This window comes from Rhamphochromis sp. 'chilingali' (genome assembly GCF_963969265.1).
Source record: "Rhamphochromis sp. 'chilingali' genome assembly, chromosome: 2".
In the NCBI taxonomy this organism is placed as follows: domain Eukaryota; kingdom Metazoa; phylum Chordata; class Actinopteri; order Cichliformes; family Cichlidae; genus Rhamphochromis; species Rhamphochromis sp. 'chilingali'.
Window position 1 is genome coordinate 16,113,314 of NC_137930.1, and position 59,407 is coordinate 16,172,720.

The window sequence follows — 59,407 nt, forward strand, 5'->3', positions numbered from 1 at the left end:
CGCAACTTGATGCTTAAAATGTGCGACTCAAATACTTGTTAACATTCCCAAATAAGATGACTGGCTCAGTGGGTTTCCACATCTTCAGACACCTGGCACTTCCATTGTGTTGGTGAAGACAGGATGTAAGTCATGCTGTGCTCACCAACAGCGTGTCTACAGGCTTTTATTTGTAAGTGGGTATATCTCTCCTGGGACATCTCAAGTTATGCCTCATTCTCTGCTCACAGACATGCGGAAATCCACCATTTTTCTCGAGAAAGGCTTCAGTCCCACTAATGACTCTCTAGGAAACTGCAGTCAGCAGCAGAGGGATTTGGGCTGAAACACAGCAAACCTTTTCCACTGCCAGTCTGACGAGCCTTCACAGATGTGAGCCTGAATTCTCACCCTTTTGGGCTGTTGGCAACCGTTGCAGGCTTGCGTAATTCAGTGACTTTGGTTTAGTTCGACATCTAAAAGCTTGATGTGAAAACAATCTACAATCTTCTGAACTGCACACACGCAAAAGTGAAAAATAAAGAAACATTGTTAAGCAGACTGTCACTTATTTCATCCCATATATAGGAACAGTTTGAACTTTTGCAAATTCACTCTCCTGCCAAGAGTCAGATGAGGAAACATGAAGCTTTAGCTCAAAGATGGTGAGCTGCTTTCATTAAACATAACAATTAGTGTGTTTAAACATTCTATATTGACCAGTTTTTTACCTCCAGACATAGTTATATTAACATAAGCTAACCCGCAGCTAGTTCTCGCTTCATAGTGAGTGCATATGTAATGAGCATTTCCCAAAATGTCAAACAATTTGAGCTATTGTGACACTGTGAAGAATAAACATGGGTGTGTTGTGCACCACACTGCTTTTGGCAAATGGATAAAGGGTTTGTGCTAAAATCGTTTCGTGGCAGACACACACTTTCCCTTCTTTTACTACCCTTCCTTGCCTCCATTTATTTCCTAATGCCATCATCAGCTCCTTGGTGCCATCAGTGCTATTGCATTTGAGACATTTTTGGGACGGTGCAATACCACACACACTTTTGTGGGCACATTAGTGCTCTGCTGCTAATGTCTTTGACAAAGTTATGACAGTACTTTGTCTCATAAAGGCTGTGTACAGTAGCTGTAAGCCCCATCAAAGAGAGGCCAATTTGTCTCATTTGGAGAGGTCGCTCTATTTGATAATCTTTCTTTTTCAGTGAATTTTGATTGCCACTGTTAGAGGGAAACCAAAGACTATGTTTCCAGTTGGTGGCGATATAATTTAAACAGGTATGTTTAAAACAATGCTGAGCGAACTGTCAGTTTAAATTTGCCTTGGTTTGCCCTCCATAGATGCTGTGAATGGTCACATTTATCCTAAATCAATGTCAGGGACAGTGCAGCTTTAGATCTTGTGTAAAAACAGAGGCAGGCAAGAGCTCAAATAGATGTAATGTTGAGACTGTTGTGCAGAGTTTCCGAGGTTCAGCTGCGGTTTGACATAAATCTCCCCTGTTTGATATGCCATAACTGCTTGTCAGCCATCTGTGCTTAGTTAGAGAGCAAGATACCTTTTTAATGAACCTATCATTAAGACTTTAGGAGAAAGCAACAGCATTCAGCTGGTATTCCCTCTGTGGTTTGCTGATGGCTCTGTAAATACAATATTTCAGACAGCACTGTATGTCATTACAGAACTGCACTGCAAGACTGCACTCTCCCTCATAAGCTGTGGTGGTCCACTTTAATGCTCAGTTCACATCAATCAGAATCAAGTTGTAACCTGACAGAAAGAGCACGGCGGGGGTCTCCGAGGTGGATTCTCATAAAACTCTCATCAGTGCAAGAAGTCATTCTGCTTCACTGACAACAGTTGAGTTTTAACTCACACTGATACTGTGTTTTGTCTGCACCAGCTAAAAAAAAGCAAACCAACCCCCCCTCCAACCCCCTCCCAAAAAAAAAACAAAAAAAAAAAACGTCTGTGGCCTGCTGAAAGGAAAGTGCCTAAAAGGAGTGTGTCGCTTTCTTTTTAAGTGCACCATGATTTTTTGGACTTTTGTTTGCAAAAGTTACAAAAGAAGTGCAGTTGGTAAAACATTTACCACTGAGATTTTGCTAATCTGTAGTAAACACTGGGAAGCGCTGATGGGAACGTATCGACAGAATCATCGGTTTACTTAACCTTAATTCAAATATGCATGACATATTATTATATACATGACATTAGCATGTTGCTAACTTGTTGAAAGTAAGCAAGAGATTGTGTAGCACATCTTAGGAAGAAACCGCCAACATGTTGGTGGTCTTGCCTTTAATGAACCGTGGACTTTGTCTCAGCGCAGGAACAGATGGCTGCCTGGCTGAGCAGAATCCCCCCCTCTGCTCCAGCCTGATGTCACTCAGCCTTTTTGGTGCAATATCCCTCCACTCAGCAGTGCAGACAAAATCCTTGTGGCTGTCATCAAAGCGGCTCCAGACTGGCATCAAAATCTATAGAATTGACTGACTTGGCTTCTTTGGTTACTGCAAGAAGGGAATCGATTATGTTGAGCCTCTAACTTTCAGAGCAGACTTTCAGAACTTTTATATGTTGGTTTACGCAGAGCTCACCGTTGATGGCAAAAGTTCAATTAAATTTTGCCCCAATTTTTACAGCGGAACAATAAACAGGTAGCCAACTAGTAGAATTGTTCTTGACCCAAGTGGAGCTTTCATACCCTTTTATTTAGTGCATCTATAATCTGGCCTGAACACTTGCGCTAAGCTACAACCCTGACCATGTTAGTGTAAAATTTAAAAACTGAATACAATTATTATGAAGACAGTTTTAAGTCTATAATATTGAAAATTGTAAACTTGAAATGTATCAAATATCCAAACTCAAAACTGTAATTTTAAAAAAGGCTCATTTGTATATAACACCAACAGTTATTTCAAAAACATTTAGATGTGGATCTAAATTGTTACCACTGTGTTCTATACTTAACAACTCTTTGTAAGTCTTTGGAGAATTTAAAATAATGTGGTGTAGAGTTTTACTTAAACAGCATGGTCATTCTTAAAAAAGGCAACTTGGATTTATGGATGTAGCAACAAACCCTGTTCACTGACAGCAGTTTTCAGACATGTCCCTGTCCTCCTTTAGTGCCTGTTGTAATGCACTTTGGTGCCTGACGATCACAGCCATTAATTATTGGGTTTCAGCCTTGATTTGAGGGTCTTTTCTGACACTTTGAATTTATTGGACCATTGATAATGTTGAAAAATGCTATTTACTGTTGAACCATGTCTCCACACATCTTTTTTTAGGCCTATTAGTTGCTATATATCTTTACACACCTTTTCTAGTCTTGTTGCCTCTGCCCCTTTTTGGTGCTGGCCTAAAATTTCTCAATTACAACATTTCTGTTTGTCCTAACAAGAAGACAAAGATAGCTAAGGTAGTAAGCATTATCTGATGATGAAACTATAAGCACGTCAAAATCCTGCCAAAATATCTAGTTTGCTCTTTTCTCAGTAAAATATTTGTACACAAGCAGCATGAATTAGGTAGAATGCCATTCAAGACTTTAAAGTCATGTAGAGGAATCCTAAAGACTTAAGCAATCTCATCTTGTCCTCTAGCCAGGAAAATGTACTCTTTAGAAATCTTTATGAGCAGCACTCTTTGGAAAGAAATTACTATTTTAATGTAATATTCTGTAAAGATCATGCCTATTCATCCAAAGAGAAAATAAAAAGCGCTCCTAACGCTCCTATTTCTGCAAAAGTTTGAAAAAACAAAACAGAAGGTAAATCTAAGAATAGCGGAAAAAAACCCATCAGTAAAACACCAAATACATCATTAGAGCTGGCAATGGTATCGTGGATCTCATATCCAGGACATATTAGCATTTCTCTTCATAAAACATCACTCCTCGCTGTGACACCTCACCTAGGCAATAAATATCTGTGTGTGAACTAACATTAAATCATGCTGGATGAATGGAGAAAATATTTTAGGATTTGTGCGGCTAAGCAATGACAGCACCCACACTTAACACACAACAAGAACAAATGTTGGATCGACTTTAAGCCACAACTAACATGGCCACTGTTCAGAATATCCTCAGAGCAGGAGAATGTGATTACTACGGTAAATAAACCAATCAGACTCACGTGTGTTTCTGGGGAATGTGCTTAAAGTCCACACTGTTGACAGACTGACACAGAGAGCTGGCAGGAGGAGCAAAAAATTACTCTATGAAAAAGAGGCCATAAAAGGGGGTATATCAATCAGGCCAGAAAAGAAACATGAAAGCAACCCTTACAGAATAACAGTATTATTTGACACCTTTTCTGCAAAACAGGGCAAGATGAAGAGATCTTCTTGTGGCTGATCTAACAAATAGTGGTCTTTTTGTTGAAAACACACCAATTCAATTCAGTTCAGCTTTATTTATATAGCACCACATCACAACAACAATTGCCATACATTGTAATGTCAAGACCGTATAATAATTGAGAGAATTATTAGATAACCCCCTGTGAGCAAGCACTTAGCAACAGTGGCAATTAAAAAGTCTCTTTTAACAGGGAGAGGCAAGTAACTGCAACAACAAGTTGGGGGTGATGGAAAAAGAAGAGATCAGAGGATAAACAAATGAATAAAATAAATGAACAAATGTAGACAATACTCTACAGGCCTATGCCCTGTTTCAGAAATTAAATAAAGCGGTTCCCAGATCTCATTTCTAAAGCACGACAGTGAAACCTTTTTCTTTAGAGTTTTTTTTAAAGTGACAACCTAATTAACTTATTTCAGTAGAATAGTGTACCAAATGTGTTTTTCAGTGGACAAATACCAGAATATGCCATATTTTAGGAAGTGATTTTTAAGGAACCATATGGAAGTTTGCAAATTTTTCATGAATTTTTTTTGGGAGATCTCACAGAGTAAATAGAGTCGTTAAGAAGGACTAACACTCGATCAATATTTTCCTGAAACTTGTTAGAACTAAATAAGACAAATTTTTCACGAGATATTTTATAGTTTTGTTGGGTCTGTAAGAGTTCACAATCAGTCTCAAACTATAGTGTGATATAGTCTGGCTCCGGAACAGAGGAAGCACTGAGACCACCAACATGAAGTCATTAACACGATGGTTTTGGAGGATTGCATGCTTTGGCTTTGGGGGTGACAGGGGAGTGATGGTACTAGTGGCAGGACTTGGACAACAGGATGTCCTGCTTGGCTGCTCAGCATGGAAATCAGAGCAGAGACACTGGCTGCACCTCTAGTCTTGTTCAGCAGAATGAATCAGCAGGGCTTTGGCAAAATCAAATACTTCGCAACTCCTCTGTAAATTCCAAGGTTATATTAACACAGAGATTGGAAATAGAGAAACTATGTGAAACTACTGCATCTACATACTGTCATACTGACTATTTAACAGTAAAACCTAAAACACAATCAGTCACTACTTTGGCGTCCCTTTTCTAAAATGTTAGATCTCACCCTAAAAGTGGCTTTTATGTTGATTATGTTGCTCCACTGGCACACGACACTGATTAAGGATGACGCAAGCTTTAAAAAAAAACTTGAAGTAAAACTTGAATTTAACACTTGGTAGGAAAAGGAATCGTCTCCACACTTACGTTTCTCTAAAAGGTCTGCATGCTTTTGCGAATGGCCTAACAGACTAGCAGGCTTGCTGGGAGCAACAACTCGCTGCTCTTTTAATAATTTAGATTTTCCTTGACTCCCTTTTTAAGAAGTATCTGATGTGCACGTATTAGCCGTGTATTCTTGTAAAAGTTTGCCCATTACTCCCCATTCTCTGCATTCATACTAACGCAGCTTTCTCCTCAGCACTGATTTGGAATCTGTGTTTTCAAAATGCAAGTAATAAATTATTGAGTTAAATGAGTTATTGTCGGGGAACAGCTGCCCTCTTGTTCATGCCCCATCCAGGGTCACTGCTACTGCCCTTTAGTAAAATCTGTCAGGCCTTCTTTGACGCAGATCCGTTTCCTGTCAAAGTGAGATTTTTATTGTTCCAAGGGAGCAGGCTCCAGAATCTCACTCCCCCAGCCTTTTCCTGTTTCCTTTTGAAGAGGAAGTGCTGCTTTGCTTCTTTTTTTCATCCCCCCCCCCCTCCCCCCACATCTTCTCTGGGACAAATCTGGAACAGTAGCTACATGATTTTGCTTTTGTCAGCCAAGTCTTGATTTCAAAGAATGAAAGTTCCTTAAAAAAAAGAAAGGAAAAAAGAGGCACCCTCCCACTTTGTTACACAAGCCTTAATATACAAACACACACAGGCTAATGCGCTGACAAACAAGCCCACGCTGATTTTTGCATCTTATTCTAATGCGCCCCCTCTGAGCAATCAGAGCTGAAGGTGCATGCTCACCTGCGACCCCAAAGTCAAAGGTTCCCATGGTGCCTCAGCACGTAGGCTCTTTGTTATCGGAGAAAATAGTTCTTTGTATGCTGGGAGGGTCTGATTTAGTCAATATAAGCTCTTGAACAAACACTTAAAAAAGGGCCAAACATCCCCCACAGCAGCATCATTGCATAACAAAGAGAAACAAGCCAGAACACAAATACATATTTTTTAAAAATCAAGGCATTTATCATTAGTGCAGAAGGAAAGTTCCGGTTTCTGCCACTTAAAGCTCACCCTAAATGCACACACTGAAGTTGTCTGAGTGTGCACGCACACATAAATGCATGTGCAGCAGAGCAGCTCTACACACTAAATCCTTCTCATCGGATTTGTCAAAGTTAAACTCAGTTTAAATGAGAAGGTTGAGGAGCCTGTTGCTGATACAATGTCAGCTGCAGCCACCGAAATGCACTTTGGTTCAAATGAGATTCCTATGAACACAGGCAGGAACACATCCAACACACTCCAGGAGCTTTACAAGACTGAGCGCGGCGATTTAACCCAACAAACGAATGAGTTCTCACACGTCAGGCAAACAAACAAGGATTCAAAAAGTGAATCACAAGGAAGGAATTCTAAAGATGGGAATTCTAAAGTGAATTCATGCATCTGGAAAATGTCAGGAGAAGTTTGGGGTTTGCAGTTTATCAAACTGTTGGTCATTACTGTGGAGGTGGGAGTGAGACATATAAGGGAGGTGATCAGGAAAGTCTCTCTTTTTTTTTTAAAATATAATAATAGCGGTCTGACAATGAGTTACAGGCTACCATTTGTCCCACTGCACTGCACTGATCTACAATGGATGCATGCAAGCAGGGAAAAGAATCTACTTACTTATCATGTAACAAGCTGCAATTTCACAGATTTGATCTGGCAGTGACCTTAAACAGTTGTAAACTCGACTCTACCCTCTAATGGAATAGTAGTAAGTGCTGTTGCACTGGGCCTAGTGCGAGCTTCACTGTTCTCTATATTTGCATAGACAGCAGGAGGCCGTGAGGTGAGAAGACTGGAGGCACTTGCCTTAAAAAAAAAAAACTAAAAATGTCACAATGGACGTGGTGGTGGGGGAGAAAAAAATGCTTCAAAATCAGATTCGCCAAGCGGTTTGAGCAGGATGGAGAGTGTTTGTGCATGAGAGGGGGTTTTATCAGCGGCAAACACTCACAGGAATTCCGGTTTGGGATTGTCCATCCAATTCCTGCGTTCCACAGGAAGCTTTGCATAAAAAGCAAGTGAAATACGCCCAAAGACATTTCATTTGCCGCCAGTCGACTCAGAGGGAGCACCTCGAATGAAGAGCGAGGGTTTTTTAATTCGATGCACCAACGCTAGAAGCTCTTAAAAGAAACTGGCACCATGGAAATGTCTCGTTACCCGCCGGTCCAGCGGCGCGTGCTCATGGCCGCCGCTCAGCCTGCGCGCGCACACGCACCTGACGACCTCATACTGCAAGGGTAAGATTTGTGCCTATTTCAAAGGTCACATTCCTGCAGGTAGGACACTGCATTAACCCGTGTTTCAAAGTTAATGATAGTTTTCACATACTACAAACAGTGGGCTCGTTACTTTTCAGCTCACTCACAGGTGCGCTTCAAAGAAGGGAAATTCGTAAGGCTAGCTAGATAAAACAACCTAATTCAAATTCAGCATTGGCTAGCTGTACTGAGAAGAGTTGCTTAGCAAAATTATCCATGTTGTTGATAAAAATCTATACAGGGTTAAAAGTGCCGCAAATCACAAGAGAGTAGTGTATTTTGCGGATCTGTAGGATCACATAATTATATGTGTTATTGCACCGTGTGTGCTTAACTATCGTATAGAGTAAAACTTCAAATTGGTGGGGTTTTTTCGTTTAAAATCACCAGAGTACATGCAAATACCGAATCACGGGCCTGTACAACTTACATACATTAAAAGAGTAATCTGGTAGATAGACCAGGTCCAACACTTTCTGACCTGGATGAAAAAATACGCTGTTTTTCATCAGTGTGGTGACTTTCTGAGCTCATTTCCATTGGTTGGGTAGGGGGGGTGGTAGCCATTTGTTTTCACATAACAGGGTTGTAATGTTTAAAGTCTCAATAATAGGTTACATGATTTATAAGTATTGTTGATATAGATTTCCTTGGACTATTTTATTTTTTCAGCTTTAGCAGTTAATTAAAGGATTGGATTATTTTGTCCCTGCAATGAGCTGTTTGCGGAATAGGAAACAGCGTGATTCTTGCTTTGTGCAAAACAAAGAAAAAACATTTATTCCAACAAATGTATCGTTTCACAAAAGCAGTGGACGTATGTGTGTGTGAGACAGAGCAGGAGGAGTGATCCCAGCACCCAAAATCTGCCTCCTTGTGATGGGTAAATTGCTTGAAGGGAGGGGCAGCGTGCCTCTCTCGGGTCTCTTTACCAACCAGTCGGCAGTCGATAGTTTATGAATGAAAAAGCTGAGTAGTCTACCTACTGATGTCACACACGAGTGAACCCCCCCCCCCCCCCCCCCCCCCCCAGTGAAGGCAAGAGTGAGCTGCGGGACACCCAGCTGGAGGAGTGGGAGGAGGTCCTACCATCGCCCCCCATGCTCTCTGACAGTCCGAGCTCTAGGACAAACCTGAGTACTGGCGGAGTTTTATCACTGGACTCTCCCCTCACTTGGCGGAATATAAGGAAACTAACTTTTATCAGACCTCCGGCTGTTTCTCTACTACCAGCAGTGTACAAGTGTGTGTGCTTTTTAATTTTTTAAATTGTTTTGCGGGAGTCATCTTAGAGGAGCTGATAGTTTATTGCACGGTTTGTCATTATTCTTATGTATCCATGCGGGCGCCCCGGAGTTTAATGGTGTGTCCGGCATGCCCGCTTGTTCTTTGATGTAGGACTCTTTGGTTTTTCTTTGTATTTATTTCCGATTCTCTCGTGAAACCATGCGTTTAACGTGACTCTGTGTGCGTGAGAATAGCGCGGAGGAGAGAGGGTCTCTTAGACTTTATATACAGTGCCTGTAAAACAGCGCCCTCTCGCGGTGAATCTAAAAATGGTCCGATTGCTTTTTAATGTGTCAGTAGGCCAGGATTGATTATGCTTTGAAACATTTGCATGTGCATATACAAACACGGATTAAGTCTCTGGTGTTCCTGATGTACTTCCTGACACCCAAAAGACTTTAAAATAAAGCTGATAAAACTCCAATGTCCTAACCGACATTAACTTTTTGGACAAGTGTTTCCCCCTGTGGCGATCTTCCCCTGCCAGTGTAATGATGCTGAATCGTTAACACATATCATCTTGAAAGTGGCTACCTGCTGCACAGCGTCCTGCTCTCTGAAGTGATTTGTGAATGAATGCAGGGCTTTAGAAGTGCATGTCACGTCTTCAGGCACAAAGCCAGCCAGAGATCAGAGAGACATGCAAACTGTCATCCGTGGCTTAGTGTCACCTCCAGGATAACTGAGGACTCTCCAGCAGGCTTCGGTCCTGAAAACTGGTGATACTGCCTGGATGGATTTAATGTGCTCTGAGAGATTTCCCAGGGGTTTAGTATCGGCTGTGTTAAAACATGCCTGTAGGCTTACATTAGGGCAGGAGCGGGTCCAAGCTGACTGTCATGCACTCTGACAGTCCTACTTGGGAATGGGTGGCTCAGTCTTTCTTTTAATCCTCTACAGTATGTTATAATCTAATATGGTGTGAGGGTGGATGAACATATCTGTGAAATGAGAGTGCTCTGGCTTTTTTGTCTTTTACCCTGTGACCTCAGAGGCAGGGCAGGTGCAGGTCATCGATGCCCCTCTATGTTCTTATTGGATGCATTCAAACATCTGCCTAGCAGCGAGATCTCCAATATCTTTCCAGAAGGCTTTTCTGTGTCGTTGGGAATGTCAACTGGACATTTAGGGTTAGCGCAGAAATCCAAATGTACAGTGGGAGCAAATGAACTCTTTAGATACATGTTAGGTCTTTATTGCTGTTTTCTCATTGCACCCTGTTGAATAACTTTTAGAAACATTCACTGAGAAAAAACCCAACAGCAACAACTTTATTTGTGATATAAAATACAAATCAGGGATGTTAAAAGTTGAAAGTAAAAACTGAAAAGAGCTATAAACGATCCATTTTTTAATTGAGATGTTTCCAGATGTAAAGTCTCCCATTTTTATTTGACACAATCGCGTGTCTCTTTTGCCCAGACCCATACTGCTCAGCTCAAGCTGCTCCCTGCCGTACAAATGTGACCACTTTCCAGTTTCAGCTAGTTTTTTTTATTTGCTACTTAATGACTTCCGGGTTCAGTAATCTGCTGTTTCTCAGGCTTCCCCTTTACCTGTTCTCAGCGACCCCACTAATCATAAGTGACAGAGCTTCTCCAGACCCATTAACATTTTCTACACAGATTTAATGGGTGCTAATCCTTTTTTGAAAAGGAGTGCAGAGGCTCTGGTGTGGTCGCCTGTAGAAATCTGCTAATGCAGACATGACACAGCTGACACTGACACCAGAGTCCTTCTCTCTAGTGGTCCATGGCTTCAAAGGAAGTAGGATTTGCTCTGTGGCTGCAAAAGAATGAACTGTATTCCATTTAAGTTTCTTTATTTATCCCCTTGTTCGCATAATTTTTTGTTCCGTTTTATTGCTTTAACACATCCTCTCCCCATGCCCTCTCCTTATAGGTAGCTGGAGTGGTCCTCCTTGAAGGAAACACATAGATATTCAGCGTGAGGAGACTTTGGATTCAATCCACACCCTTCCCCCCGTCACCCCTTCTTCATCCTCCTCTCCTCTTCCCTCCGACTGGCACGGAGAAGAGTCCAAGAGACCCAGCGAGGGAACGTGGGAAAGAGGAAGACGATGTACCAAATACTGCTCCTTTCCTCCTCCCTCTTCATCCTTCATGTGATGGCCACTCCCCAGTTCTTCGCTCACCACGGGTAATAGCTCACTTAATACTCTTCATGTGTTTGTAATGGCCTGTCATTTAGTCAGTAGCTCTGTCCTGATTTCAGCTGCAGATCTCCCCTTTAGCTGTCATTCATACTGTGACATTCTCAGCCAATGTGAATGTATACAGGTTGGTCAAATGACCTCAGTCTCTGTTCCAACTCTTAGATGCACATCAGTATGGGCAGGCTCATTTTGTCCTTTTCAGTTGATTTGTACATAGGCCAAAATTAACTGAAAGGTGAATGAAAGGTCAAGTGGCAACTTGGAGGTCGAAGATCAGCTCTTAACTCGGATACATTCAGGAGTGATTACATAGGTCATTCAGGAGCAATTAGACTCCAATCTGGAGTTTTTCATGTGAATTGGGGACCACTTAGGGCTTAAATATCTCAAACTGTTTGAACTTGGGTCTGGAATGACTTAAAAGCTGTAAAAATGTCTCCATTTAAAAACCAGCTCAGCTTCCGGTGCAGCTGGAGCGCCTACAAATGTGCACTTCTGGTCAGTTTTTAACATCAAATCTCACGTCTGCCTTTCACAGGAGAAGGGTGTGCGGCAGAGACCTCCGTCACAGTGTTGTCACTACGACAGAGTCGTTCGTCCAGCCAGTGCACAAGCCCTACCTCACCCTGTGTCAGGGGCATCGCCTCTGCAGCACATACAAGTGAGACAAACTCTCTCAGCCCTCCATACACTGAATCAGCACAAAGACACAACAACTAAATCAGACATCTACAGCTTTTTGGGGGAGAAAAACCAGCCGAACTGCACGGTCAGTTTACATCGAGAGTCAGCCTTTATCTGAAGATGTTTAGTTTATTAAGGAGTAAACAGTGCTTGACATGTTTAGGAAGGGAAAGGGTTAGGAATACAATCATAAATAGATCTTGACTTCACACAAACACACATATACACATACATGTGCATTTTTCACAGAACTGGGTCATGGTGGCACATATTTGGGTAGAATCTAAATATCGAATACTTTGTGTAACGACGGGAAATGAACTGCTTGCCCACAGAGACTGGTCGTGTTTATTTTGGACTCTATCTCCCTCCATACTTCTCTCTCTCCCTTTTTCTAGCTCTGACCCCCCCCCAACCCACCCCTACATTCTCCCCATTTTTTTCTCTTTAACTCCTCTTGCCACCAAAATGGAGCTTCACTTTAAAGTATTTGTAACTTGTGTGCTCATTATGTAGACGATTACAGCCCTAGAAAATAGTTCCTTGTTTTGTTTTAAGAAAGCACATCCCAAACGGGTTCCTTTAGCTTTCGGTTCATCACCCCCTGCAAGCTAAACATACCAAGCTCTCAGCAGGCTGCAGCAAAAGCTCTGATTTTCGATACGATCTCCAGCCCCTCTCTCATCTCTGACACACTCTTGGAAGTCAGTGGTCTGTGGTTCAGTATTCCACCAAATTACCATCCTCTCATCAGCATTCCTGCTGTGTGACAGATCCTGGAAAAGGCCTCACAGGCTGAACCCCACACGCACAGACACACACACACTTACAGATGAGAGTGATGACAGCATGAATAATTAGAAATGCCTAAACGCTGTGGGTGTCTGTACTTCGTCTCCGCAGGACTACGTACTTGGTGGCATACCGACAGGTGAACAGAGCAGCTTCTCCTTTGCATTTCTACCCAGATTGCTGCCCGGGCTGGAGGAGATTTTACTCTCACAACTGCAACCAAGGTATTTCAGTGGGATGTGATGAGTTTCAGGGTTGTTTACCTCATTTTCTTTCCCTGTGTAGCATCAACTCTTAATAGAGAGTTTAGAAAAATGCCAATTTGTTTTCTTGCTGAGAGTTAGATAAAGAGCTCGATCCCACCTTTATATGTTTAAATGTAATATGAAGCTGTAGGCTACAGCTAGCTTAATGTAGCATAATAATTAGAATAATGAGGAAAGAGCTATATTAGCCCAGTTTAAAAAAAAAAAACTGGATCAGCAGAAATTCCAGGAAGTCAAAGGCCCTGTCCAAGCTCCAGTCTTGGAGGCAGTTAATATAAAAAAATACAAGTGACAAAACTGCAGTTCCTCAAATGTCCACTTTAGGCTTGCTTTTAAAACTCCACATAGATACCCAAATTTAAATGTTCACATTTAGAGCAGAAATAAGCGTATTTACATCCCACTACACTATTTGTAACTGATTTCTTACTCTATTAGAAGTGTAAGGTTGGTAAGGCTTAAAGTTTGCATTATTTGGGGTGTGGCAACTTTTAGTGACAACTGTCATGGCTGCCTGCTAGGCTTCATCTCTGCATTTAAGCTCTGTGTTTATGCTCTGTGTTTATGCTGTTTTTGCCTTTTAGAGCATTTTATTGAATTTAAATAATAGCAAATCATATGGGAAGTCATTCTGTATGTTAAAAAGTTGCAGTTACCAACACAAATGCAGAGTTGAGCAGATAGCTTGCTAGCAAGCTCTCTGCAGATGGAATGCAGCTACATTTTTTTTGTACAATATTAACTCATTCACTGCCAGCCATTTTCAAATCAGGTAACTCCCCACTGCCAGGGTTTTTGAGAATTTTACTCATTTTTGAAGAGCCACAGAAAACTGTGTGTTATGATCATATAAACGCTGAACCTACCAAAATGAAGAACAGACTCTCTTCTTTCATCCAAAAAAAAAAAAGCTTGTTTCTACCATTTTCCATTCTTTAGTAATCAGCTGTAGAAGAGAGGTGGGTTCCACCAAAAATGCCTGTTTTGACCAAAAAAAAGGGAGAAAACGAGCTTTTTGTGAAAAATACATTTCAAGCAGAAAAGTGCCTTTGACACTAATATTTCTTGCTTTGTGACACCTCTAACATATAAAATAGTTTTTCACTTCTATAAAACAGAAATAACACTGAGAAAGGTTATGTTTTATCAAAACAATTTATTTACAAATATATGAAAAAATAAAATTCACTGACAAGCTGCCCGAGGTTGTATTCTGGCCCCTCCCATTGAAAAACGTAATTGACGTCTATAGACATCAATGGCAGTGAATGAGTTAACTGTTTTTTTTCTGAAGTTCTGAGGTGGTGTATTTTTTATTGTTTGTATTAATTTGCTTTGATTTATTATTTTGATGTCGATCTTTTTGTCTCTGTCTCAGCAAGAACATCTGTTTCATCTCAGTGAGAAAGTGAAACTGCATATTTCCTAGAACTTAGACAGGTCACTTGTACAGATTAAAACAAACTACATTAAATTTGACAACAATTAAAATGTTAGAAAGCCAGGCTAGCATAAACCAACCCTTGCTAACTGTGATACCATGGATCCATATACAAGAGTGATCTCTTAACCAAATGATCGCTTCATAAATGTCTTTCACAGCTGTGTGCGGACAACCCTGTTTGAATGGCGGTACCTGTTTAAGACCCAACCAGTGTGCTTGTCCATTAGGCTGGACGGGACACCAGTGCCAAACAGGTACATGTGCTCATACCATTTACCTGCAAAGCCACTCTCGGGTGTCTGCGTGTATATTCACAGTGGTCTTTCTTGCCTGTCAGATGTGGATGAGTGCAGTGAGCGGCAGCGGTGCGCCCAGCAGTGCGTGAACACAGCTGGCAGCTATCGATGTGCATGCAGAGAGGGCTTCGCCCTTGCTGGAGACGGCCGTTCCTGTCAAAGCCTTCCTCCTCCATCTCCTCCTCCTGCCACTCCTACCTCCTCATCACAGAGCAGCCAGGCAACAGTGGGTGTGAGTCATCACACTGATGCAGGTAAATGACCAGGATAGGAGTGTGTCTAATTTTGTGTTACGCAGCAGCAAAGTGTCTGGACAGAAGAGAGGAACATGGCCAGCTTCGCGGTCCATTATTACTTTTGGTACGCGCTATGCCACTCTCAACTCGTACCGTGAGTAATAATGCACTGCGACTGGTGCCGACTCCAGACAGATGTCTTGCGGTCTGGCCCCGTGCGGCGAGACTGGGACCGATTGGGCTTTGATAATGACTCCTATGAGTCCTGTGAGCAAAGCAAACATCTGCCTCTAATAGAGCTCCCGTGCTAATACAGACATATTTTTATCCCACACACTCCATTAGCTCTCTTAAAAAAAGTTTAAATGTTATCTCCTACCAAGAAAAAGTCATTTTTCCCTGTGTGTGCTTACTGTATCTTAGCAACAACAGAAAAATACAAACCCCCCCTCCCTCTCCATGTCTAGAAATGTGGTCGTTGACCCGAGGATGTTCCTTTTAACTCCAGTTCTGTGTCAACATTATCTGCTCTCTCAGAAATTTATGTAACATGAAAGTTTAAAGAAGACGTACCTCATCCTGAGCTTTCAAACTTGGGGGATTTTTTTTGTGAGTCACCACATTGTTAAAATCCAAAAGGAGAGAGTGTCTCCTGTACTTGCAGAAAAAGAAATATTTCTCTGTAAAGTGTGTGAGATTGCCAAATTTCTCAGGCTCTGCTCCAGACTCCCTTCTGTTTATCGAGTTTCACACTGAGCGAGTTTTCTCTGTTCAAAGGAAAGTGCTCGTCTCCGTGACTCGGGGTGATAGATCAGTGGAAGCATTGCTGAGTCTGCGAAAAGGACAGAAAAACACTCAGAGGAAAGGGAAATAAAAAGCCAATATGACAAATTTTTGTACTTTAAGAAAGCAATGTGTTCTGTGTCAGAGGCAAAAATAATTATTGTTGGACTACATTTCTATGCTGCAGTCTTTACCCCCCCTCTCGCCTGCATTCTTTTCACCCTGTTCTTGGCCAACACTTGTGTTCTCATTCCAGCCACATCAACCCCGTCTGCTGGGGGCCATCGCCAGCTCCCCCTCCCCTTTCTTCTCCTGAACCTCCACCTCTTCATCACCCTGTTTCTCAACTTATTCTTGTCTCAGTAATGGGCCACATCTGGCACAGATCGAAGGCCTGCAGCAGACACATTCCCCTTCGAGTGGAGACAACCAGGCTTTTCCTCACAGTCAAATCACAGGAGGAATGAATGTTTGCCTGTATGTTTCTCATGATCTGTCTTTGAGCTTATCTACTGGCTTTTTGGGCCATTCCCCCCTCTGTGCCCTGCATTCCCCCTCTCTCTCAGCAGCCCTGCCGTCTTCTTCCTGGTTTATACTTTGGAGACATTGCAGTGGTCATGAATCATTCGAGGAGGGACTGAAGGGGGCTTCCTAGATGCTCCAAGGAATCCAATGCAATATATACTCTGCATCATTCTCACGCATCATCACATCCATGCCCTTACCCCTCTCTCTGTTCTGCTCCTCATCAGTTTGTTTCTACAGATTCAGACTGAAGTCACCACACTCTGATGTGTATGTCTGCATTTGTGTGGTTTTCTATAGATGGAAAGTTTGGCTTGGTGGAGAATGTGACAGAGGAGGTACAGAGCCTGAGGAACCGAGTTGAGCTCCTGGAAAAGGTACACAGGAAAACTCAAGAACACATGTTCAACCATATAAAAGCCACCTACTCTGATACCTCCCAGTCTGGCTCACCAGGAAAACCTCTGAGCCTTGTGTGTGATCTGACGTCTTAGCTGCTCTTTAATCCCCCAACCAAAGATTTTTAGATATGCCAGGCCTGCACAGTGGCTTTTTAAAACTTGCACGAGTTTACTAAAATCCTTCTCATGTTAAACAATTATAAAGAGCAAATGGATGAATATATAAAATAACGATGTGTAATGGTCCTCATGTGGAACATTTTTCTCTTTTTCCTAACTTCCTCTCATCTCTCTGTTAAGAAGCTGCAGTTGGTGCTGACGCCCTTCAGCAGCTTCTTCCCACTGTCATTGGATGAGGGCATGTCGGAGAAAACCACCTTGCTATCCCACTCTTTCCAGCAGCTAGATCGCATCGACTCCCTCAGCGAGCAGATCGGCTTTCTGGAGGAGCGCCTTGGCACATGTGAGTGACTACACAGACTGACCCTTTTTATTGTTCATAAGTTAAAAGCCAGTATTTTGTTGAACTCCATGGGAACTTGGTTTCCTGGGAAAGTAGGATCTGTAACAAAAAAAGTCAAATTAAAGACAAGAGGCCACACAAAATCTCAAATGTAATAAAATTCACAATCCAATCCATCAATATAATACAATCTTGTGCCTCTAATGTAATAAGCTTTGATTATGATGTAATACAGTAAACTGTACAAGCTAAAAATGACACATTTGCTCTTAAAGTTTAACCTAATTAGGCACAGCTGAAGCTCATGGACAGCTATGTTAGACAAACTACGTTGCAGAAATGTTATAATTAATCACAAGTTGTGTATTGGTTATACGGAACTGCAGTCTATCCAACTATCATAAAAAAATACAAACAGTGGCTCTAAAGGAGTAACCAGGGGTTAAATTCAGTTTTAGTATATATCACTGAATCACAACAACAGTCACTAAAAGGTAAAAACGTATCAATGATACAGAGAAAACCTCCCATGAGCAAGCACATGGAAAAAGTGGGAAGGAAAACCTCGCTTTTAACAGGAAGAAACCTCCAACAGAACCAGGAGCAGCAAGGAGCAGCTGTCTGCCACAGCTGGTTTGGGCTGTTGGGAGGGAGACGGGATGTAAAAGACAATAAGGGATTTTTGGAGAATGGTGTTCTGTTGAAGAGCTGCTGAAACAGCGTTAGCCGTGCGGCAGACATGCCGCTTTTTATTTAAACACTCCAGTCTCTGCTGTGCTCACTAAAAAACACTTTCTTGCTACTGTGCAGCCACACGAGCCCACATCCCATTCGGCTTAACAACCTGCACCGTCATGCTGGTATTTTAAAGTAGATGAAGAATAAATGGCATACAAGATGAAGACAACCAAGTCTTCTATCAAATTTAACTTGTTTTTAACCAGAATATATTCATCAACATTAGTGTAAATGTTTAATTATATAAACAAACTTAACCAAATTTAGATTGATTGCATTTTAATAATAGCTACTTCGGGAATCCAAACACTTAAATAAAAGCATTTGAAACCAACCTCTTTTCTATTCTTTGAAAAGGTCTCCCGAGCCAGGAATACAGTTCTATTTTTTTTTTAAAAGTATCGTTCTTTTAATGGAAATCCTGTCGGATAGCGCCCAGTGTTTTCAATCATATTTCAAAATCCACAGTTATAAACATACTTGTGGTAAGTCTTTTCATCTTCTTCCCTGCAGGTTCATGTCAGGAGAATTAGCCTCTGAACAGGGCCACCATTGTTCCAGTAAAGTTACCGTCCACGCAAACCTGCCAGACTGGACGTGCCAAGACTGCTGGCATTTGCAGCAAAGAGATTGCAGATGTCAGAAAGTGCCTCGGTCCTCGTTATGCCGTGATGTAATCGCCTCGGAAATCATTTGAGATTTTTACTATTCCTGACAGATTCATTTACTTTTCTCATTGAATCACTGTCACGTTGTTGATTTTCTAACAGTACCTGTGGTAGGGGGCAGTTTCACTATTACACCACCCCAGGAACGTCTCGATTAAACTCCCCTGTTAGAGTCAGAGGTCAAACTTGCTACTTAGTTTGTTTTTCACCAGTGCAGCTTTGTCCCAAAGTGACCTGGGGCATCTGTATTTATGTATTTAAATTATGATTACTTGTAGGTCTGTCTCAGTGCTCCAATAGACATTTATAACTAGTTTTGTAACATTTTGTAATAAAACTTCCTAATCAAAAACACGACTTACTGATTAATGTGTGCAGATATGTGAGCTTGTCTACAATGCTGATGGAAGAGTGCAATTACAAACCTGCTGACCTCATGTGTGTACAGGAAATACTGCAATCAGTGGTAAAAGTATTCAGATACTTCCAGTAAAAGCACACCAGGAAAAATGGGATTTGGAAAAAATATATATATCTACAGTCCACATTATGAGAAATGATGCTTTACATAGATACAGTTTTGTACAATGATTGTTTTCTGTAGATAAATGGGATCATTGCTTTAGAATCAGAAATCATTCTAGAAAATTCATAATTCCCTAAAAGTACATCAATGCAATGTCTTTTCCCCCCTTTTTGCTCCATGAAATTAAAAGGTTTTAGGTCTCAGAACACTTTTTGTGCTTCACAGTGCAACATGTCTGCAAACACGCAGTCAAATGTCACAGAGTTAATGTGGAATATTAATATGAAGTAGCAGAAAGTGAAAATAGAAACAAAGTACCTCCAGGTCGTTATGCCCCAACTTTAAGTCGGAGCGTAGTTTGCTGCAACTGTACGAAGCTTATGTGTGGATCTGGTCTGATGGTGTGCGGTGAACTTTGAGAACTTCTAGAAACAGCTGGAACAAACTAAGTTCTGTCGTGCCTCAGATTAAAGCCATTACTGCCGAGTCTCATACAGTAAGTACCTTTTCCACTGTTGATTTTAAAATGAGTCCCAGAGGAGGGCAAGACAGGCATTTCAGTACACGACCAATTAAGAAAAAACAAAAAGAATTTATTTACTTAATGTTATGCAAGGCATTCACATTTACCCAGAATATGTGAAATCAAGAACACTACATTAAATATTAACCAGATACTTATAATGGGCATCTATACCATGTGTGCATATGTACACACATACAATAAAGGGCCACACGCGCGCACGCACACACACACACGGCTCTGCAGGATGTCAGCTCTGTTTCTCATATCCATCTAAATTACACATTAATAGCTTTGGTGAAAACAAACTTTTTTCGCCCACGAGAACTCGGCATGAAAAGTGCTTTAAGAATACTTTGAATATTTTCCAATATCTTACATATTAGTTTGTAAACAACGGCCCTATTGGGGGGGGGGGGGGGGGGGGGGGGGAGAGACAAAAGATTTTATATATATATATAAATTTAAAAAAAAAAAAAAAGGGGGGGGGGGAAATTAAGCAGGCAGGACTGTTGCAGAGCCTGTTAGCCAAAGCTAACAAATCACAATCTGTTGTACAAAACACCCCCAACACACACACACACAATGAACAGGGAATAAATGGATAGCACACTCCACTAAATAAATGTATATGGTATAGATCGTTTTTGGAAAGAAACCGATTTGGTAGAGTGCTTTTTGAACATTCGAAACACCTGCTGCAAAGGTATAAACTGGTCTTAGACAGCCCCCCCCCCATCCAAAAAAAAAAAAAAAAAAAATAGAAAAAAGAAAAATAACAAAAAATTATAATAATCATAAAATAATAGGAATAATAATAATAATAGAGAACAGGTTGGTGAGTTATTAGTATTGATTAATAGTAAGGGTTTATGATCCAAACTGGATTAGGAACTTGTCTGAAATCAGACTCTCACATGTCACCAAAGCAGGGCTCACTAAGTGCACTCAACTACGAACAGCAACGCACGTAGCAGGGCATACTACCAAAGTATCCATAAATCCATTCACATGAGCTCCTCAGGAGGTCAGTGCGCACAACAAGGTTAGACTAAGCCTAATGCCTTGTGCTCAACCCAATAAGTCACCTACATTTGATGCCAAGTACATGCAAAGCAACGTCACAGTTTTAATAAAGAAAGCAAAAGTCATTTTTTTCAAAAATTGCAATTAGTAACAAACAACTGTCCTGAATGCTGTGGTACATTCTCAGATTGTGTTTGATGGGCAGAATTAATAATTTTTGTGGCTGCACTCTGAGCGAAGTGAAACTAAGACCTGGGTGTAAACGAAAGCGGTTCAGTCAGTGGTCCGAAGACATTTTCAGTACAAATCATACAACAAATCCATTTTAACCAAAACTCACCCAATGATGCCAACAATCAAAATTCAGGCCAAATTTTTGCACTTTTTCCTGTTTAAATAATCTAATAGTTTCCAGTGAGGTTAAATAATCAGAACATCATAACTAAATATAATAACTTATTCTCATAGGATTTTAAAAAAAAAAAAAAAAAAAAAAAAAAAAAAAAGGCTTCCCATCACACCCAATCAACATAACACATCTTCAGTCATTAGATCCTTGAGTTTGTTAGTACTTTGGGATTCCTTGATTTAATCCTAATAAATGAACAAATACTAGAGATCTAAATCATCTCATAGGTTTCCTCCCCCTGTTTATGGCAAGAACTGCCTTAAATAATTTCAGGGGTCACCAGTTAAGTAGACCGTAAGGAGATAGTAATTAAAAAACAAAAACAAAAAAACAAAAACAAACAACAACAACCCAAACAAACAAACAAAAATAAACCACCCCACGCACATTGGAAACCTCCCAAAACATCTTTGTCATGGCACAGCAGGTAGCTCGCACTTTGGAACAGTAGTAACGTTGAAACAGTTGGACATTGCACTTAAAGAATTCACTTCTTTTGACACTTTGTATATGAGTAGGAGCATAAAGGTGATCCTGAAAAAACAAAACAACAACAACAAAGCAAGAGTGTGAAATTAGAGTTTGAGTTTAGAGCACTGCTGGAGGACACTTGCTGCAGACCGGTTGCTTCAATTCATTTTTGGAGAGAGAGACAAACTGGAAGAATGTACAGGGATACACCAACATACGACACTGAGAACTGATCAGTTCACTGAAGTCCATAAATCCAGTACAGATGGGTGCTGTTGTTATACACGGTATCTTGCATTCCTTGCCTTCTGACATCATGAAGCGTGTCATGGAGCTATTGGTCATTGGGTTGATGAGCCAATGTGGATACAGAGTTCAATCTAGAGCGACAGAGCTATAGAAAGTCGTGGGTGTCCTTTCCTTCCACACGCTCCGCACTTTGTGGAGACCCGCACTCATTTTTGTCTTTGGGCAAAAGACTGGAATGCATAAAGGGGAGAAACAGAAAAGAACTAAAAGCGAAGAAATGAGATGGGGTACTTTGATTTTGTGTATGTCTGTTTAAGCATCCGAAGAGAACTAAAACCAAGGCAGCATGAGAGGAAAACATAAATATCCACTGACATTTATGATCAGGAAAAAAAAAAAAAAAAAAAAAAACACCCCGCAAAGTTTATCTGCTGAACAGAAGGCAAAACGAACAAAAGCAGGTGAAGATAAAAAACCAAAGAAAAGTAGAAAACAGCAATAAAGTAAGACAATAAGAAAGCTGAGATTTCCAAAGCAAGGATGAAAGGTGGACAGAGCCATCCAAAAGGCATGCATGAACAACACACACCCAGACTGTTCGGCTCGCCGTCCGTCACTCCGCTCACAAAGTGCAGAGCAGCTGCTGCTGCGACAGTGAGGGTCAGGACTGACTGTGCTGTGTGCTCAGGCCAGAGGTGGACCGGACCAGGCGTCAACTAGACATGAAGAGCTTTCGTCACAAAAAGACTTGTGTCACATTGTTTCCTGAAGGCGGTGGGACAACCTGGGGCGGAGAGTGGGGGGGCCTTGGGGAGGGGTGGATCTCAGACATGGGGCTGAAAAAACAGAGGGCGGGTGGAAGATCAATGTTCAGTGCCTTACGGGCCCGTTGCTCCGGGTTATGGAGTCAGAGATGTCCAGGAAGGCAGCGCGCATCAGGTCAAAGGATTTGTCAGACAGGGATGCCACATCGTCTGAAGTCATCCCCTTTGTCTCAATCTTTGGAAGGATCTTCAATCTGATGATTCCTGCAGGGGCAAAAAACCCCAAAAAACTTTAGAGTCAGGAGTCTCGGGGAACATCAAGCTGTTGTTTTAATGTTATTGTCATTTGACCCAACACAAATTAAAAAGTTGAGGACAGTTACCTGATTTGAACTGCTTTTCTTTCCGTAGGTAGAAGTTGCTGTAGGAGGAGAAAACGACAGGTATGATGGGTACCTGGAAGGAAAAAAAAAAAAAAAAAACGAAGGCAAAAATAAGAAAAGAGACAGAAAAGAAGCCCTAAAAGGAAATGCTTTCTAAACCAATCAAAAAAAGGCCGAAATGCCTGATTAAACCAGCAGCACATTTCTTCAAACACACACAAACTCAGCATGACACAAGCATTCTCCATCTCCTCCACTCCCGCTAATAGAGGCCGAGTTGCTCTGTCTCAAGGCCCCGAGTGGCCCTTCAGCGGGGCTGACTGAGCCAAACGCGGCTCCCCCTGGGGGCTGTCCTGTTTCCACTCAATCTGGCTGGCCGGGTACGAATGAAAAGGCTGGCCTAACTCAGCAGAAGCAAATGCAGAGAGAGAAACAGTCTCAAGTGTGTAAAAAAGAAGAAGAAAAAAGCCATCAGGGAAAGATGAAACAGACTGTATTCAACACATTTCAAATGGAGTTACTCCGGCACTTCAAATGCAAACAAAGTGCTTTTGTTAACATCCACTAAACACTGTTTGGAGAATGCGTTAGCAAGCGCTCTAAAGCGTAAGAACCTCTTACCAAAATATTAATGTGTTTTCTAACGAGGAGCAGCAGGGCTTTATTTTTGCAGACTCTGGTGCATATCTGAACCCGACTGATATCGATCTTCAGCTGCAAGTTACAAAATCTGGGTTCACACATGCACACACCGTTGTAGCTTCATGGCTAGGTCTCATTCGAGAGTGTTTTTCTTTTTGCGTATGTGTAATTTATCCCACCTTTCTGACCCAGAGTGTTGCTATGAAAATATGAATTAACTGGAGAACAGAGACCTCCCACCTGCATGCACGCAGAGATAAAGCTCATAAATTTGCACAGCTGAGCTGCAGCCATTCTGAACTGGAGGTCATGTCTGCTGCTGTCCCACCAATCACTTTGTGAGAGCGCACTAGCATTGTGTCAAACACAATGCCGAAAAAATATCATAGAAAATGACCTGGCTGCAAGCTGTGCTCTCTACTAAATTATGATTTCATAATTTAGTCTTGCCCCACATAAGTCTGCTAGCTCCCCCACATGTCTGGAATCTGCCCCCTCACTATTGGGAACCCTAAGCTGGCAGAAGCTTCCTGAAATACCAACAGAATCATCACAGCCTGACAGAGTAAAGAGAATAAACAGGATGTTTACATGTATGGATGAAGCAAAAAGCTAGAAGAGCTCTAACGCTCCTTCACTCTACGTACAAGGTAAGATTTAAGATCTTTAAAGCAAATAAATAAACCTACTTGTGCCTGCACTGCCAGGTGGAAAGCACCCTTTTTGAAGGGCAGCAGGTCGCCATTTTGGTTACGGGTTCCCTCTGGAAATACCCACAGACGAATCTGTGAAAGTCATAAGACAAGGTTGATTTAACCAGCTCACATTCTCTAACAAAGACTACAACAGAACCTTGAGATGAAGATGTTTCTTGTGTTAACTGGAGGCAGGTTACCTGGTCGTCCAACATGGTTTTGGCGGCATCAGCCATCACGCTTTTGGCATCGCTCGTCTTCTTGCGGTTGATGAAGACGATCCCGCCCAGCCAGCAAATGAGGCCCACTGTACCGGCATAGATCAGCTCCTTCTTAGCAATTGTGGTGCAGCGGTCTGGTAGGATCTCCATCAAGCCTGAGAGACAAAACGAGACTTAACCGTCAGGATCATGAAACTTTTAGAACCATCACAGCTACTGTATGTACATAGTGGGGTTTTTTGGTTTTGGCAAAGAAACAACAGCTCATCATTTCCATTTCCAAGATGTCTTTGTGCAGTGTATGAGAGACAACTGTAGTACAAACAGGGCTTGGCTGTACTTCCATGTAATACCACTTTGAACCGCAAGATGGTGCAGTAAGTCCAATCTGCTGTGTCCAAAATGAGATATACCAGATGTTAGCTCAATACTTGTAAAGAGTTCATGATTCTATCACACTCACCCGACTTATTTTGGCAGCTAGAAGAGCACAGAGACTGCAGTTTCTCAAAATTAAACATATTTCAAATGTCCATAAAAAAATAAAAATGTAATGCTATACTACAACCTAGTGAAACGGTGACACCTTGTGGTGACAGTTTTCACAAAAACTACTTTTAAAACTAAAATATAAAAATAATAAATTAAAATAAAAGTTAAAGACATTGCAGTTAAGCGCACAGCTTTCTACGAGCAACTGCTTTGTAGCTTCAAAGTTTGCTAATATGACAAGTTACAGAGAGTCAATAAGAACTTGTACTATAATAAATTGTCTTCCTTTCAGTCATTAAATAATACCCCAAATGCAATGCACTTATACCATAGAGACTTTAAAAATACGCCCTCTCAAAGCAGAGAGTCCACCTCCACGAAGAGCTGGATATGAACCCTGATAAGTGGTCAGAATGGGATATTTGTAGCACCGCTACATGTCTGAAGTGGCGCTTTCTTAGAAGGGGATAACACCCAAACTGAAATCACATGTTTCTGCCTTTTGACTGGAGCTCATTCAGAGAAGGATCAGTGACCAGATGAAAACATCCATGCTTTGGCCTCTTTGTCTTATCTCTTTATAAGATGTTACTCTGAAAACAGCAGGTGAGCAGATGCATTTAAACCAAGCTGAAAAAGCAGCTCAGAAAGGTGAAGAAACTAATATAACATCTGCTCTAGGATCAGCATCTCCTAATGGCTGGGGTGAAGCAGTCGGCATGGCAACTTGGACGCCAAACAAACCGCATGCTGAGTTTTGTCAGTGCTAATTAGACGCCTAGCTCTCCTCCTGCTATCACTACCCTGGCCTTGAGCCTGCCCTCATCACTCACCGGTGCTGAAAAACCCTCTCCCCCACACACTGATGGAGAGAAACCGTCCCTCAACACTCAGGTTTAGAACAGGGAAGAATGAGATACTGTTAAAAGACATCTCAACTATCAACAATACAAGCTGAAGAAAATAAATAAAAGAGGAATCGAAGCCTTTCTACAACATGCTTTTGTTTCCGACCAGTGTGTAGCTCAGACAGGGTTCTGCGAGGCCTACATTTCATTCATACAGTAAGTGATCAGTATGTAAAGAATGTTTAAAAACCCATACCAATGTAACAGGTTCTTTCTGTGCCCGTGCTTTGTTTCTTCACCAGGTTTTGTATTATTCAGCTTGCTGAGAAGCAAATAGCACGTGATCCTGTATCAACAGAGGTTGTGAAAACTGTTCTGTTCTGACAAGCACTGTGTACCAACACAAAGCTGGAATGCAGTAATCTAACAATTGGCCTAGTTTTAACATGCCTACTGCCTGTCTGACAAACCAGAAAAGGTGACCGTTGCTTAAGTAGGTGGGAGTGTAAAGTGAGATACACCTGGAAGGCCTTAACATTCGGTTCCAATAAGTTGTGAGTAGCCTGTGCAGACTTTCCCTTAATGAACTGAGCTATAAAGCTGTAGATGGTGGCACAGCTAAAGTCTTGCTCCACTGTTTGCTGGCTGAGAAGAACTAAACTGTGACAGGATGAGACCAGATCACAGTCTGGCTCCATCACGGCTGCCGCAGACAATCTTGCAGTCTGATCACAAAGTGTTTTCGCATGGCATAACCCACAATGTAGCTGTCATTATTTACATATTCCCCCCCCAGTTCCTGTTTGCATACAAAGGAACGAGCGTTAAAATTGGAGTACGGCTCAGAAATAGTAGCTACTTAGATCCAGAAAAAAAGGAATTGTTATGTATAACCATTGTGACATAGAATAATGATAGTAGTAGGGCTGGGCCATATTATACCGTTCCCGGTAATGCCGGTATAATGTTAGGCAACGATAGGAAAATGAAATATCGCGATAGAATGGGAGTAAAACGCGCATGCGCAGTGCCTTTGTTTTCATACGCACATGGCCGATTGTTGAGTGAAACAGATGAACCAGAATTGGTTTGTAAAAATGGTGCAACTTCAGTGATGTGGAACTGGTTTGGTGTTTGTCCGTCAGATACACGACAAAGCACATTTTTTTTGCAGAACATGCAAGCGGCCGTTGTTATTGTCGTATTTGTCGGACTAAGATGCTCTTAAATCTGGGAGTAATCTGGGTCCTAAACTCAGTAAGATTCAGGTGAAACGAACACTACAGCATCACTGAGAGTTAAAAACTATCTAAATTATTTCATCTTTAATAAAACGATCAGCATTGCTGCTTTACCAGGTGTAACTATGAAGTTTAACTTCCAGGCATCCATGAAAACAAAAGTTATTACATTTAACGGAGTTAGAAGTTAGCAGGAAGCTAGCGGAAGTTAGCTCGCTAGTTTCGCTAGTTACCTAAGCATGATATAGCATGTTCTGACTGAGAGATTTCTGAAAAAATTCAAACGTACAGCTCTGCTATCACTTCCAACATAAATGAAGACAGGAAACTAAACAGCAGTGACGTTTGTAGGGTTACTGAAGTTGGGCTAGCTGGTATATAATGATGTGCTATGTGATCGCTAGCGACACAGCTATGTTAGCATAACATAAACAGTGAAGCTGGAGGACGAACACTAACTAAAAGTTAACGTTAAAGTTCCTGATAGTTGGAGACAAATGCAATCGCATGGCAGGATGCTGTAAACGGACCAAACTTCAGTCAGGAGAACAACTGAGATAATCCATCCACAATACGAGGTTAGTCATTAATATACTGCAACAACATGGGAATAGAGCAGCTGTTGCCAGAGAATTCAACATTAATGAATCAATGGTACAGAAGTGGAGGAAGCAAGAAGAATGAGTTTAATAAAGTTTGATTTATCTGACTGCTTTGTTTCGCTTAATGTGCCTTATAATCCCGTGCACCTTATGGTGCGAAAAATACGTACTGCACACTGCAGTTTAATGTTGCAAAGCACCTCTTTTTAACTTCAGTGGATATTATACATGGTTATGCTCAGGATATGTCAGCACATTTCTACTGGAAATGCCTTTTGGTTAAACTTTCAGCAAGGAATTTGCATTTGCACGGTTACATTTTTATAAAGCTTTAATGTACATAAAAACCAGCTTCTTGTTTAAGTGAAAATAAATGGAAGGTTGTCTTTTTGCACTAGTAATGCTGTGGAGTTGTATTTTGTCTCGCATCAATTATATCGTCGGTTATATCGTTGTCGCAAATTTTCAAATATATATCGTGATAAATATTTTTGGCCATATCGCCCTGCCCTAGATAGTAGTATATGACTTTCAAAAGGAGAGACCAAGGATAAAGTTTGACACAAAAACAAGTTGCATCTGGTACTACATGTGCAGGAACTGAGCCAACTGCAAACATCTGTACCAGTTAGCTGGTTGCTTTTGTGCTTTCACACAGGCTTGAGTTTAGCTATCACTACATGCTGACCAGAATACAGGTGACATGAACTCTTCTGATATTCAAGATTCGTTCTTGTATTATTTAATATGCATATTTTGTGGTTTTGCCAGCGGTTTGCATGAAGAAGCCAACTTGTCTGTAGATACCGGGGAACTAACCACAGACTGGTAGTAAAACTTGAAGAAGAGCGATAAACTGGAGCTGCAAAATGCCTCCAAAGTAAAGTTGGGCCACTGAACACATTTCCAAAAGCACAACATTTTCCTATTTTCAGTTTGTGTTTACAATTCAAATTTTCTTAACTGCTTGGTGATTAGTTGGCAACTGTTTGCAGACAAGTTGGCATCATCCATCTTACAAAATGTACAGGTGACGAGAGTAATCTGCTAGTGACCAGCGCAATCACAGTAATCCTAAACCTCTTTGTGTTCAATTTCACCAAGACACAAAAGCGCCTTCCTAAAGCCAGTAGGTAAATACATTTTTAGCCCTATTGGGTCCCTGATTGGTCTCTCGGCCTGTGTGATTGGAGCAGACATTAAATTAGCCATCAGTCGACGAGGCTCAATATCAGCTTTTCCTTTCCTACTTTAGGTCATGAGGTAGAGATTTGTCACATGTACCGTATATTAAGGTGGGATTCAAAAATTCCCATGGTTGGAGCTTAACGGTAGGGCTGGGCGATATGACCCAAAATTCATATCTCGATATTTTTTAGCTGGATGGCGATATAAGATATATATCTCGATTTTTCTTTTTAAAGCCATAAGTTAAGAACAAAAAGAGAGTTCTTAGTCACACTGTGTCCCAGATGTCACACGGGCACTTTTATTTACATACAGCGTAGATATTACTCAAAAATAAATTATCAGCATATATTAAATAATCATGGTCCATAAATAAAAGAAAACAATGTTGTTTTTGTGCATAACAAAAAGCTCACAATTGTGCAGTCAAAATGTAAACTAATAGACGCTGAGCATAATAACAAAGAGACAGATTTCACAGCTGCACCACGTCTCTGAACAGGTGCCATTTGTGGTCCTTATACACACACAGTACGTATCACTCCGCGAGGCTCCTCCCCGGTAGCCGTAATCCTCTGACAATCCATCAAGCGGTGCAGCTCCATAGCTTAGCAAAGTCATATTAAAACATTTTTTGACAGATTGCTGAGCGCTGTGTACCACATAAAATCGGTTCGCGGTCAGTAAGCACAACCACAATTCATACATAAGGCACACTGTCGATTTTTGAGAAAAGGAAAGGATTTTAGGCCGTGCAGCCCCTCTGGGCTGCATGTCGTTAGCGCGGTTAGCTCGTTAGCGCGGTTAGCTCGCTAACACGTTGACGCCATCCAGCCCCACGCACGGTAACTCGCTAACGGAGATTTTCCGCTTTCATCTTGTCATTGCCTGCAGGTGAAGCTATGGGGGAGGGGGAGTTGTGTTCAGTGCAGGAGAGGCGAGGCCGAGTAACGTTGCGTAGAGACAAAAGTGGACGAAAGAGAGGCAAACCTGCGGCTCCACAAGTATAATTATAACGTAACATAGACTATATCGATATAAACGATATTGTCACATCTTATATCTCGTATGAAAATATATCGATATTTTTAAAAAACTCGATATATCGCCCAGCCCTACTTAACGGTACAATTCTTCCATCTGGGACTCATGCATCTACTGCAGAGGAATGCTGCTCCTCCAACTAAAATGTTCAGGACCGCATGCATCATATCTGGTATCAAGTTGCTCAGGATGAACTGGACTCACTGTAAAACAACTCTTCCCTGGTGAGGATTCTCTCTTTTTCCTACTCTTGGTTTGTTTTCTTGAGTCTGTAGGGCTTAAAAGCACAAAAACTACAGCTGAGACAAATCTGCCGTCCGCATGACTGCCTTGCTTCATTCTTCCTCTCAGATTAAAAGTCGGTGTATAGTGAGAAACAGATGAGACACGCTGTCACTGCTAAACTTTCAACACGTTTCAATCTGATGTTTATGACCATTTATAAGTAGAGAGTTGAATGTGTTTCAAATAACCTTTAAGTGTGTCATCAAACAGGCCTACCTGGTGACAGAGCAGTAAAGACATCCTGCATGGGTGCAAATGCCCCAAGCAGGATCCCAGCAATTCCCAGCCAGCTGGACCTTTACTGCACACCCTTCTCTTTATCCACATGCCCTTTCTATCTGCTTCACCAATTATATTTTTTGCTAAAATGCCAAAAGAAATTGATTGTATGACTGTAATTGAAAGCATTTAAATCAATATCAAAAACGTCCGTCTTCAGAGAAGCACTAAAAGACTCACCCAAAACATCCAGGGAGCTCTGGTGGTTCGAGATGACGACATAGGGACCCTCGGTCTGCAGATGCTCCCAACCGCTCACTTCAAATCGAAGACCCAGCAAATACTTGACGTGTCGAACCATGAAACGGATGATCCTAAAAGAGAGAAAAAGGTTAAATACAGTGAGTATGTACTGGTTACTTATGATGCCAGTGTATTGCATATTACTAACCAAAGCCCTGTGAAAGGTAGAAACAAAAGCGGAATGTGTCAGGCAATATAATCACAACTATCTTTAAACACATAGGCTAAATTAATCATGTTCAACACCCCTTTAAGCATTGTTTTTTTTCCTGGTTGGGGAAATAATTACTTTCACCAAGTATAACGCTCCAGTAACCATTGACAAAGCAATGTTCATCCACCTGCCTCAAGACAAACATTACATAAAAGAACCCACAGGCTGTGATTAGTCAAAGTAGATGCACATTTTTATTTATCTGAACATTTAATTTTTTTATCTCGTTGCAAGACAGTCACTATCTGTCTTACTCTGATAGGCAGGTAGTGAAGAGTTCGTTTATCAGAGCTAGTCTGCTGACAACAACAAAAGCAGCCGTCTTTTGACCTTACAATAACTCACAAAACTATAGGCTTCCATGGGAGCGCTCTCCAAGTATCACAAAAAAGTAATCTGTTTGCAGTTAGGGTTAAAAGAAAAAAAACATGTTACAAGGAAATTTTACTAGAAACTGTCAGGTAGGGCTGCACGATTAATCGTTAGAAAATCGCGATCTCGATTCATACTTCTGTGCGATCTCATTTCCAAATGACAACGATTTAAAAAAAAAAAAACAACAAAAAAAAAAAACGACGACTGTACCGCATTTTTATCCGGGACGTAATCTGCATGAAAACAAGCGCTCACTCTTCCTGTTCAACAAATGACAAGGGCGGAGCCTTATACCACGTGATACAGAAGCTGTGCTGTGTGATGCTAAAATTAGCAGGGAAAAAACAACGGAGAGCACGTCAGAGATGACGAAAAAGTGACAGGAGAAAATCCGTCCCGGTCAACCACCCAAACATCAATAACGGGAACCTTATACAGCGCTTCCCTATACCCGTCGAACTCCCACAGGCACAAAGAAATTTTGGAGGCTATTACTTATCACCTGACCAAAGATATGGCTCCCATCAACACTGTGCAAAACCAGGGATTTAGGAAAATGATCAACACCCTAGACCAACGCTACACAGTGCCGTCCCGCAACTATTTTTCTATTGTTGCACTACCTGCTCTATACTCGCAGCGTCGAGCAACGGTGGAGACGGAATTTCAAGCAGTACAACATTTTGCGGCAACAACAAAACGTGAGACATTTGTTGTTTTTATGATTATTTATTGTTTTTATGTTCAGTTTCAACTGTTGCGAAGTTAATGTGCAGTTAATAAGTGCAATAAATATTTATATTGGAAAAGAAGCGAAGCTCTCAATTTACCGGTCGATCTACGTCCCTACCCTCACCTATGGCCACGAGCGGTGGGTAGTGACCGAAAGAACGAGATCGCGGATACAAGCGGCAGAAATGAGCTTCCTCCGAAGGGTGGCTGGCCTCTCCCTTAGAGATAGGGTGAGAAGTTCGGCCATCCGGGAGGGGCTCAGAGTAGAGCAGCTGCTGCTCCACATCGAAAGGAGCCAGCTGAGGTGGTTCGGGCATCTGACAAGGATGCCCCCTGGGCGCCTCCTGGGTGAGGTGTTCCAGGCATGTCCCACCGGGAGGAGGCCCCGGGGCAGACCCAGGACACGCTGGAGAGATTATATCTCTCGGCTGGCCTGGGAACGCCTTGGTATTCCCGCGGATAAGCTGGAGGAGGTGGCTGGGGAGAGGGAGGTCTGGGCCTCTTTGCTTAGGCTGCTGCCCCCGCGACCCGGCCCCGGATAAAGCGGATGAAGATGGATGGATTGGAAAAGAAAATCGTGAGAGAATCGTGACCTCAATTCTAAGCCAAAAAAAAAAAAATCGTGATTCTCATTTTATGCAAAATCGTGCAGCCCTACTGTCAGGGCATTCGTGACCTGAGGTTCGCTGATGCAATGAGGCAATGGACAAGGAAAAAAGGGAAGAAGAAGAAAAAAAATTCAACAGAAACAAGGTTTTTTTTGGGCTGCACTGTGCATGATTACTCAAGTTCAATAATGACGTGATTACTGTAGCTGTTTGTTAGTCAGCATGTGCTTGTTTATAAATGTGATTTGATGATCTAACAAAACCATTTTTTTAAAGCTTTTCTTTCCCCCTTGCAACTATTAAAAGCCTGAAACTGTCTGATCCACCAGATGAGATCTATTGGGACTTGTAAAGCTTAACCTTTATAGACACAAACATGATAACAGCTCTGACCTCTGTTAAGACAAATCCAAGGTGCCCCTTGGCTTGGAAAACTTTCAGTGTGATTCTTAACAACCATGATGTGCTCAGGCAGAGTTCACACATCATGCAAATGCTACTTTACATTTGCAGCTGAACAATCATACTCCCATAACATTCTCCATGCTAAACTGTACCACTAATTTTGGATAGCAAACTAGCTGTGTGACACACTAAAACTGGCTTCTGTCAATAATCTGAATGAAATTTCTCCGAAAAAGAGCAGAGGCACTACCAATCCGGCCTCAGGAAGAGGCTATACATAATACTATACATAATACTTACAAAAGAGACCTTGCTCATCCCTGAATCATATTCCCTCTGTTTGCTGTCACAAAAACAACAAACTATCCTTCTTGTAACATGGGGTAGTTTTCTTGCTAAACCAGCTATTACAGGAACCAAACTCACCTTCAACTCTGCTTTCATTTAAGCTCAGTTTCATGACTGTACACAAAATGTGTCGATGGACTAAAACATCTACCTAACTACTTAAAACCATCTTTGAGCAAGTTTCAGCCATAACGTGCATCTGATGCCACACATACTCATTAAAACTACACCACTAATGCTAATAATGTGCCATGAAGGAGCAGCTTTAAGGATTTAGGCACATCCCAACTCAATACTGCCAACTCGAAAGCAGGAGTGTCAAACATAAGGCTCAGGACCTAGAATTGGTCCAGCAAAGACTCCAGTTCGGTTTGCTAGAGGGCTTTGGAAAATATGAAGGGCAAAATTTTTTATACTTTTAACTGTATTATTTTTTTTTTTATAAATTTCACACCCTTTTCTGCTGACAAAGGCCTCACATGCAGTCTTTTAAGAATTTTATAGTGATTCTACTCTACACTTTAAAAATAAAATAAAAAAAATAAAAAAAGAACTACCAGATTATTCTTTTTTCAAATATACACTGGACCTAGTTTCTTACTAAAATATAGCCAAAAAAAAAAAAAAAAAAAAAAAAAAAAAAAAAAAAAAAAAAAAAAAAAAAGTCTTGAACCACAATTCATGTCTTTAGATTTTGGTAGGAAATATAGGACATAAGTACTGTATTTACTGAAATGTGCAAGCATACATGCAACTACAACATAAAGAGTAAAAAAAAAAAAACAACTGAGTTTGCGCAATTCTAACAAGCTGCAAAGTTAATATTTGGTATGACCAGCTTTATTCTTCAACACAGCCTAAACTCTCTTAGACAATCGTTCTTCACCATTTGAACAATTTAAAATTGGTTCTTTGATAAGTTATAATGTGTGGACATAACAGGTGCCCTTTTTTATGTTTTAAGCAACCTTCAGGCAGAACCATTACTCAACCACTTCTAAATAAAAATGCAACACAGTCCGGCTCCTTATAAGCAAAATATAAAGTAGTAAGTGGTGGTACGCTATTTCTCAGCACTATCTTCTGATGACTGTAGTAGACTTTGTTTCCACTTGCGCTTGACTGGTAATCTACAGGAAAAATGTTGTTAACCTTTAAACTAGAGTAGTCTTTTGGTTATCTTACAACATAGTGGTGCAGTGATAACACATTCGGTCTGAAGTAAAAGCCACAGGTTATGCAACGATATAGTGTTGCAGCAACTCTATGTTCAAGGGTAATGAGTGACCGCTGTTGAATTATATTTTATGATCAGTCCACTAAGCATTTACTTTGGTTCACTTCATTATCTGCAACCCTGAGAGTGCAATCAAATTTGAACAAGAGGACAAATCATATGCAATGTGGCCACTCCAAAGGTCAGCCTGACCTGTTTTGCCAAAATGTAAAACTGCCAATCTTATTGAGTTTACTCACAAGTTTAAGGTCAGTAGGTTGTCCAAAGGACAGGCATCTAATCACAGTCTCAGGGTGACAGAGCTAACAATTACTTCCATCAGAAATACTATGGCAAAAAAAAAAAAAAAAAAACTGGTTGTTTTCAATACAGTAAGTTGAGTGGCAATATTACTCCTTTACGAAAAAGACAGGGCCACTAATCTCCCACTGATGTTCGACACCATTACACAGCACAGAACATGAGCTCATGCAATTGTGAGTGAGAAAACTAAACCCGTCCTTTATCTGTTGTCATGAGATCCTACCTAATAACTAACCCATACCCAGAAGTAGGGCTGGGCCATATTATACCGTTCACGGTAATACCGGTATAATGTTAGGCAACGATAGGAAAATGAAATATCGCGATAGAATGGGAGTAAAACGCGCATGCGCAGTGCCTTTGTTTTCATACGCACATGGCCGATTGTTGAGTGAAACAGATGAACCAGAATTGATTTGTAAAAATGGTGCAACTTCCGTGATGTGGAACTGGTTTGGTGTTTGTCCATCAGATACACAACAAAGCACATTTTTTTTGCAGAACATGCAAGCGGCCGTCGTTATTGTCGTATTTGTCGGACTAAGATGCTCTTAAATCTGGGAGTAATCTGGGTCCTAAACTCTGTATGCTTCAGGTCAAACAACACTGCAGCATCACTGAGCGTTAAAAACTGTCTAAATTCTTTCATCTTTAGTAAAACGATCAGCATTGCTGCTTTACCAGGTGTAACTATGAAGTTTAGCTTCCAGGCATCCATTAAAACAAAATTTATTACATTTAACGGAGTTAGAAGTTAGCAGGAAGCTAGCGGAAGTTAGCTTGCTAGTTTCGCTAGTTACCTAAGCATGATATAGCATGTTCTGACTGAGAGATTTCTGAAAAAATTCAAACGTACATCTCTGCTATCACTTCCAACATAAATGAAGACAGGAAACTAAACAGCAGTGACGTTTGTAGGGTTACTGAAGTTGGGCTAGCTGGTATATAATGATGTGCTACGTGATCGCTAGCGACACAGCTATGTTAGCATAACATAAACAGTGAAGCTGGAGGACGAACACTAACACTTTTCCACTTATAAAAGTTAACGTTAAAGTTCCTGATAGTTGGAGATAAATGCAATCGCATGGCAGGATGCTGTAAACGGACCAAACTTCAGTCAGGAGAACAACTGAGATAATCCATCCACAATACGAGGTTAGTCATTAATATACTGCAACAACATGGGAATAGAGCAGCTGCCAGAGAATTCAACATTAATGAATCAATGGTACAGAAGTGGAGGAAGCAAGAAGAATGAGTTTAATAAAGTTTGATTTATCTGACTGCTTTGTTTCGCTTAATGTGCCTTATAATCCCGTGCACCTTATGGTCCGAAAAATACGCACTGCACACTGCAGTTTAATGTTGCAAAGCACCTCTTTTTAACTTCAGTGGATATTATACATGGTTATGCTCAGGATATGTCAGCACATTTCTACTGGAAATGCCTTTTGGTTAAACTGTCAGCAAGGAATTTGCATTTGCACGGTTACATTTTTATAAAGCTTTAATGTACATAAAAACCAGCTTCTTGTTGAAGTGAAAATAAATGGAAGGTTGTCTTTTTGCGCTAGTAATGTTGTGGAGTTGTATTTTGTCTCGCATCAATTATATCGTCAGTTATATCGTTATCGCAAATTTTCAAATATATATCGTGATAAATATTTTTGGCCATATCGCCCTGCTCTACCCAGAAGTAGCCATTCACATAAGTGACGGATAAAACAGTTTCAATTAAACGTAAATTAATGGATGTGTTTCAAGAAATGAAAGCACAACAAGCTGTAACTTGATGCTTTACAGATGTTATTGAGTGAGCGAACTCAGGGATACCTGCTGTGGCCTACAGGTTTAATTCAGAGGTAAAGTGACTGGAAAGCAAGTCTTCAGGCTTTGGTGTAACAGTAAATTTAGGTGACAGAACCCTCTGAATTACAATGCTCTCTCTTCCAGTCCTGTCTGCCGTGTAAAATATCCATCCAAAAAGTCTATTCATTCATCTAAGGTCTGACCTCAGTTCGGTCACTTTGTCACAGACAACCGGTCCAGATAACCTCTGCACTGATAGAACGGTACACTGGTGCAACATGACACCACTGGCACAGCTAACATGACCGTGACATTGTTATTCCTGGAGCACTGAGACAGTAAGGTCTGCTGTTGTAACCGACATTGCTGCTGTCAGCAGTTCAGGGCCAAGTGAGGTTGCATTGAGGATGGGTCTCATAACTATTCAGTAACCCAGCTCCAATCAGGGGAAAGTGCCATCTGGCATCTGTCTCTTCAGGGTAATTACTGAAATGCAGTCATTTGTGTGCAGCAAGCCATCACCACTGACTAGATTTAACCAACCACACAACAACACCCCCTACAACGTGAACACCAACACTGAAGATGCGTTACATTCCTACAGTAAGGATCAGTTTTGGTGACTGATTTTGGTGTCAGGTGTAAAATGTTTAACATTCTGCCCCCAACACAGATGTAAACTGAGGCAGATAATCAGAATCGTGTTTATTGGCCAAATATATGTGCACACACATACAAGGAATTTGGTTCCGGTAGATGGTGGCTCTCAAGCACAGCAATGTAAATCACACACACACACACACACACACACACACACACACACACACGTGTCTATATATATACACACATTACACATACATACACAACGCTGTGTAAACCAACTATAAATAACTAATCTAAACTTATATACATAAAATACAGAAATGAAATGAGGTGGAATAAGACAGAAATATAAAGTTAAATCAGCACTACTAGTAACTATGGATTCAATAAATGAGTCACTCCTTTATACACACACACACACACACACACACACACACACACACACACACAGATTTAAAGAGACAGGACAAATTGAGCGGATACAGTGCTGGATTACACGTTCAGAGGGCACAAGTTAGTGGATACTTGTATGGGTTGGGATTCTAAGAAAGTGCCTGCAGAAAATACATTGAAAATATCCGTCATCTAAAGATATTATTGCTTTTCTGGCGTTAAGATTTACCAAACATTAACCCAGCATGAACGCAACGTCACATTAGCGCCCTGATTTTTAGCTAATGTCCACACGCCGCTACTGCCAATGTGCCAAGCGAGCTAATAGTAGCATACGAATGATAAAGAAAACTGCATTAGGGATTTCTTCATTTTCTGCTTATTTATTTATTTTAAATTTCACACAGGCAGGAAACACCTCCTGCGCCACATTGCTGTAACGCCAACTTAACTCCTCGCAACAATGAGGCCATTATTGTTTTTGCTGAGAGTAAAAACCCAAATGCTTCAATATAAACAACCACGGTTGCTAGCCAGCTAACGAGCTAGCGAGGGCTAGCTGTCAGACGGCGCCGCGAGCGACATTTCTGCAAAACTCACCTCATGTTTTCAATGTCTCTGCCTCCGCTCTTTAGTATGCACAGAGGTATACCGATGAGGGCCAAGACCATCATCCAGGCCACGTAAAAGAACTTTTTGAAATAAAAAACAAACGTGCTGCTGGTGCACATCAGGAGCGGAATAATCATGAGCAGCAGCAGCGGTATCATCCACAGCACATCCATAGCGAAACCGCCGCAGAAACTAGCAGCAGCACTGACTCACGCGGGGTGTTTCTGGATGAGGAAGCCGCTAACGGTTTCAGCCAGCTACGGTGCAAGGGACGGAGGGACGGACCGCAACCCCGACAAACATTTACACAGTGAAGTATTCCCTCAGGAAACCACGGCAGCAGCTGTGCTTCACTCTGGCCCGACAAAATGAACATGAAGCGCTGCTCATCTGTTGCTAAATGGTATCATGAGGTGGAGTCAAATCGTCATCGGTTGTGAGTTTTTCTATTTCCGGTTGCTTGACCACTAAATGCTCCGATGTCACTAGAGATAGTCAAGTATCGACAGAGATTTGGGCGTTACAAAACACACATCAATTATTATGCCAGTAGGCGTTTAAACTTGGAAATAATTTCTAGGTACAGCCACAGCTTTCCTATTTATTTATTTGGTACGAGTGCATGTTCACAATTTTTTATTCAGTCTCCAAATGGTCATCCTTACTTACAGTAGTTTCACAGCCGATTACAGCACACCATGTGTAATTGGATTAGCAGTGATAATCCAGTCCTCAGCTATAATCTGACACTGTCCGTAGCGATGATCGTGAAGTTTCAGCGACGTCCAAGAGCTCTGCTTGACATGATTTGGAAGATTAGGATCAATCGGTCATTAATCCTAATTTAATATCCTAAGCAAGGACTTTAAACTTGGCACTAGAGGCAGTAGCAAGGCTGTCTAATTTGCACTTTGTGTAAGCAGTGAATAAAATGTAATGTGTAGTCTTATGAAAACAAAACTGTGATAAAAAGATTAATGGAATATTTTGATCAGCATGTTTTTTTGTTTTTTAATTGTTTTTTTTTTTAATGTCGACTTTATATTACCCACAAATTAAATGACTTAACTGTGTTTACAAGTTGGTAATGTTTGCTTTTTCACTGGTAGGGTATGATGGTGTTTAAACTGGAGTTTAAGCAAACACACTGGTCATGGGTGAAATATTCAAACAGAAACCACAGGCTCACTCTTTCACTGTAAAAGATGCATGTATAGACATCTGCACACTTATACAGTGGGGCAAAAAAGTATTTAGTCAGCCACCGATTGTGCAAGTTCCCCCACCTAAAATGATGACAGAGGTCAGTAATTTGCACCAGAGGTACACTTCAACTGTGAGAGACAGAATGTGAAAAAAAAAATCCATGAATCCACATGGTAGGATTTGTAAAGAATTTATTCGTAAATCAGGGTGGAAAATAAGTATTTGGTCAATAACAAAAATACAACTCAATACTAACATAACCTTTGTTGGCAATAACAGAGGTCAAACGTTTACTATAGGTCTTTACCAGGTTTGCACACACAGTAGCTGGTATTTTGGCCCGTTCCTCCATGCAGATCTTCTCGAGAGCAGTGATGTTTTGGGGCTGTCGCCGAGCAACACGGACTTTCAACTCCCGCCACAGATTTTCTATGGGGTTGAGGTCTGGAGACTGGCTAGGCCACTCCAGGACTTTCAAATGCTTCTTACGGAGCCACTCCTTTGTTGCCCGGGCGGTGTGTTTTGGATCATTGTCATGTTGGAAGACCCAGCCTCGTTTCATCTTCAAAGTTCTCACTGATGGAAGGAGGTTTTGGCTCAAAATCTCACGATACATGGCCCCATTCATTCTGTCCTTAACACGGATCAGTCGTCCTGTCCCCTTGGCAGAAAAACAGCCCCATAGCATGATGTTTCCACCCCCATGCTTCACAGTAGGTATGGTGTTCTTGGGATGCAACTCAGTATTCTTCTTCCTCCAAACACGACGAGTTGAGTTTATACCAAAAAGTTCTACTTTGGTTTCATCTGACCACATGACATTCTCCCAATCCTCTGCTGTATCATCCATGTGCTCTCTGGCAAACTTCAGACGGGCCTGGACATGCACTGGCTTCAGCAGCGGAACACGTCTGGCACTGCGGGATTTGATTCCCTGCCGTTGTAGTGTGTTACTGATGGTGACCTTTGTTACTTTGGTCCCAGCTCTCTGCAGGTCATTCACCAGGTCCCCCCGTGTGGTTCTGGGATCTTTGCTCACCGTTCTCATGATCATTTTGACCCCACAGGATGAGATCTTGCGTGGAGCCCCAGATCGTGGGAGATTATCAGTGGTCTTGTATGTCTTCCATTTTCTGATGATTGCTCCCACAGTTGATTTTTTCACACCAAGCTGCTTGCCTATTGTAGATTCACTCTTCGCAGTCTGGTGCAGGTCTACAATACTTTTCCTGGTGTCCTTCGAAAGCTCTTTGGTCTTGGCCATGGCGGAGTTTGGAGTCTGACTGTTTGAGGCTGTGGACAGGTGTCTTTTATACAGATGATGAGTTCAAACAGGTGCCATTCATACAGGTAACGAGTGGGGGACAGAAAAGCTTCTTACAGAAGACGTTACAGGTCTGTGAGAGCCAGAGATTTTCCTTGTTTGAGGTGACCAAATACTTATTTTCCACCCTAATTTACGAATAAATTCTTTACAAATCCTACCATGTGAATTCATGGATTTTTTTTTCACATTCTGTCTCTCACAGTTGAAGTGTACCTCTGGTGCAAATTACTGACCTCTGTCATCATTTTAAGTGGGGGAACTTGCACAATCGGTGGCTGACTAAATACTTTTTTGCCCCACTGTATCTATATAATGGCTCACATGTTCACAGTTGAATTTTTTAACAGTACAATTTATTTGTCAGAAATACAATATATGACTTTCCAAGTTAAAGAGGGTAAACAGTGAAGAGATTAAAGGTCTTTTAGTGATATCTTTAGTACGGTACCATACTAAATGTGTACGGTATAACTCCACTTGATAATGTAGCAGTGGTTATGAGTTCATCCATTTGAACGGGTAAAGCAAGGTGGACACGGTGGAAACTGGCAGTCTGAATGTGCAGTGGAACCACTGCTTAGGAAAGGTGGCATGATTTTGCAATTTGCAATAGAGCTGGAGGTTATCCAAGCTCTCTGTTGCACTAAATACACACTGAGGTTCAAAGCACAGGGGAGATCTGGTGATTCTAAATTGGTATAGATGTGAGGTAGATAAAATGCCCCAGATAGTAAGATGACATTCAACTGATGCAGAGTTTTCATCCACATTATCATTATAGTCAAGATTGAAATCTCAGTGCTATATAAATGTTGGATCAATGTTAAAATACTGATGAAATCTGACAGTGTATGTGTATAACAGTGTGATTTAGTTGAAAAGTTGTGGCGTTCTAGTTAACCGGGAAATAAAAGCTATTATCAGTTAGACTGTTCCATTGCACCCCTCGCACAGTGGTACACCCCATCTGTACATATTGCTGAACATGCAATACATTGACATATATTGTAGATGTATGACTGTCACCATGGTCATTATTAGACACATCAAAAATGTCATTAACTGAAGTTAGATTGCTAACGTAACTGATACTTCAGGCGGATTATATTAGCTAGGATGAGTTAGTGAAACAGAGAGACATGTCTTAGGTGGAAAATTTAAAATCTGACCAAATTATGCCCTTTCCTTAACTTTTTCATGTCCTTCAGTCACTTTTTGGTTTTGGTTTCTTTTGTAGATGAGGCAACTCGGCAAATTGAAGCAGTAACAGTCTGTGAGTTCTCCTTTAACTATAAGTAGCTCACAGTTAGGATGATCCAGACCAGAGAAGTACATCATTCAGTGCAGGAGTGAATTTACCAAAATGATTGTAAACTAATCTTGATTTCATAAATTAAATAGCCTGATGTTGTCTTTTGCTGCTTATATGTTAGAGCCTAGTCTTTAATAGAACTGTTAAAATGTTTTAATCAACACCATTACATCATTAATTGTAATATTAGATAAGTAAAATACATTAATCTGAAGTATTTTAAGTAATTTGTTTTGTTTAACATCGGTTGAATTTCCACTTATGTCCTCTTGGTCTTTAGTAGTTACTTTCACATTGTTTTAATATTAACTGAGGGTGCAAAAGTGGTCAGAATTCAATGAAAATTAAGTTGACAGCGTGGCAGACCATCAGGGGACTCCACATACACCCAGCAAGAAGAAAAGTGGGAGGAGTAATGTTTCTGGGTTCTAGGAGATGTTTTGGCACCTTGTGAAACCAGTTGAGTGAAGCTCAGATTAAAGTTGGAGGAAAATGTGATAAGTTCTCGTGTCATCCTTACATAACTCCATAACAGTATAACTCTGATTTAACGTATATTAAATTTTTGTTTGCTTTCTGGGGTGACTAGTAACAACAGTGACGATTAGTTGCCCACGTTAAATTATTTGGCTGCCATGAGCAAATTTGACAATGGAAAAAAAGAACCACAGTAATGAAATTACAACTACTCACACTCATGTGAATACAATTCCCAATTGCATAAAATACAATTCACACCAAATCATATTGTCCTGGGTTACAATATCCTATTAAACATTATATAAAAAACAAATGCATATTAGTACTGTCAATAGATAATTAATTGCACAATTTTCTGTAATTAATTGTGATTAATCGCAATTACTTGATCAGTAGCCCGGTTGTAATTACATTTTTTCAACTTTATATTTAAGCATGTAACTGAAATTTATGCAATATAATGAAGTAAATGCAGAATAAACACAAAGAATGTATGCTTAAATTCAAAGAGAATTTGAATAGTTTTCTTCAGTCTTTTAGCATAGGTTATCTCCTGTGAAGTACAACTGTTTAAAAAACCTATATTAACAGGTAAGTATATACTAATATATTATATATACTAGTGCTGTCAAACAATTAAAAAAATATAATCAGATTCATCACAGGGTTACTGTGGATTAATTTTGATTAATCACGATTAGATATCATCCATTTTTATTCTATATTAATCGCATTTCATTTTGCATGAGCAAACGATCGAGAAAAAAGGGAAAATTTAGGCACTTAATATGTTTATTGAACATCTTGAACATTCATGTTAACAAAACACTCTGTAAACATTTATCCACTCTCTCTCTCTGTCACTCTTTGGGGAGGCACTTCAAGTCCTTGAAAGGAGGAACCAAAGCTATGTAAAGAGCGTGTTCTCAACCAGTGTTGGGAAGGTTACTTTTAAAATGTATTCCACAGAATACATGCCCCAAAATGTATTTTGTAACGTATTCCGTTACGTTACTCAATGAGAGTAACGTATTCTGAATACTTTGGATTATTTAATATATTATCATGATGTTTACAACTACATGAATATGATTTATTACTATTACTGAAGGTCCGTGGCTCCGAACCGTAGTAAAGGGACCTCTGGCTAATACGTCGGGTTCGTGTCGGGCTCGTAGCTGAAAACTAGCTTTACTTTGTTGTCTGGGTCAACTTTGCTAGCGAGAGACAGAGAAAGCCTGAGCGTTGAAAGCCTGCTCCAACGGAACTTACTGTTTCGGAGGAAAACACGAACACGGTGTACAGTCGAGTCTTAATTAGTGATGGGATTTCCGGCTCTTTTTAGAGAACCGCCTCTTTCGGCTCGGCTCACTAAAAAGAGCCGGCTCTTTCGGCTCCCAAATGGCTCTTCAGGTTGTTTTGTTGCTTTAATTAATTTACTATTAACAACAATATAAAATTATGCACAAAAGGAATTACTAATGTAAAAAAAAAACACCGGTGGTTTTATTTATAAATGTTTATATATAAATATATACGGTGGCCCCTAGAGACAAAGCACTTACAAACTCCAAAACACATTTCTAGCATGAACTGAACTTCCAAAATTACACAGTTGAAAGCATATTTGTATTGTTTGTGTATTTATACACAAGCACTCATATTCTCAGAGCATGTGCTGACGAACTGACCGGAGTCTTCACTAAAATCTTCAACCTTTCCTTGTCATCAAACACCCAAACGTCCCGCCCTGCCTCAAAACCTCCACCATCATCCCCATCGCCAAGAAGACAGCTGTGGCCAGCCCAAATGACTACAGGCCTGTTGCACTTACGCCTGTAGTGATGAAGTGCTTTGAGAGACTGGTCTGTCAGCACATCAGGGCCGGTCTGCCTCCCACTCTGGACCCCCACCAATTTGCCTACAGGACAAATCGATCCACCGAGGACGCCATCACCATAGCGCTCCACATTGCGCTGAGTCACCTGGAGCACCGAGGAAGCTATGTGAGAATGCTCTTTCTGGACTTCAGCTCAGCATTCAATCATATCATCCCGGAGATCCTGGTCCAGAAACTGTCTCACCTGGGACTCTCCACCCCCATCTGCCTCTGGATCAAGGACTTCCTGACAAATAGACCACAGTCTGTCAGACTCGGCCCCCACCGGTCCAGCACCATCACACTCAGCACCGGGTCTCCACAAGGATGTGTTTTGAGTCCCCTCCTGTTTACGCTCTACACATCCGACTGCTCCCCTACCCATCTCTCAAACACCATCATAAAGTTCGCGGATGACACCACAGTGGTTGGACTCATCTCAAGGGGGGATGAGTCGGACTACAGAGATGAGGTCAACAGACTGACTGAGTGGTGTTCAGTTAACAACCTCCAACTGAACACCACGAAAACTAAAGAACTTATCTTGGACTTCAGGAGGGGCAGAGCAGACCCGGCCCCACTTTACATTCACGGGAACTGTGTGGAGAGGGTACGCTCCATGAGGTTTCTGGGCGTGCAGATCTCTGATGACCTCTCCTGGACTGCAAATACCACGGCGGTGGTAAAAAAGGCCCAGCAGCATCTCCACTTTGTGAGAGTGCTCAGGAGGAACAACCTGGAGGAGAGGCTGCTGGTGACATTTTACAGAGCCACCATAGAGAGCATCCTAATGTACGGCATAACAACATGGTATGCAGGGTGCTCAGCTGCAGACAGGAAAGTACTGCAGAGGGTCATCAACACAGCCCAGAAGATCACTGGCTGCTCTCTGCCCAGCCTGGAGGTCACTGCAAACTCTCGGTACCTCAGCAGAGCTGGCAATATCATCAAGGACCACTCTCACCCCAGCAACCAACTGTTTGAACTATTACCGTCAGGCCGACGGTACAGGTCACATAAAACCAGGACAAACAGATTCAGGGATAGCTTCTTTCCCAGAGCTATCACCGTAGTAAATAAGCACAAAAACAATTGAACCTGCTTAACTATACCATACCGTCACTGCCATTATATTATGCTGCTATTCATACTGTCATTATATTAATGCTGCTATCCTGTATATATCTTACTTACTATTGTTTGAGTACTTGCGATTATTTTATTGTACTTTTTATATTTTACATTTATATTTATTGTTTATCTTGCACCAAGGGAGTGGCACTCCAATTTCGTTGTACTCTGTACAATGACAATAAAGGCTATTCTATTCTATTCTATTCTATTCTATATATATTCAAATAAATAAAAGTGTATATATGTCTGCCTCTAAAAAGGCCCAAAACATCATAAAAGACACCTCACATCCTGGCCACTCCCTGTTCGAACTGTTGCCCTCAGGCAGACGGTACAGGGCAATCAGAGCAAGGACTAATAGACTCAAACACAGTTGTTATCCAACTGCAATAACACATCTGAATACTACAAAAAAATGTCCATCACGCCACTCTTGTGTTAATCTATGCACGGTCTGAAGCATGTGTGTGGGAATGTATGTGAATGTTTTACTGTTACATCTTATTAGTATTTTAAGTATTCTATCTATTTTATTTATTGAATTTTGTTGTTTTGTTTGTATTTTGATGTTGCTAGTGATCGGGGACCATTCTTAATTTCGTTGTTCTCGTGACAATGACAATAAAGTTTCTGATTCTGATGCTGAAATAATTTTTAAAAAAATGTTCATTTACCTGTTACTACCACACATCAAATCTGGTCGTTGGTACTGCCTGGCTTGTGTAGCCACTGGGTAACAAAAGCTCAACACTGCGCCGAGCATCCTGGAACACTTCTGTTGTGTTTTGTACGTGTTTTGGAGTTTTTACATGTTTTGGAGTTTGTACGTGCTTTGTCTGTCTCTAGGGGCCACCGTAAATATATTTTTATTTATTCACTCCACATAAAAAGTCATAAATAAATCATATAATACAAAAACCAACTATTTACATTTCAACTTTTAACTATTTACATTTTCAGCATTTTCCTTTTAAACAAATTTAAAGTGAAACAACACAAAACACTGCAAACCACAACACAATTAAATATAAATAAAAATATGAAAACAAAAAGAAGATGCACATTCTCTGTCATATGGACCTGCATGAATAAACTTTCTGAATCCTTTATCATCCGCAACTAAAAATAGTTGTGGATGATTACTATACCTTTCTAATGTGACGTTGTTGTCCCTGGCTCTCTTCCTCTCTCTCTCTTCCTCCCGCTACTGCGAGTGTAACTACTAACTACCGCCCCCCCCCCCCCTCCTCCCAGCGCAAAGCACAAGGCTCGCATGCGGAGTGAAGCGCAAAAAAGTGCGAGAGAGAGAGAGAGAGGGTGAGAGAAAGCTATTAATCAGGAGCTCTATGGGAATCTCAGAGACACTGAGAACAAGAATCTGCAGCTTCAAGTAAAACTTGATGAAGCCCTGGAGAAAAACAAAGAGTTTCTTCAAGAGAAACAGCAACAGGAAAAAATGCACAAAAAGACACAACTTATTCTCCAAGACTTAGAAAGGAAAAATCTACAACTACACGCACGTTATAATGAAATGAAGGAGAAAATCATGGAACTAGAAGGAGAAAGGGAAAAACTGATAAAACAATGCTCAGGCATGCAGTACATTTTCAATGAAATGCTAAGCAAGAACTCAGAGCTTGAGGAACTTAATAACATCTTAAAATACAAAAATGATGAAATCCTGAGAAAGAACACAGAGCTCGAAGGACAGAATAAGAACTTAAACTACAAATACAGTGAAATCCTAAAAAAGAGCACAGTGCTTGAGGAACTTAATAACATCTTATAATACAAAAACAAGAAAATGCTCAGGAAAAACACAGAACTCGAGGAAATTAATAAGAACTTAAAATACAAAAACAATGAAATTCTGAGAAAGAGCACAGAGCTTGAGGAACTTCATAACAACTTAAAATATATTAACAAGAAAATGCTCAAGGAAAACACAGAACTCGAGGAAATAAGATAAGATAAGATAAGATAAGATAACCTTTATTAGTCCCACACGTGGGAAATTTGTAATAATAACAACGTAAAATACAAAAACAAGAAAATGCTCAGGGAAAACACAGAACTCGAGGAAATTAATAAGAATTTAAAGTGCAAAAACAATAAAATGCTTAGGAAAAACACTGAGCTTAAGAAACTTAATCAGAACCTAAAATACAAAAACAATGAAATGCTGAAAAAGAACACAGAGCTCGAGACACTTAATAACAACTTAAAGTGCAAAAAAAATGAAATTCTCAGGAAAAACAGAACTTAATAACAACTTGATGCGCAAAGACAATGAAATGCAGGTGCAAGAGCAAGAACTGGAGAAAACACGCAATGACCTGCACTTTACGCATGAGGAAATCCAGAGCAGAAATCGACAAAGTATAACACCGGAATACAGATATTCATGCTAATACAGGAGGCAAAATCTAAAGATCTGAAAGAAAAGAGTGAAGAAGAACAAGCAAAATTACAAGAACTAGAGGAAAAATGCAAGAAACTTGAGGAGGAAAATGCAATGACAATAGAAGAACTGAGCTCCAGGAACAGTGCCTGAAAAAGAAGGAAAAATGCTTCTGCTTTTTCAGGAGGAGGAGGGGCCCTTCTGCTTCCTCACTTGATTACACGAAGGCATAGCCTCCTCTTCATCCACCTCTTTTCTACCTCCCTTCTCTCCCTTTCTCCCCTAACTCTCCATCACTCCCTGTTTTTTCTTTCTCCCCTCCCCTCTTCATCCTTTTTCTTTTCTTTTCTTTTTTCCCCCCTACCCCCCAACTAGTCATGGCAGATGACCCTCACTGAGCCTGGTTCTGCAATAGGTTTCTTCCTTTTAAAAGGAAGTTTTTCCTAACCACAGTCGCCTAGTGCATGCTCAGAGGGGATTGTTGGGGTTTTCTCTCCTCTGTCTCTTTCCTCCTTTATATCCCTTTATTTTCATCTCTTCTCCCTTTCTCTCCTACCACCTCTCCATTTTTTTCTTTCTCTCCTGCTTTCTTCATCCTTTTTCTTTTCTTTTTTCACCCTCACTTAACTTTTCTTAACTAACAATAAAGGAAAAATTGGAGCTCGCCACGGTGGGAGGGTCCATACCAAGTGCTTCTGACCACTCCAACTGCCTGCAAAATAGCGGAGAGACCCTCCTGGATACATCAGAGCCACTGCAAAAAAGTTGAGGTCCCCGAGGATTCCACTTTCTTCACAGAAATCAGCTAGTAAAGGAAAGTCTCACCCTCACTTGGTTGCTTCAGTGGTGAGGGGGAAGTGCTGATTGGGCGCCCGTAGGGAATTGCTCGCACTTCAACCTCCAGCCGCCAGAGGTGTGGACTCGAGTCACATGACTTGGACTCGAGTCAGACTCGAGTCATTAATTTTATGACTTTAGACTTGACTTGAAAAAATGTTCTAAGACTTGTGACTTGACTTGGACTTTTACACCAATGACCTGGGACTTGAATTGGACTTGAACCGGTTTACTTGAAAAGACTTGATATTTTACCCCAAATATAAAATTTAACATGCATATTATATAGAGATTGAAAATGTGACGTCATTCACGGGTAGAATCGCAAAGGATTCTGGGAACTCGTGGCAAGAGGTACTAGCGCACGCAGGCTTTCAATTGAAATCAGTCACACAGCGATAAAAAGAAACACAAAAATGTCAAGAAGCTGTTGTATTATTAACTGCAATAGCCGGTCGCATGACAGCCACGGGAAGCCGACGGGTAAAGAGATCGGTTGTTATCGGATTACATCGTTGAAGAGAAATTGTTCGAGCCATGTTTCCGAAGTGACAAAGAGGCGACAGATGGCCTGGATTGCAGCCATTCAAAGATCAAATATAACGTCCCAGAACACTCCAGCTCACAGGTTAGTCTGCTCCAAGCATTTACACGAAGGTCAGAGTTTTGTTGTAGTTAATACGTCACTTTCATAACATAATTGGTGATATAGGTTACAAGCAAGTCTGGCGCTGAACAGAAATTGTCGCGCTATGCTCCTTTGTTTATTGTGCATAAATAGTGAATTGTCCTGACACAATATTGTGTTTCGCTTCTGTTATTATGGTACATTGACAAAAACATATACTTTTATTCACAGGATAAAACAGGTTTTTTGTATCACTAATTGCCCAGTACGATTACAGCATACAGTATTTTTGTCACTGCTACATTTCTGTGATGCTACCAGAAATTATTTCCACTACTAATTAATTACCGTTGAGCTCAAAGGTCCTATTAATAAACGGTTAACGAATGTGTATTTATGACGACGATTTGTGAGACTGGTAAACTTATGATAGGTACGATGGTCTTTCGTTCTACACGGTGCATTTCAAGGTCCTGTACCCATCCGTCGGTAAACTGTACCTGGGCTTGTTGCAGTGACCTGAAGTTACTAAACTTCATGAGTGTGTGCACTCACTCCAAGAACCGTATAATTATAAATATGCATATAAATATGCTACGATGAGATAGCTGACTTCATCTAACTAGCAAATGTTGTCCAGGCTAAGTTGGTGATGCAGTTCTTTTTAATGTGTATGATATTTTTGTCATGCGATTTTAAAGCCGGTCCTACAAGCGCATCCAAGAATAACATGCAGCTTATCTCAGAACTGTCGGTGAAAATTATTCTTGGAGCTAGGTTTAATTGAGCTGCATTTTAAAGAGGTGCAATTTCACAATTTGTGTATATTTTCTAAGTTCACTATTTTGTCATGTGTTGAGAAAAACACAGATTTAAAAATTACATGGTCTAATATTTACATTTGGCATATAACTGCAACATGCTTTTTTCGGGGGGTTTTTTAAAGACTCGAAAGGACTTGAAATTCAAAGTTTCAGACTTGTGACTTTACTTGGACTTTTACACCAGTGACTTGAGACTCGACTCTGACTTGCCTGACATTACTTGAGACTTGACTTGAGACTTGAGGATAAAGACTTGAGACTTACTTGAGACTTGCAAAACAATGACTTGGTCCCACCTCTGCCAGCCGCTGATCAACTCTAGGGCGGCCAAGTGACATGGTGTGACAGACCTGTGTGCAACCATGGGAAGGTGGACCCTCTTGGTTACCTTGACTACGACGCTCACCCTTACAGGACCCCAGCTGACACCAACAACAGCCGAATCACGAGGCAGACAGAAAAGATGGACGCACGACAACTCCCACCTGAGAGACATGACGCAAGACCACATACACCCTTGGATGAACAATGGCTGGTACCGTTATATCCACGATAGGACCAAGGCAGAATCAGCAAATACAGACTGTTATGTCTGTTCTCATATGCCCAGCACATCAACACACCCCACACTATATGGTGAATATATGAACAACACTCAAGCAAAGTGTGCAGCCAGCTTCGCTGGCATTGGATTCCAACAGAGCCGAATCATCACCAACGACACAATCCCACACGCTGTTGGACTTAGTAATGGAACATGTGATCGACTCTTCTGGATCGATTTCAACGTGACAAACTGGAATACATCCATCCACTTCCCAGTGTTTCTGGACCAACTCCCAGGGAAGAACCACTCCATGTGTTATCAACAAGAGAAAGGTAACACACCCGTTGGAAACACGACAAACTGTGTCTAAACTGCAGGCCACGGAGAGGGCGCCCCTGTGAATATGAGTGGACCTTCTAACGGCACGTACTGGGTGCAAGGAATGGCCTGGCTATGTGGACAACGGGCATATTTCATACTGCCCCCAGGCTGGACAGGAATATAGGAGCACATGTTCCTGTCCACACTTTCAGGATGACCGCAGTAAATACCACTTCTACAGCACACCGAAAAAGAAGGTCAACGTTCCCTAAACTTCAACCACATGACCCGATATGGGGAAGCAACGTACCCAAGGAATTCAAACTGTGGACTACCGGACAGAAAGTACTCCACACATTGTTCCCCTGGGTGGGAACCAGAAAAAACATGCCGAGGATCGAAACTCCGGACTACCGCTTTGGACTCTTCTTGAACGCTTCGTGCAAGATCAATGATCAGCAGAATCAGGAAATCAATGCATTACAGATCGCAGTGATGCAACATCGAGTAGCTTTGGACATGATACTAGCAGAGAAAAGGGGACTTTGCGTCCTCTTCAACAATGCCTGCTGCACTTACATACCAGACAATGTACACTCATCAAACATGACTGGCGCCCTGAACGCCTTGAGACGGATCCAGCAGGCCCAAAATCAGGACTATGTAAGTGATACAAGTGACTGGTTTTCTTGGCTTTACACTGGCTCCTGGCTACAGGTGCTAAAAAGACTACTACTGCCTTTTCACTGTACAATACTTTTTGTTAATAACCAACGGTGCAATAGACTTCAAAGCTTGAAATTAGAGCTGGGCGATAGAATGATAACGATATGTATTGCAAAATAACTTTTTCTCGATAGAAAAATTAAACTATTGCGATAGACCTCATCTCTCTCTCTCTTCCTCTCTTATAAAAAATATGAAAAGCCAATACAAATTAAGTAGCACAGAGCCGAACCAATCACAGCCGCAGCGTCACGTCACCTAACTTGTTACGTACAGCTCAAGTGCCAAGCCGCACATGTGTATTTGTTTGGGAAGCAGCCAGCCGCCGTGCGGCCGGGTAATGGAGGAAATGAGTGTGCCGACTAGAGAAAAATCAACCGAGAGCTTGGGTGACCAGGTTACCGAAGAGAACACAGATGACGGTTCCAATGCCGGAGAGATTATCAAAAGGAAAGGCCAGAGAAGTTCCGTAGTGTGAAGGTATTTTGGCTATTTGAAGTTTGACAAAAAACAGTAATGCGCACTGTAAATTGTGCCGAAAGCATGTTCCCACAAAGTCTGGAAATACAACAAACCTTTTTTATCACCTGAAGCAGTGCCACCCACTAGAGCACGCTCAATCTCTGACTGAAAGCGCTAATTCGTCATCGAAAACAACCAGGGGAATCCCTGCGAAGCAGCAACAGTCAATTGAGTCGGCTTTCTCCAGCGTCTTACCATATGACAAAAAAGCTAAGAGACATTGCAACATAACGAATGCCATAGCTTACTGTCTTGCTAAAGACATGCTACCAATAAACACGGTCGAAAATGAAGGATTCAAGCAGCTAATTAAGGTAATGGATCCTCGTTACCAACTCCCTGGACATAAACATTTCTCTCAGATGGCGCTTCCAAAGCAATATTATATAAGTTAGTCAATTTTGTCTCTTCTTCTGTAAAATAAACTTTAGATTTATTATAAAGATTTATTTTTAGAATTAATATTTTGTTTCTAAGTGGAACTGACAATTTAGTAGTCTGCTTTGTTTGTTCTATTTTGAAACTTAAATGCTTTAGCGGCTACCTTTTGTGTAGTTTGTAATATTTGGCTTTATTTTTGCCTAAACTGAAGCCTCATTTTAAGTACATCTGCCCTGTTGAACTTATTATGGGAAATAAATATTTAAATCAAAACAAGCTGCTGATTATTTCACATTTTACTTGTGAGCAACAGCACATTTAAATCTTACATATATAGTTATTTGGCTTATATCGTGATATATATCGTTATCGCCTGAAATGAAAAAAGCATATCGTGATATGAAAAAATCTTATATCGCCCAGCTCTACTTGAAATACTTGAAATACTTGCAATTCCCTTGTATTCTTATTTATTCTATTTATCCCTTTTGTATACTCTTATTTATATATGTCTCTGTATTTATATATGTGTATATATAGTATTATGCTCACATTCTGTAACTTCTGTCGGTGCTGTGCTATTTGGAAACTGAATTTTACAGTTAATAGGATTAATACAGTTCTATCTTATCTTATCTTACTCATCGGAGTTGGAGTACTTTTATTTTGTGTTTTTGGAACATGTATCCTGCCATGTCTAAAACTCATGATTAAGCGCATAATCGTTTTCACTGTAGCTGCATGCATACCCGTGACAAATGATGATGATGATGACCGCGACCTGTTGGAATGTGAAGACTTTGTGTGGTTAATGATGATGTGACAGAAAATGTACAACAAGATGTTACATACTGATATCTCACTTAAAAGTTATACTGACAACAGGAGGGAATGTTAAGGGAAAGTTGTACTGAGTAGCCAGTATAAGCTTTTAATGAAATAAGTTTATTTGTGATAGAATGCTGCATGATGATCTTTTCCTTGCTTAGAACTGATTGTCCTTTTCATTGCTCAGAACTGATTGTTCTTTATGAAACGTGTTCTGATATTTGTATCTGAATTTTCACACAGCGATAGTAGGAAGTTGAACAAGCAGTTCTGACTTCGCACACGCACACACGCACAATCACATACGCACATGCTCACGTATCAACATTCCACTGAACAAATGTTTTCATTTTCCTTCTGTATAAATAAAAGACAAGTGCAAGAACAGGGCGCTGATCACAGGGCCCCACTCTCTGATGTGAGTGCTCTGTGAAACCCCCTTGCAAGTTAAAACTGCAGCGCCTGTGTGTGTCTTCACTCTTAGACTCTCAGCTGAAGAAGTGTCATTTAGAATAAATCTCTTGACACACCATCAACCATATTTTTACTTGTGTCAAATCAATGTCTTCATTCAAGAATAATTCATCTTAAGAATAAAAGCAACAAACAGGTGATAGCTGCATGTGTAGTGGGGCATCACATTTATGTTTTACATTATTACCAGTATCTGTCATGATCTCGTGGTTTGTTTCACTCAATAAAGAAAGGGATAGACAAGTAACACAGTTATGTTTCCCTTATGTAACAGGCCAGAATTTCAGCAGATGTTTAATACAAGAGAAACACATGCATAATATGCATTATTTAGACTGATGAAAAGCAGAGATTTTATACAAAAAAAAAATATATAAAAATGTGTAAACGAAGTCAACAAACACCAAAACAAAACAAAAATAAATGTCTCTCTCCTCCCACTTCCAGTTTGGTTTTAAATCCTGACTTATATCAAATACCAGTTAACCCTCATCAGTTTCTTTCAGCTCGAAGCCGACTGGGAGGTCGAGGCACGATGTGCCGGGAAAGCGGTGTTCCTCCCGGCTGTAGTAGGTCTCGACTTCCCGTTAGCTTCAAGATAGTGGGTGTCAGATCTCCGAAAACGTCGGAGCACTTTTGCAAATATGTGATGTCTTGTGTGTTGTTGTTGTTGCCGCGCTGAGCAGCTAGCTAGCGGCAGTGTGTTCTTCTCCAACTGTTAATAAATGGCTGTGCTCCCTGGCTAGCTCATGGGGAGCAATACCAAACGATACCTCCGTCTCCTCCATCTCTGAGCTCGCCACATTGGTGTCAGAAGTGGGATAGCTCACCCTCGCTGTAATGGAGAGAGACATTCAGAGGCTGGAGCAAGCTATCGAGGAGAACATTTCCCGCTTGGGAAACTGGCGATTGAAGAGAGAGGATGTGAGCGGCCATGTAAGTCCCCCGACGGGTCCCAATGGCGCGAGCGCGGCGCGAGCGCGGCGCGAACGCACCGCGGCGGCGGCCCGTCGCGACAGATGCTAGGGCAATGCTTCATGGGCTACCTCTGTCGACCCGCACGCCGAGCCCCCAGCCGCGAGCAGTTATGCCTACCACGCCAGTTAAGGTGCCGAAATACAACGGGCTAACCCCGCTAGAGCCCTACCTCTCACAAGTGCGGCTGGCCGCCAGACATAGTGGCTGGAGCGAAGAGGAGACTGCTACACACCTAGCGCTAGCATTAGAGGGAGATGCACTGGAGATACTCCTCGACCTAGCCCCGGCAGAGCAGCATGAGCTCCAGGCCCTCACCGCGGCACTCGAGAGGCGATTCGGGCAGCGGCACTCCACTGATCAGAGCAGAGAGCAGCTGACCAACCGGAGCCGTCGACCGGGGGAGAGCCTGGGCACCTTTGCAGCAGACGTGTTGCTGTATGCTCGTCGTGGCTACCCGGAGTTTCCAGCAGCAGCCCGTGAGGAGCTTAGCCTGCATGCTTTTCTGCGAGGACTTTTCCCAGAGCGACTACGCCAACACGTCCGCCTGGCCATGCCTCCGTGAGGCGCTCCTTGAGGCTGAAAGGGCCGAGCCGGTGCTCACCTCGCGACCTAACCAGCAGGTGCCCTCCCCAAACTACCCCCAAATCAGAGCCGCAGACTGCGACGGGGAGGGGGAGGTCGCCGAGATTTCCCAGCTGCAACCCTCGGTGCCCCGGAGGCGTCCTCGTCAACCGACCGCTGCTACCGGTGCGATGAGCCTGGCCACGTGGCGCGTGACTGCCCAGCACCAGCCCCGAAGACCAGAACTACGCAGCCTCAGGGAAACGAGGAGGGAGCGGTGTAGCGAGGGGACCACCGCTCCAGCTTCCTGCCCCCCCTCCAAGGACGATGCACGGTGGTGGGCCGAGTTGGGCACCTCAAAGGACTCTACCTGAGCTGCTGTGTTGAGGACCAGCCGTGCCAGGCCCTGGTGGACACGGGGTCTACCATTTCCCTGCTACGACCTGGCGTGCTCCCTGAAACATCTGGGCCACTGGTGAAGGGTTGGTTGCCCACGGACACCCAGCTGATGACAGTGACGGGGGAGAAAACTGTTATGCGGGGGAAGAAACCATTGCGGATCCGAGTGAAGGATCTAGAGCTGGTGCACGATTTCTGGCTCGCCGACATTCAAGACCAGTGCATAATTGGCCTGGATCTGCTGAGCCGCTGGGGGGCCTGCGTCGACACTGCGAAGCTAGCTGTCACTCTTGGCGCAGAGACTTTTGCCCTCCAGCGCGGCCAAAAGCAGGGAGCGGGGACCAGACGAGACAGGCATCAGGCAGCTGCTGGTCAGCAGATTTCGGATGCCGGTGGCTCTGGGTCATCTCCACCCCCAGTCACCAGATCTCCACTCACCTCAGCCTCAGCCTCTCAGCCCGACAAACCTCCTTCGACCGAGACCATCGAGGCTGTCGATGACCTTTGGCAGCGCAGTTGCGTAGGCCTCAACGTCGACCAGCGCCAGCGGTTGAGGTGCCTCCTGGACGAGAATGTGGACATCTTTGCCGCCAGTGACAAGGACTGTAGGCAGACGAGTCTGGTCCAGCACACCATCAACACTGGCTCTGCTCAGCCCATCAGTCTGCGTCCACACCGGTTGCCCCTCTCAAAACGGCAGGTAGCGGAGGAGAAGATCCGTGAGATGGCTGCGGCTGGGGTGATCGAGCCGTCCAATAGCCCATGGGCGGCACCCGTGGTTCTGGTGGGGAAGAAGGATGGCAGCCCGAGGTTCTGCGTGGACTTTCGCTGTCTCAATGCAGTCACCAAGAAGGACTCGTACCCGCTGCTGCGGATCGACGAGGCCCTAGATTACGTTACCGGCTCCAGTTGGTTCAGCTCCCTCGACCTACGCAGCGGTTACTGGCAGGTGGAGCTAGCCCCCGACGCAAGGCCTAAGACTGCATTCACCATTGGACAGGGGCTGTGGCAGTTCAGGGTCATGCCATTTGGGCTCTGCAATGCGCCAGCGACGTTTGAGAGGCTGATGGAGAGGGTGCTCGTGGATATCCCTCGTAGCCGCTGCGTTGTGTACCTGGATGACCTGTTGGTGCACAGTGGCGACTTCGACAGTGCACTGTCTCACCTGAGCGAGGTCTTGAGTGCCATCCGACGAGCTGGGCTGTGGCTCAACCCCGCGAAATGGCTGGAGGTCCTTCAGGGCTATGACTTCGAGATCCAGCATCGGCCAGGTCGACAGCATGGCAACGCTGATGCCCTCTCCAGACGGCCCTGCGAAGCCGTCGAGTGCCGCTACTGCCTGCAACAGGAGGAGCGGGCCCAGGAGGTGCTGGGGGTGGCTACTGCTCAGGCCACAGCCGGCAGAGGGGGGTGGCTCCCGTTGACAACGCAGCAGCTGAAGCGGGAGCAGGAGGCCGACGCGACGCTGGTTCAGGTGGGGGCCTGGCTGGAGGCGGCGCAACGGCCCGCCTGGACGGGGGTGTCGGGACAGGAGCCCGAGGTGAAGGCCTACTACTCCCAGCACAACAATCTGGAGACCCACGACGGCCTCCTGTACCGGAGATGGCGGGCCCCCGGTCAGGGCAGAGATCTCCTGCAGCTGTTGGTGCCTCGGTCGCTGCGGTCGCAGGTGCTTGAGCTGGTCCACGGCTCGGTGGGGGCAGGACACTATGGGAACGCCAAAACTCTCCGCCGCCTCAGGGGACGGTTCTACTGGTCTGGCTGTCGACGGGATGTGGAACTTCATGTGCACTGCTGTGACACCTGCACGGCACAGAAGGGCCCAACTCAACGCTCCACTGCTCCCCTTCAGCAGTACCTGGTGGGGGCCCCAATGGAAAGAGTGGGAGTGGACGTCCTAGGGCCTTTCCCCGTCACAGAGTCAGGGAACCGGTATGTGTTGATAGCTATGGACTATTCCACAAAGTGGCCAGAGGCCTACGCGGTGCCGGACCAGAGCGCAACGACGACGGCCGAGAAGCTGGTGGAGGAGATGTTCACCCGTTTTGGGGTCCCAGCCGAGCTCCACTGTGACCAGGGGCGTGACTTCGAATCGAAGGTCTTCGGGGAGATCTGCCGGCGACTGGGGGTGGAGAAGACGAGAACCACACCGCTCCACCCACAAAGCGATGGCTTGGTTGAGCGCTTCAACCGCATGCTGGCCACCCAGCTCGCCATTCTCACCAGCCACCACCAGCAGGATTGGGACCGACATCTGCCCCTGGTCCTTTGGTTGTATCGGACTGCGGTGCAGGAGTCCAGCCAGTGCACACCTGCCGCTCTGATGTTTGGACGGGAGCTCCGGACGCCTGTGGATCTGGTGTTCGGGTCCCCCCCCCCGAGCCGGAGATTGATGGTGGACTACTACAGGAGGCTGAGGGAGCGGCTGCAGGTGGTTCATGACTACACCTGCCAGGCCCAGGCCAACGCCGGAGTACGACAGAAAAGAGCCTACGACACCAAGTGCCGAGGGGGGGTTTTCATGCCTGCCGACAAGGTTTGGGTGTACTGCCCGGTTCGCAAGAGGGGAATGTCCCCCAAACTCTGCAGTCACTGGCAAGGGCCGGCGGAGGTCGTGGAGCGGCTAACAGACGTGGTGTACCGTATCCGCATGCAGGGCCCGGGGCGCATGGTGGTGTTGCACCGGGACAGGCTCTCACCGTACCGACCGCTCGCTCCGGCAGACGGCGGGGCAGAGGATGATGGTGGCACCCCATGTTCTGACCCGAGTGACTTTTCCGCCGCCGGTTGTGACCAGCCGGTGCGCCAAAAGAAGGCACCTGGACATTTGCAGGACTTTGTGTGGGGTCATGGGGTCGTCGGGGACGACTGACCCCTTAGGTGGGGGCTATGTAGCGGGTCAGGGCTGTTTGTACAGTTATGTTTTGTGTATGGTGACGGGTGACGCCCTCTCGCTGCGACGGTGTGTCCTTCCGGGGTCAGAGGGCGCCCTGTGTGTTGTTGTTGCTGCCGCGCTGAGCAGCTAGCTAGCGGCAGTGTGTTCTTCTCCAACTGTTAATAAACGGCTGTGCTCCCTGGCTAGCTCACGGGGAGCAAGACTAAACGATACCTCCGTCTCCTCCATCTCTGAGCTCGCCACAATATAAATCAACACAAAATCACAGAAATCTGCACTGTCATGAACAAATGTTTCACAAAAAATTTAAGCCTAAT

At 42.5% G+C, this 59,407-nt stretch overlaps 2 protein-coding genes across 5 annotated transcripts; one reads left to right on the forward strand and one right to left on the reverse strand.

The window, feature by feature from the left end:
• The first annotated feature begins 7,666 nt into the window (after nucleotides 1-7,666).
• egfl7 (EGF-like-domain, multiple 7) lies at nucleotides 7,667-19,008 on the forward strand. 3 transcript variants are annotated; one of them, XM_080876501.1, is made up of 9 exons: nucleotides 7,667-7,876; nucleotides 11,087-11,344; nucleotides 11,899-12,021; nucleotides 12,948-13,060; nucleotides 14,705-14,800; nucleotides 14,884-15,096; nucleotides 16,687-16,763; nucleotides 17,088-17,250; nucleotides 18,502-19,008. In XM_080876501.1, the coding sequence occupies exons 2-9, from the start codon at nucleotides 11,265-11,267 to the stop codon at nucleotides 18,519-18,521; spliced, it is 885 nt and encodes a 294-aa protein (XP_080732627.1). In that variant the 5' UTR covers nucleotides 7,667-7,876; nucleotides 11,087-11,264; the 3' UTR covers nucleotides 18,522-19,008. The 3 variants fall into 3 exon arrangements, with proteins under 3 accessions (XP_080732627.1, XP_080732629.1, XP_080732628.1); XM_080876502.1 differs by lacking the exon at nucleotides 7,667-7,876 and adding an exon at nucleotides 8,980-9,142; XM_080876503.1 differs by lacking the exon at nucleotides 11,899-12,021.
• A 1,188-nt stretch (nucleotides 19,009-20,196) lies between these two features.
• agpat2 (1-acylglycerol-3-phosphate O-acyltransferase 2 (lysophosphatidic acid acyltransferase, beta)) lies at nucleotides 20,197-38,832 on the reverse strand. Of its 2 annotated transcripts, none has more exons than XM_080876504.1 (6): nucleotides 38,418-38,832; nucleotides 30,725-30,858; nucleotides 24,545-24,720; nucleotides 24,339-24,434; nucleotides 23,008-23,080; nucleotides 20,197-22,888 (listed from the first exon to the last, which is right to left on the reverse strand). In XM_080876504.1, the coding sequence occupies exons 1-6, from the start codon at nucleotides 38,600-38,602 to the stop codon at nucleotides 22,731-22,733; spliced, it is 822 nt and encodes a 273-aa protein (XP_080732630.1). In that variant the 5' UTR covers nucleotides 38,603-38,832; the 3' UTR covers nucleotides 20,197-22,730. The 2 variants fall into 2 exon arrangements, with proteins under 2 accessions (XP_080732630.1, XP_080732631.1); XM_080876505.1 differs by having other exon boundaries at nucleotides 22,714-22,888; nucleotides 23,008-23,045.
• Between the last annotated feature and the right edge of the window lie 20,575 nt (nucleotides 38,833-59,407).

Bases quoted from the DNA above. Each gene is read 5' to 3' on its own strand.
- agpat2 (XM_080876504.1), bottom strand. From the start codon at position 38,602: ATGGATGTGCTGTGGATGATACCGCTGCTGCTGCTCATGATTATTCCG. The intron at 24,721-30,724 runs GTGAGTCTTTTA...TTTGTCTCTCAG, and splicing joins GAGCTCCCTGGATGTTTTGG to GCTTGATGGAGATCCTACCA. The intron at 24,435-24,544 runs GTAACCTGCCTC...TGACTTTCACAG, and splicing joins AAACCATGTTGGACGACCAG to ATTCGTCTGTGGGTATTTCC.
- egfl7 (XM_080876501.1), top strand. From the start codon at position 11,265: ATGTACCAAATACTGCTCCTTTCCTCCTCCCTCTTCATCCTTCATGTG. The intron at 11,345-11,898 runs GTAATAGCTCAC...TGCCTTTCACAG, and splicing joins CAGTTCTTCGCTCACCACGG to GAGAAGGGTGTGCGGCAGAG. The intron at 17,251-18,501 runs GTGAGTGACTAC...TCTTCCCTGCAG, and splicing joins GGAGGAGCGCCTTGGCACAT to GTTCATGTCAGGAGAATTAG.